Source organism: Scardinius erythrophthalmus (genome assembly GCF_964197995.2).
Source record: "Scardinius erythrophthalmus genome assembly, chromosome: 6".
In the NCBI taxonomy this organism is placed as follows: domain Eukaryota; kingdom Metazoa; phylum Chordata; class Actinopteri; order Cypriniformes; family Leuciscidae; genus Scardinius; species Scardinius erythrophthalmus.
The window spans coordinates 39,176,986-39,249,074 of NC_138226.1; the positions used below are offsets into that span (position 1 = coordinate 39,176,986).

At 39.6% G+C, this 72,089-nt stretch overlaps 1 protein-coding gene across 2 annotated transcripts; it reads right to left on the reverse strand.

Moving 5' to 3' along the window:
• Positions 1 to 16,701: 16,701 nt before the first annotated feature.
• sp3a (sp3a transcription factor) lies at positions 16,702 to 30,551 on the reverse strand. 2 transcript variants are annotated; one of them, XM_081368015.1, is made up of 8 exons: positions 30,359 to 30,551; positions 30,046 to 30,119; positions 29,814 to 29,909; positions 26,721 to 27,707; positions 23,375 to 23,588; positions 22,076 to 22,265; positions 21,693 to 21,889; positions 16,702 to 19,286 (listed from the first exon to the last, which is right to left on the reverse strand). In XM_081368015.1, exons 1-8 carry the CDS (start codon positions 30,363 to 30,365, stop codon positions 18,970 to 18,972), a joined length of 2,082 nt encoding a protein of 693 aa, XP_081224141.1. In that variant the 5' UTR covers positions 30,366 to 30,551; the 3' UTR covers positions 16,702 to 18,969. The 2 variants fall into 2 exon arrangements, with proteins under 2 accessions (XP_081224141.1, XP_081224142.1); XM_081368016.1 differs by having other exon boundaries at positions 22,076 to 22,166; positions 30,359 to 30,496.
• Positions 30,552 to 72,089: the final 41,538 nt, after the last annotated feature.

Consider the following 72,089-nt stretch of genomic DNA (forward strand, 5'->3'; position numbering starts at 1 on the left):
TCCATAGTAAATCACTGCTTACCGCTTGCTGGAATATAGTTGAAATTGTCCCCTTCGTCAGTATGAAACGCTGAGAGAAGCCTGCTTGATATTATCCCAGGTTAGAAAAACAGTCCGTGGTGAAATGGACAGAGCAAACTAACAACTTCGAATTAAACTTTTGCGGTATCCGATTATAGATAAACATCAACCACGTCTGTCGTTCGCCATCAATACGCCTGTATTCCTGTGGGCGGAGGTTAGTCAAAACACGGTTTTAATGACGTCATTAAAGAAGGAAGTAGAGGGATGTAGTCCAATCCAGCCGTTTTTTGTAGGCGACTTCTGTTAAATAAAATATCTCGCTTGGCATTGAACTTTGAGCTTTATAATTTTACAGATATTATTTATACTCTAACAACAACATTACACACTAACTAAAGTTTGAAACATGGGATCACGAAGAACGGGACCTTTAACATTACAATAATAATGAACATAAACCACTTAAAGCGCTCTGACCGGTACCCCCTGACTGCTGCAGATTCATTTCACCGTTGATAGTGCTGATATAGAAACGCAAAATCCTAGTCTGAGGACGTGAATGGGTTTCCATCTCGTAATTATGGTCATGAAATGGCATGAACGCAGCATTTAGCTCCTTTTTTTTTTGGTTCAGGAGGAACCGTAAAGGCAGATTCTGTTTGTTTGTGGCTCTCAGTGACTGACGTCTGTCTAACTCTGCATAGCATGATACGCGCTGATAACGCGTGATGTCAAATGTGAAGCACGGGGTGTGGAAATACATATGTTGACAGTCAGGTAGGACAATGTATCATTGCATTCAGACCAAATGCAATGCTTGGATGAAAATGTTTTTTGTCCAGAGACTTCCACAGAAGATATATGTACATGTTTTAATATTCAGACCATTGCCATTATTGATTGCTATTCGGATGTGAAGAGAGTTTCAAGCAGAATAACAAAAAGTGTTTATTAAACAAATTGCCTACCCTACCTTTAAAATCTTGATGTTGATCCATGAAAAAATCATGCGTCAACCACCAAAAAAACAAAACAACTCCTTGTTCACTCCTTTTCTGCTATGACATGATACAATGGTAATACCATGGTTTTTAATTTTAAAATTAATTTGTCACGCTGCAGGTCTATTTCAATGAACTAATGAAGAACAAAAAACATTCATACCAGTAACAGAACCTAAAATATACTGATACATGGACAAATTATGCATCAATATTGTAGTAGTATTATTATAAATAAGGATCCACTGAGTTATTACCTCTCTTTATTACATTACCCTGGTTGGACAGAGCCATGATGGTATCTTGCCATGGTAGAAGAAAAATCATACAGCATCATGGTTAAAAAAGCATTAGAGCATTATTTTATCATCGGACACCATCCCTGTACAAAAGAGCAGCACCGCTTTTTGTAAGGGCTACTCATTTTAAACCTGTTAGACAACAGTATCTGCTATTAATATCCTTTTCTCTTAAAAAACTGCAAAGAAAAACAAGCATTCGCAAAACTTTAAATCAAAACCGTTAACCTCCACTCTTGACTTGCAATCAAATCTGTGCTTGAAAGGTCCTAACAGAAGGCAAGGCCCGAGAATATCCTGACAGCTTCACCTCACACCAAAGCGACACCTGCTAATGCGGCTCTGCTCGGCTGCTAGTTGCTGTGGGAACCGGCGGAAAGCAGCGGTAATGATGGCAGGCCTAACGCGGTTTAAGAGCAGTAACGCGTGTAAGAGAGGGCAATCATCTTGATCCCACTTCTCCCACGGGAACACGCTAATGTGCTAAGGAACGCGTGCTAATGCGCTATAGTCTGTCTGCTGAGCGGCAAGCGACTGTCAACAGTGAAATCTCGCCCATTTTGCGCCTGGCCTAATGTGAGAGATAAGCCGACAACAGCAGGAGGGAGTAGACGCAACATCTCGGAGAAAATAGATTCAGTCGATCTCGGGGGTTGCGTGTGCTTGAGACTAGGGAATTGTGTGCGAGACGGGGCTTTCAGAAGAAAAGTGTTCCTTCATGTAAAACACCTATTCTACCATCCACTTACTCGCTGGCATTTTCAGCGGTGCGCGAGCGCTAGCGGACCTTCGTTTGGGGTCAGTCCCTTAAAGAGGCCTGTTCATGTAATCACAGGTACTCTCCAGACGCACGTCTCAAAAGAAAGATGTTTTTTGAAGTTTCCTTGTTCTTTGTGTGTCCTGACGGATGAAATGCAACGACCTTGGGAGCCGAATGAATCTGTGCGTGTCTGACGTAGCGCCACCCATGTGTTGAGTCTCCTGTACAAATGGTATGGAGATTGTTCTGGCCCGTTGTAGCGGCTGATGGTGTTTCGGGAGCGCCGAGGAGGCCGTGCACTTTTTTCACCGTGTTTTCCTTTCGGTGGATGGACGACTGTAATCAAAGAGAGAAAGACTTCTGTCCAGATTACAGTCTTCAATCAGTCAGCCTGGTGGGAAATGATATGTACATCATTCTCTGTATGGATAGCACTGCCTCTCACGCGTTACCTGTGTCAACCTTGCCAAAGACATGATGGGAGATATGAAGAGCCATCGGCCTCCTGCCAATCCAAAGGGAAGGGGTTAGTTTTCGCTTCTCTCAATGAGTTTTCCCGACAACTGTCAGGATGGGACCCCGTCCTGACCTCCTTCGATTCAGACGCTGACACCATTTGATGTACATTTCCACAAAACATTTCGGTGAAAGGCTACGCGTGGCAATTTCTCCGTGAGAGGGCACAGCACAACTTACGCTTTCAGAGGGACTAAATGGAAATATGGGAAATAACTACATACATGAGCCGCACATGTTAGGAAACATACTGATGTTGCGTCTTGAAGAAAACAGTAAGCTTTCTTGACTGTTTTAGACATTAAGAACCACAGCATATTCATGCACATGATCTGACTGTTAATAGTCATAAAAACTCAATTTCTCCCTAGAGAAATAGTTTTTTAACGATAACTTATAAACCTTTAAAGACAGGCCTACTGTGAGCGACGAGGATATTAATCGATGGTATCTGCTTCTTCTGAAGATGTCAGCCCGTATTATTTCAGCTTATTCTTAAAATAATTGAGTTTAACAGCAGAATTCCTGGTGAAAAACTACATTACCCATGATGCTGTACAGAAAATTACACCAATCAGAGAGTTGGAAAAATTGCTTTTTAGCTCCGCCCACTCCAATGAAGCACTGTTGATCTCTCCACGCTCTCAATATACTAAAATGTTTACATATATATATGCATATTTTGCAATTCTCTTAAAATATCTAGTTTTTATACATATAATCAAAGTAGTTATGTTTCGCCATCGTTTTTAATTCAATTATGCTGTTCGCAATGCTTCATGGGATTGTAGTTCTTACCCTCACTGAAATCATTAAGTTCACAGGCTTGTGCCTTTATGTTTGTGTCTGATTTTCAAATACCTTTTTTCCGCTTCAAATCAAAGTTTGTAGTGTTGTGATTCACCTCGTTGTTGATTGTCTTGGTTCATGGCGAATAACTCTTTAACGAAGACTTTTTTTAAATCCCTATGGGAAAAATGAATGGAAAAAAAAATACTTCCGGAACCAGCGCCGCTGAAATCATGAGTGGTTATGAGTGGTTTTGGTGGTTGTCAAGGTGTGGCTATGCAGTTGCTAAGGTGTTTTTTAGAAAGCTGTTGGGGCGTTGCTGTGTTGTTTTTGGCGGTTGTTGAGTGGTTTTAATGTTAGTCTGGACATTTTTACCTCCATTTTATGGTCTGCTAGACAAAAATAAAAGTTCTGATCACTTAGAAAAGTAATAGCACACCTCTAATCATCAAGCTGCACAATTTGAGATATTCACGTCATTAGCACAAACAGTTACACAACTTTGATACTTAAATACTTAGAGTTAGAGGTTTGTTGTACCCTACGATCAATAATAATAGTGATCAACTTAGTCAATACAACAAAAGAAAAGAGTGCAAAAGACACATTTCTGATTCTGATCCGGCATGTATATGCAACAACAAACAGAACACAATCTTACAAAACAAAGACTCAAGACTCAAGGCAAAGTATCGCTTAAACAACCCTTAAACAAACAATGATGACAAAGAATAAACTATTTAAATTTTCCTCCCTGGAAGAGTAGGGACATACAAAACCTGTAATTTACTCTGAAACAAGAAAGCACCTAATTAGACCCTGTGAACAGAAACACACCTCTCGGCCAGAGCAAAACACATCAAGCAATTGCAGCCCGGGGTGTTTGTGTTCCTTCCCCCCCTCCCCCCGTTTAAAATCCAGCATCTCTCAATCTCGCGCCGTCCCAAACACCTCAGTTTAATGCAGATTACAAATAATGGCAGGAAACTTTCAGGCAGAGACAATCCAGAGCAAAGCATTCTGGGACTGCAGGGGCATCGTTTGCATAATACCCACCTTGCCTCGGCTTATACAGTTTCACCACCACCTTGAGACTACACACACACACAAACACACACACACACCCTTGAGCCCTGTTGGCACCATAGAGGGAGGTCACACAATTGTCTCTGCTAGGAAAAAAAAGAAGGAAAAAAAAATCACTGACCTACTGCAAAATTGGCCATATTCAGCCGGGGAATATCAGGTTATTGAGTTGGTCCATGCTGAGTCTACTAGCCTGCGGGAAACGATCAGCTTGAGCGTACGGTTGCAGTTCTGCAGTTGATCAAGGACACACACGTGTGCGGTGAATGCAGAAAGATCTCGCTCCCTAAAGACACTTAGAGGAGAAACAACTCTCAAACTCTCAGACAAGTTTGACTCCACCATCCAAAGTAACACAATGTCACTATATTCAAATCAGACAAACGGTGTAGATAGATTTAGGGAAACCCTTGTGAAAAGGGTTTAGCATATAATTAAAGAGAACGTACTACAGAAATATATACTTTAAAAGAATACTTATTGTAAAAAAAAAAAAATAGTTATATGTTTTAACACTGCTTTAACTCATCAAAATAAGTTAAGCAATTTTCAACTGTTTTAAGTTATACAAGATTCAACTTAAGTCGGTTTAATGTAATTTAATATGAAATGAATTAAACATCCAAGTTAATTGTACTTAAAAATTTAAGGCAACTATTTAAGCGAATGTAACGTTTTTGGAAACTTAATTGCAATGAATCTAAAGCATTTATAAGTCTACTTAAGTGCTAACAGTCATGAAAGTGCACTGTCTTCACACTTAAATGGCCTTATATTTCATTTATATTACATTATCCACTAGATAAAAACTTTTGATTTGAAGTACACAACACAAGTGCACATTCAGGCAAAGACTTTAATAGAGGCGTCTATATTGGCATGAATGATCTGTCTGTCGTTAATGAGTGTCCGTTTCAGATTTTTATGAAGATGATGTTGAAATATGAAATTAAGGTGGGTCATAGTCAGAAATATGTGGTTAAAAATTTGTGATTTATATATTGCTATCTAATAACTATTTTAGTATAACTATTTTATTGTGTCACTTTTTTTTTGTCACAGCATTTATTAACTTTATTAACGGTAGATAAACTACATAGTTCATGTTACCTTAGGTCCATTATATAATATATTACCAGATGCAACTTTTGCTTTTAATAATGTATTAGTAAATGCTGAAATGAACATTAACTAAGTTTAATAAATTCTTTAGAAGTACTTTGCATTGTTAGTTAATGCTAATGTGGTTAATAATGCTAACAAATGGAACTTTGTTGTATTGTTAACAACATTTTATTCAGTCCAAATGAACATGACTGAGAAAAGAAGAGTAAGTGCAACAAAAGACACACCAACAAACCATAATTTGTTAGGCTACTTGCTTTTGTATTAAACATAAATATGTTGAGCAATTAAGATTTGTGGTCCATTTTCCCAGAAGAATTAGACCGTATCCACTAAAAAGTTAGATTGGGAAACTTTTAGAAGTAGTATAAAACACCAATTTCATTGTATTGTATTGTTCCGCACACATATGCGTTACCATAAGCAGAGATGCTAGTGCAGTTTAACTTTACTTCCCTGTATTTATTTATACACTGTTAAATGTCGCTGTAGATTTAGCAGCACAGTACTGTAATAACCTACAGTACAATACTGCATTTTTATATTACAGTAAAGTACCGTCATTTGCATTGTATTGTGGGTAATTTTGTTTGAGCGGGAACATTTTACAGTACATTTTAGTGTTGCTGTAACCTAGCTGTAACCTGGCTGTAAAATGCCTGGCAATAATACAGGGTTGCTGTAAACAGAGAGAGCGTGCGCCGCCCGACTGACGTCAGACTCAACTGCAGGCAGATCGCAGCAGATCACTCGCTGGATGAATGGATCTCACTCTGCGGATATCTGGAAATTTGGTAAGTTAATTTTGAATTTTATAATAAGGTTTTAGGATTTTACACTATAGTGTACAAATGACAGTGGAAGTTTAGCCAGCGACGGTTGCAAAAACACCGTTAGTTAGATCTGCTCTTTCACCCCGCTGCTTGTCTCGACCGTCTCGACATTTTCAAATCTAACTCGAGATTTGAACAGTGAATTAACATTACCTTACGGTTTATTTCGACCAAAACAGACTTGGTGATTGTTGGAACGGTGGAAGGACAAATCGAGGTGGTTAATTAACGTTAAATGTGTTATACAATCGTCTGCGAGATAAAAATTACTGCATTTGACGTTAACGTTACGTTTGAAGGATCTTATGATAACAAAAATGTCTAACGTTAACGTTAACTGTTATCTCAATCTGTAAGGATCCTTTCCATAACATCCGAGCCCATCAGTGGTAAAAACAAGCACTTATAATAGACATAACGTACGTTATTTTGCTCAAAATGCTATATTTGCAGTCCGTTTCTCGGATGGCGAACTTGATGGTTTTATGATTTTATCACTTTTATGATAAATACTGGACCAAATTTATTAAGTCGTTTAGACACAAAAACACGTGAAAACACGGGTTAAAAATACTGCACTTTCCTTTGCAACGCAAAATGGGTGATTTGGTCTAAGAGAGTTTGGCTATTGGTACCAGTTTAGCCTTTTATTTCATTTCTATTATTTAGGCTGGAGACCCATTTCTGTAGCATTGTGATTTGTAATGACAAATAATGATTACTATAATAATTAAAAATATAAATAAAGGTGTAAATTGATCAATAAAAAAACTATCAGAGTTAATAATGATCTATTAGGCAATAAAGACAAGTAAAATGCATGCCCAAAAAGCAAGTTAGAATATTTAGAGAGGTCAAGTGAAGTTTAAAGTGAAGCTTATTTTTGTTAACCTAGATGTATTGTAAGCAGATGTATGAAATATATGTCCTCAACAAGAAACATAACAGTTAACTGAATAATATGTATTTTGATTTCTTACAGCTGTACGTGTGGGACGTGGGAATTTTATTTGCAGCCTGGGAAGGAGTTTTCTGTAAGTATTAGCCATGTTAATACGTTTTAAACTTAAAGTTTTAAAATCTAAAGGTTACATTTTTTTTTTTAATTGGCTGTTTTTTTAATTTTTGTTATTTCTACAAAATTTTATTTTACAATTGATCTCTTACACTGTCTGCTCATCTTTATTGGTGCTGTGGATAACAGGATTTGTCATACGTGTTTTTGTGTGTCATGTCTTTTTCAGTTTTGGTCACCGCCAGGTTCCAGTACCACCTCAAAGTCCCAACCAAATTTTAAAGTGTGTCCAGCTACAGCTGCAAGTCATGCAGTTTCTCAACCTCTCACGCCGACTTTTTGGAACTTCAGCTTATTCACCGTATCCCCCAGAGTTAGATAAGTGAAGTCCATACATACCCTTTTCATCTCCGTGCGTGCTGTAACTCTGTCTGACGCACCCACCGCTAGCCTAGCTTAACACAAAGACTGGAGGTAAATGTCTCCAGCTAGCATACTGCTCCCAATAAGTGACAAAACAACGGCAACATTTTCCTATTTACATGTTGTGATTTGTATAGTCACAGCGTGTACAAATAACAAGGTCACATGAGACACAACCATCTTCTAACCGTACACATACTGAGAACTATATTCTCGTAGGCGAATGACTACTACTTGGGCGGAGTGATTAGCGCAACACTCTGAGCGAACTCTCTGCTCCTCACCACAGGTGCTGCGAGTAAATCACTCCGCAGAAGTAGCAGTGCTTCGCCTTCTGAGAATATAGTTCCCAGTATGTGTACAGTTGGAAGATGGTTGTGTCTCATGTGTCCTTGTTATTTGTACACGCTGTGACTTTACAAATCACAACATGTAAATAGGAAAATGTTGGCGTTATTTTGTCACTTATTGCGAGCAGTATGCTAGCTGGAGCCTAGCTTAGCACAAAGACTGGAGGTAAACTACGGTGGCCGAGAAGGGTCACAACACATACAAACGCCACAACAACTTCATATTCAGAAAACAACTTCGTCGATTTCACATCACGTACGCTGCAAATATTCACAGCACGAGCAAATAGGGAAACGAACTGCAAACTGCAAAGACACAACGGAAATGTTTCCAGGGGGGCCTTGATCAGTGACGGACCCGCATCCATCTGGTTGTCCTCGCGCTATCTGAATGTGCGCTTTTGTTGTCTACAAGTCTGTCATAATAAAAGAGAAACACTTACCTCTTGCTCTTGTAGACATAGACAACAAAAGCGCACATTCAGATAGCGCGAGGACAACCAGATGGATGCGGGTCCGTCACTGATCAAGGCCCCCCTGGAAACATTTCCGTTGTGTCTTTGCAGTTTGCAGTTCGTTTCCCTATTTGCTCGTGCTGTGAATATTTGCAGCGTACGTGATGTGAAATCGACGAAGTTGTTTTCTGAATATGAAGTTGTTGTGGCGTTTGTATGTGTTGTGACCCTTCTCGGCCACCGTAGTTTACCTCCAGTCTTTGTGCTAAGCTAGGCTAGCGGTGGGTGCGTCAGACAGAGTTACAGCACGCACGGAGATAAGAAGGGTGTGTGTGGACTCATCTAACTCTGGGGGATACAGTGAATAAGCTGAAGTCCCAAAAAGTCGGCGTGTTCCTTTAACTATCCCTTTAAAAGCTGTTTACCTGTAAAGTGTTGGTGTACTGGACATGTAGTGTTCCTAAATGAAATGTTTTTTCACAAATACACAATAGTGTAATTGACAAATAAAAAATGTTTTTGACAATAACATTGTTTGGATTGATTGATTTGCAGTTATTCTGAAGTTGCAGTATAATATTATTACCTGTAAATGTATATACTATAATAACTCATTATTATATAAATATAATATTATCATTATTAGTAATTTGAAAATTATAAAATTTAGCAATAATGTATCAATATAGATTTTACAGTACAATACTGTATAATTAATTACAGCAGAAACAGAAACATTACAAAAATACAGTAAAAATACAGTAAAGTACTGTTTTGTAGTTTACAGTACTGATATTGTGTACTGTAAAGTAAATTACAGTAAAGTTGCTGTAAATCAAAATACAGTAACTTGCTGGCCACCGTGCTGCCAGTACTGTACTGTAAAAATACAAGAAAATCGTTAACAGTGTATATATCACCAATATAAGCTATGAGTATCGTGTAATATGAAGTTAAACGGCAGGTTTTTAGATATATCACACCAGGATGTGTTCATATCCGTGCATATGGCAGGGATTCTCACGTGTGAATATACATTAGGCCTCCATATCAACACATTTACCAGAGCTGAGAGACACCATGGGTAAAAACGCTTGTGAATAGCACAAAGTGGCTGAATGAAACACAGAGCACATGGCACATGAATGCAGCTCTCAGATCGATTCTTAAGACCTTCCTCGCAAAGTTGTTGCTCTTTCAATCTCATTGAATAGTGGCCATTTTGGGAAATTACTGCCTCGTATTTAACCACCTCAAAAGCGACAGAAAGGAAGAGAGAGCGTGCGAGAGAGAGCAGCAGTTAGACTAAATGGGAGAGAACGAGATGAAACCTCAGGCTTTTTGAAATGTGCCATATATCCTGAGGTAAATATAATAAAATAAACCATTTCTACCAACTGTTCTCATTATGGTCCTGTTTCACATAAGCCCTTTCCCTCAGGAATATCAAATTGTGTCACAAATGCTGCTGAAAATGCCTTTATGTTATTTCTGTGCGGGCTTTCTGCCGGCCTGCCAAATCTTCAGTTATCTTATTTATATATTTTGCACATGAATTGAAATAAAAAAAAATAAAAAAGTGTTAGACTGGGTCCAATTACTCTAATTCGAAGTGAGAGGGCCGGTCCTGGACCAGCACTTCACAGACAAAACCACAAACAGTTTCACAGATGAAAGAGAATACCTGAAATTACACTCAGCCTCTCGCGCTAAATTGCCACGTGAAATCTTCCATTGCTTTTACTTTCAAACCTATGCACTGTATCTTGCTACAGACGATTCCCCTGAGCTCTTTTACCCCAACACAGTATCATAACAGCAGCATCTATACTTCAACAAGCCTTGAACACACCACAAGGTTCGGTATATTATATACATACGGCTTGCTTTCAGAAAATTGTCCACTTTAACTTCACATTTTTAAATAACCATTTGGCATCTTTGGGGTAAATCTGCAGTCTGCCCTTTCAACTTAGATATTTTATAGTTCCCCATTTCATGAATATTACAAATAATATCCTTAATTTATTTTCTTGTCTCTTGGTTCATTGCCTCTGGCTTTAAAAGACTATTTATATTTAGTAATATTATTGATTTAACTGCACTGAAACTATCAGATGAGAACCAAATTTAAACTGAATTCAACTAACGAAGAATTAATTTCCTGTTTATTAATGTGAAGCTGCTTTGAAACAATCTGTGTTATAAAAAACGCTATATCAATAAAAGTGACTTCACTTTCTCAGCACTTCTGTTCCTTTAAAAGTCCCCCTGTGGTGAAAATCCAGCTTTTAATGTTGTTTATATGTCTATGTGGTGTTTTTAAAATGCTTTAAGACAAACCATGTGTAAATTCATAAGTCGACACCATTGCTGAGTATTTTCTCCTTAAAGGGATACTCCACTTTTTTGGGAAATAGGCTCATTTTACAACTCCCCCAGAGTTAAACTGTTGAGTTTTACCGTTTTCGAATCCATTCAGCCGATCTCCGGGTCTGGCGGTACCACTTTTAGCATAGCTTAGCATAGATCATTGAATCGGACGGGACCATTAGCATCCCTCTCAAAAAAATTACCAAAGAGTTTCGATATTTTTCCTATTTAAAACTTGACTCTTCTGTAGTTACATCGTGTACTAAGACCAACGGAAAATGTAAAGTTGCGATTTTCTAGGCTGATATGGCTAGGAACTATACTCTCATTCCTGCGTAATAATCAAGAAACTTTGCTGCCGTACCATGAGTGCAGCAGGCGTAATGATATGACGCAGCGCCTGAAAATAGTCCCCAGCTGGACTCATTGGTTACCATTGGTTATTCTAGTTTTAAATAGGAAAAATATCTAAACTCTTTGGTCATTTTTTTGAGAGATGCTAATGGTCTCGTCCGATTCAATGATCTATGCTAAGCTATGCTAAAAGTGGTACCGCCAGACCCGGAGATCGGCTGAATGGATTCGAAAACGGTAAAACTCTACTGTTTAACTCTGGGGGAGTTGTAAAATGAGCCTATTTCCAAAAAAAGTGGAGTATCCCTTTAAAACTGCAGTGAACCAAAGACAGTCTCAAAAACACGCTTTGAAATCACTGGTGTTTCTGACATCACAAACTACCTTGTAACCAATCAGATCAACATGTGATCGTCAACGAGTGGATCTCTGAGATGGTGTGAGTGGAGGCGGGGCTCATTTGCATATTCAGAGAACTGCGTATACTAAATGAGGCAAGGAGTTACATTCAAGCTATTTTAAGGCATGTCTCCATAACTCCAAAACTCTTGAGTTTTTTTCAAGGAAAATACTTTTAAATATGTGATTTTGGTCAATTTTGTTCGAGTTTTAAGGAATAAAATGCATTGACTACAGGGGGACTTTAAGTCAACTTTACCTTTATGCGTATTATTAATGTGTAATAAATAAATAAAATGCAATAATCCCCACTCCGTTCCCAGAGGCAAGGAGTATTCTACAGATATCAATTAAAATTATCATGAAATCAAAATGGACAATTCTTTTTTTTTTTTATATAAGAAATATTATAGATGATTTATCTCTGCACATCTTAATTACTGTGTTAAATTCATGTGTCATGTAATCTTGAATCGGAATATCTTCCCCTCCCTCTGTCTATCAGCTCATCTCTTCTCTGAGGACGAGGGCGGGGCAACCTGTCAATCACATGAGATCAGCCAATAGCAAACCACAACCATCCAATCAATTCCCCACGGACAAAATCAAACCCCGCCCCACATTTGATCTCGTTCAAGAAGCCGTTTCACTCAAATATACGTCACAATAGGAAAGAAAAGACGAGCACAACTTCCATTTCATGCCAACTGTAAGATATTGTTTTAGAAGCAGTGTTTTGTCAGTGGACTGATACGGAAATGTATTTCTAAACGTGGTTAATGTTTTTATGTTTCGGAAACCCTGCTTTAGAGCAATTCAAATCTTGAAATTTGCATACGACAATAACAATAGGCCTTATACAACAACTAGGCCTCCAGAAAAAACAATGAGAGCTGGAGAGCTGCATCATCTCCACATGCTCTTTCGAGTCTCCCTCCCCGTCCACATCCCGCTGGGAAACACGGGAGCTTTTATCTGTGCGGTCCAGCAGAAAGTGGCCCATCCACACTAGAGCGATTTCACTTATCAGAGCTGAAGCGTGGCCGGGGGTCCCATCGATCTCCTCGCTCGAATATATCACTTTCCACTTTCCTCTCCTTCTATCAGAGGAACCGGACATCACACAAGGTCAAAAAGCAGAAAGAAGTCATCCAAACAAAACTCACCTATCAGCTGGACGGCTGGTGCTTTTATCTGTGGGTATAAAGAGGGTCCAGTCCGACTGGAAATGTGTGAGGATTCTGGGTAATCTGTGGAAATGGCTTGGAAAGGTGAGAAGGTTATGATTCATAGGCCCTGTTTCAATATGCCCCGCTCCCCACCTGACTTCAGACACGCACGCCGCTATTACAATATTCAGATTACCGTGCACTGGAAATTAATTGGACTAATTAACATACAAGTAAATGATGATACCGTTAACACATTTCATTAACTCAAACTGTCATTTCATGTTCACCGTGCTCTCTGTATTGCATTACAATGAATTGAATTCATTAAATTATGCAAATGAAAGGTGGCAAGCAACGGACGGCTCCATATGAACGTTAATAGACTGTTTTCTCTGAATCTCTGCCACAAATCATGGCAAATTCAGGAGCATGTGCTTTTTTCACTTTGATTTAACTCATAAAAGATTTCAGTGGACACACTTTTGATTATGTGTACCTGCAACTATATATATATATATATATATATATATATATATATATATATATATATATATATATATATATATATATATGAAATAACATTTTCCAACTTTAACAGAAAACACAACACAAAAAGTTCAACCACAATCAAAAAATAAAGAAAAAATAAAATACGGTCGGCGGAAGTATAGCCTAATAATGAGCACATTTATCCAAGGCCTCTAAAAAAAGGGACAAAATCTAATAATAAATTAAAATAAAACAAAAGGTAATCAAGATAAATACATAAAGGCAAATATAAGGTAAGGCAACACTTTATTTTAAGGTGACATATAGACATACACGTTACTACTAACGTAGGCTAACTACAGTAAATTATGCAACATTACAAGTAACTAACCCTAAACCCCAACCCTAACTGTATCTCCACAGTAAGTACATGTAGTTGATTTAAATTACTCAGTACTAATTTGAGTAAGTACAATGTAACCACCTTAAAATAAAGTGGAACCAAAGGTAATCAAGTAAAAGTAATAAAATAAATACGCTAAATATATAACTGCAGTACATTACCAGTTTAAAACCATTACTCACTTGAGGGACATGAATGGGAAAAACCTTCCTTAGAATAGTTGACAATTCAGGGCCATGGGTCTAAATCATCTTATGGTAACTATTATTGTTTTCTTTTATAATTATTGTAAGTGGAGTTTTCATAATTGTATATTACATATTGCAAGTTACTAGTATGTAACCAAGTTTAATTCATTATCAATTCTCCTACCAAAAGTTATTTTTTTTTCTTCTCTCATCCCGATTCACTATGGCAAGCCTATTATAATCGTTATATTTTAGCCCGGATGGGATGGTTTTCGTGAGGAAATTGCGTTAATACGTCACTCACCCGTGCGTTTCACGTCATATCCGTAAATAACGAAAAGTTTCTCCGGCTACTTTAACGCATACGGTAGGTTGTCACAAGTTGACATTGAGCAGTTAAATCTCTCAAACCTCCGGGGAATCATCCGTTTTAAACAAACACCGAAAAGAAGAGCGAAAAGAGGACGAGACAGAGATCATAATAAAACCAGAATCAACTTTGGTTTGGCTCTTGAGATGCAGAGAACCGGAAATATGATTCATGATGATGGCTTTTTATTTCCTAACAGGTGAGTAAAGTGTTTTATTGGAAAGATAAATGGCCATATATAGCTCTCTAACAGAGTTCATCGTAACTATGGTGAAGTCTCATATTCATCCGCACGGTCACGCAGAGCCGAAGCACAACCAAAACAATGTTCCTCCGCTAAATGCATGTTTTGTTTTTTTTTAACCGCTGGAGGGCCAAAAGTTACATATAGTGTACTTTTAAATGAAAGGATATGTGGAGTATTTGTGTTTTTAAAAAATGTATTTTCACACACCACAAGGCTATATAAAGGGATAGTTCACCAAAAATAAAAATGCTGTCATCATTTACTCACCCTTATGTTGTTCCAGACCCATATATTACTTTCTTTTGTGGAACATGACATGCTATTGTGAAATGTTATTTTGAAGAACGTTGGTAACCAGAATCAGAAAGAGCTTTATTGCCAAGTCTTTGCACACACAAGGAAATGGTTTTGGTGAAAGAAGAAGAACCTTCAAACATAAAGGTTTACACTGACTTACATTGTATTTTGGGATGTAAATTGGAACCAAAACTGTTTGGTTACCAAATTTCTTCAAAATATCTTTTATGTTCTTCAGGAGAAAAAAAAACTGCATACAGGTTTGGAAAGACATGAGGGTGAGTAAACGATGACAGAATTATTATTTTTGGTTGAAATATCCTTTCAAGTGAACTGCAAAAAATGTGAATATATTTATAGGCATATATTTCTTGGTCACAAGCATCTAAAATATATATTTTTTTCCTTATACATGACTGTAATTTTGAACCTAACACCTTGATGTAAAAAAAAACAAATCAATTTCCACACCGCTGGATTAGTATTCACATAAAAACAATATAAAACAGAGTTTGATCATGAAAAATGATGTGGTTTTAATATATAAGCCCCTCTAAGAGGAAATTGCTGTAAGTATTTCTGAAGTGAAAATGAAAAACGCATGAAGGGGAATTTTGTTTACACTTGAGCAAGTTCAGAAATAAAATAACATATTTCACATGCAATTTAAGGGGGTAAAGCTGTGGGTGGATGCTGTTCATGCCAGCGCTTTTATACATATTTTATCAGAGGCGCTTCTAAACGCATTTGAGATGAGGAATATATCAGTGGACTGAGAGGTCGAGATTCAGCTGCACTGTTGCTGCAGTGACATCTACTGGACTTCACACACACAAAGGTTACACACACACACACACACACACACACACACACACACACACACACACAGTCAAAGCGGTTTTTAACATAATGGGGGAGAACATTTCAATCACAAACAAGTAGCAAAAGGTGGATTGCTCAAATGCTTTTGCCGGTTCAATCTGATGTTTATAGTTTTACATATAGAGTTAATGCAGGTGCACGTGACATTATCGTTTTATGACCCATATCAATATACAGACTACAGGGAACATTTGCTTTTTTTTTTTTTTTAAAGGCAAAAGAGGGAAAATGTAAAGTAAATGGTGACTAAAGACACTACAGCTCAAGTGTTTTTGAAATTTTTTTATGCTCACCAAGGTTGCATTTATTTGATCAAAAATACAGTAAACAGTAATATTGCGAAATGTTACAAATTAACAATTGTCCACTTTACTTTAATTATTGCCAAAGCTGAATTTTCAGCATCATCACTCCAGTCTTCAGTGTCACATGATCCTTCAAGAAATCATTCTATGATGATTTGATGCTCAAAAAAACATTTATTATCATTTCTTATGTTGAAAACTACATTGTGCTGCTTAGTTTTTTGTGGAAACTATGATACGTTCTCAGGATTCTTTGATTAATAGAACTTTTTTGAACTATAAATGTATCATAGTAATGTCTGTACTGTCCCTTTTGATCAATGTAATGTGTCCCTGCTGGATAAAATTAATAAAAAATAAAATAAAACATCAATCTTACAGCCTCCAAACTTTTGAACGGTATGTAATTTTGAAAAAAAAAAAGAAAAGAAAATGTGTTAATGGATTTTATTTGTCAACTAACCCTTTAAAGTTTTGTACTGTATGTAAGTATGCGCATCAGTGTTCTGCGAGAATAAGACAACTGACAAGCACAGGATTATGTTTAGTCATTTTAGTGTGAAATAAACAGCTGCCCTCAAAAGTGGGCATTGTACAATAGTCCGAAGATTTCTTGAAAAAATGACCAAATAAAAAAGAATAATAAAAGTGACACGTTAAGATGCTATTTATAATGAACAAAATCAAATTTAGACTTCACAAACTAAACGACTAAAAAAAAAAAAAATGCAATTCTGGATCACTGTGACAGAAGAACAACCCTCATCAACTCAGAAAACCAAATAGTGTTTCATGATCTGCCATTAACCCCCACTGGACCCGTTCAATCAAACTCGCGTGGGACATTTCTGATCGTTACAAACTTGGCTACGGGAGGTTTAAAATCCCCCCCAACACAAAAATTGGCAATGGTACTCAGAGTCGGTAGATAAAGAGACAATCATGATTAGTTGAAGGAATAAAAACATAAGCCGAGAATAACTGTACAGTACCACGTGGAAACAAAGCCATACTTGTACAGAGCAAATGAGTGTGTCGTGACTGATGGCCTGCAGTGTGTTAAACTAAAATCCTTACAAAATGATCATTAGCAAACTCTTATGAGGACGATCTGAAAGACTTTCGGCTACAGAGGGAGTTCAAAACCTACGTGAACACATCGCCTTCTTCATCATCATCACAGTTAGGTAGTGATGTGACGGAGATTGTCCCACAAAGCTTTAGGTTGTTTCACATTGGTTAGCACGTCCCTATAGGCTGTCCTTTCGACACAGCATTGCTAGAGCGACCCGGAGTGGCTCTTTTGGTCCTGAAACACAGTTGTACACATTAACGCTGCAAAACCACCAGACACAAAAAAAAAAAAAAAAAAATGAACAGTTTTTCTCTCGATTTTATCAAAGAGTGCGAATTCAGTTTGGCAAACTACAAACCGATTCAGTTCATACAAACGATTCTTGATGCTGATTACAGTCCAGTCTTTTAAAAAAGTAAAGCCGAAGGGAGTTTTTCCTTTAGAAAAGCAGTTGTGGACACCACAAATCCAGATTACAATGTATATAAATATCTTTTTGCTCAAAAAGACTTCATTCGCAACAAATTCATATTGAAAGATCTGATCAACTCGAAGAGGTTTGAGAATTATGGTACATAAAATGCTTTTAATTACATGATTGTTTCATATTTGCCCCATTCGTTGGGCCTGGTTTACCTACAAAAAAAATAAAACCACATAAAATAAATCATAAGACGACATTTAAAGACACTATTGGACACCTTCATGACTCCCGACAGCAACTGGCAGGCAAGGTCTTTTGTTTTACATCGTTCTCCTTGTGTGGAGAACTTACACCACGAATATCACTTACAACCTAGAATTACAATGAAAGAAAGAGCGAAGCCACAAAGGGAAATTCTGCCATTACTTACTCCCCCACTTCCCGAAAAGCAGTTCAAGCCTACGACGCTGCATTCCCAATCTTCTGGAACATTTTTTGTTGTTGTGAGGAACGGATTTGTAACTGCCCATCCACCCAAAGCTCACGACTACGTAAAAAAAAAAAAAAAAAATCAAATGGAGTCTCAACATTACTGGCATCAGGTTCTCACATAGTCACTAAACGTTACAGGGCAAATGGTGAACAAGCTGCGGCCAGATGGGATGTTCACCCAATAACAACTTCACTTCTGGTCCGTTTCTCACACATTATGATTTCAGATTACTTTAAATAAAGTGCTGGAGTCATAAACTGGCTGTTTATGTCCCTGTTGTTGCGCGTAATTCTTCAAAAACCAAACATGGGGGAAGAAATAATGAGAGATGTTTCACTCTTTGGCTAAACCGGTCCTTCAACATCATCATCAGCCACCCGTTTGTCACCAGCGCTGCTTTCTTTATACAACACGATTAAACCCATTCCTACAAGTACACACTGAAACAGATGCTTGACACCCATGAGCGACTCGGCCTTTGTACACGACAGCTTATAATACAATATAAGGCATTTCAGTGTTGTATGTGAAAACAAGAAATAATGTTTCCCCCATAAAAAGATGAACAAATCCCCCAATAATTCTATATTTGTAAAATATATATATATTTATATATATGTGTGTGTGTGTGTATATATGCATTCACGTAAATGTACATATTTACGTAAAGGAGGGTAAATATGTAAAGGTATAAAAGCAAGGTATATGCGCGAGCGTGGAATCGATCGATGTAGTCAAAATGGAGTCTGAGGTTTGCGGGAGAAGAGGATGTGATGTCGTACAGGAAGAGGCGGGACCTCTCCTGTAGGACTCGTCACATGATCACTCGACCCCGTCCCCGGTGGACACAGACACTAACTGCAGAGGGATCTCGGCCGTGCTCAGCTGGTCCTGCGAGCTGGAGGTGTTGACGGTGGCGTTGACGGTGGCGAGGCCCTGCATGGAGCCGGGCTGGATGTTGGTGAGGATGAGTGTGGTGCCACCCGCCGTGATGATGCTGTCTGAGGACATGGCTCCGCCCACACTGGACACCACGGCTCCGCCTCCCTTCTTGTTCTGGTGCGTCTTTATGTGCTTGGCCAGGTGATCGCTGCGCATGAATCTCTTCGAACACTCTGAACACACGAACTTCTTCTCTCCTGATGACGGCGGAAGAATGAATGACATGAAAAAATGAGGGAAAAAAGAAAAGAGATAAAAGCGCTTACAAAGCATAGTGAGCTCCCTGCATGAAGCCTGCTTAAAATGCTCATTTATCTATAAAAAAACAAAAGTCCAATTCTAAGGCAGCATTGCATGCCTCCATTGCAAGGGAACCAATCCTAAAATGCACTGTAAAGACACAGAATACACTGTAAAAAAATGCTGGGTTGTTTTAACCCAATTTTGGGTCAAATACGGAGAAACCCAAAGGTTGGGTTAAAAATGTAATTTAAAAATTTAACCCAATGGCTGGGTTTGTCCATATTTGACCCATTTGAAACAACCCAGCTTTTTTAGTGTACCGTAAAACATGCTGTTTTATAGCTACACTACCGCTCAAACATTTGGGTCTGGTATGATTTTTTAAATGTTTTTGAACAAGTCTCTTATGCTCAGCAAGGCTGCATGTATTTGATCAAAAAAAAACAAAAAACATCAGAAATCATTCTAATATGATAAATTGAAGTAGAATTTTTGTGAGTCTATACTGTCACTTTTTACCAATTTAATGCAAATAAAAGTATTAAATTCTTTGGTCATATTTTATATTAGGTGTCTTAAACTACTATAAACTGTTAGGTACAGTGTACTTATTGTGTTCATATTGTATTGTAAAACATTTGTGCTGCTATTGAGGTGGATATGTGTAAGGGAAGGTCAACAGTGTAATAATTATAGATGTAGTTACCAGGGTTCCCACTCTTTCATGAACACCAGATTCAAGGACTTTCATGGACTTTTTAAAGCATCTTTTATTTTATATCAAGCACAATAGAGGTGGGTTTGTTACTATCTGGACAGTATCAAAGACCCACTGTACCTGTGTCTATCATTACGGCAATAATGTTAAGGCATATACGGACAACTAAAATCTAATTTTAGAATTTAAAATTCAATGAGGGCTGGTACAGTGTGTGTGTGTGTGTGTGTGTGTGTGTGAGAGAGAGAGTGAGATTTGCAGATTGCAGCTTTCTTATTCTTTCTTTAAACATTTATTATTTCACACTGGTTTTAGTTTTCTTTTTTATGAATTTTTTTTTATTAAAACCTTAAAATATAGAGAATACCAAATTTTGCAATTAAATGAAATATGAATAAGGTACGGAGCCCCTTCAAGATACCTTATCATTCTACATTTTCTGAAAGCACATGAGCTTATTATCAATCCACCATTTAACCATTATGCCACCGCTTGTAAGTGGTGTAAAAATATGGGTCGCATTGTTCAGAACAATAACGACAGAGGAGTTGAATGAAAAAGCAAACCATGCAACTCTAACAAAATTTAGTTCACCAGTGTTTAGGACCTGTGTTTGTTTTCACATACTGTCTAAATTTTAAGTACTTTCAAGAAGCGTGGGAACCTGGAGTCACAGAAATTAATTACAGCTATATTAACATGCAGGTATTTTTTTATGGAGTGTCTGTTTACAGTGTGCAAATATCCCGCCTTGTTGGCAGAGGTTATTTACACTAACTCCGCCCACTGAATCCGCCTTTTGCCGAACTCGCTCTACTTCTCCTTTTCCCATTACATCAGATCGGAAAAGCATTTATTTTCAATAAAAATGAAGAAAATATTTCGAAAACTGAAAATAAAGTGTCTAACGTGTGTTTAACAATAAAGTCTTTATTGAATTGTGTTGTGGCAGCATCCATTTAATATTTTTGTTTAAATATAATCATTTACACTATATTATTATTGCATACTGTTTTAATGTACAACAAAACTGAGGTGCAAATAGTATCTGCCACTATTTATAAGTACAAATAGCATCTAACTACTATTTACACTTATTGCAAAGAAAATACTGCTTTTTATACAGTGTAAACGGCCACTGCCATTTGTATCAAATGATTAATTTAAATGTTACTACATAGTAGTTAAAGAGGCTTGATATAAAGTGGGATCAATTCTTAAAAAAGAAAAGAAAGAACTGTCCCTAAACTTTTGAACAGTAGTGCATGTCTGTTGGTAATATATATGTACTGACATCACCCGAGGCTGGAAGATACATTATTTAAAAAAATTTTTCAGCAATAACTTTGAAATATTATTATTTATTTTTTTTTCAGGTGATGTTTGAAGAAAGTTGGGGAGAAATGAGAAAACTGAAAAGCATTATAACACATTATTGTGTTTTATATGTATGTTTGCCACAAATGTTTCAGCTGCACTGTTGTACTGTTATGCTAACATCAAACTCCAAATCAGTCACTAATGAGACTCTATACGGGTCAGGATGGTGCCTTAGACAATAGCAAGGAGGCTCAGAAGGTTTGGGAAACAAGGTGTGTGTGTGTGTGTGTGTGTGTGAGAGAGAGAGAGAGAGGAAGAGTACCAGTGTGCGTTCTCCTGTGTCGCTGCAATTCATCACTGCGTGTGAACCTCTTCCCACAAAACATCCAGGTGCAGACAAAGGGTCTCTCTCCCGAGTGCCAGCGCAGGTGAGCTCGCAAGTGAGACGTCTTCCCGTATACCTTCCCGCAGCCAGCTATATGGCACACATGCTGTTTCTTCTTGCCCATGTTAGATCCCCTACAACATATAATTACAAATGTACAGTCAGAATGGAAATATATCACACACATCCAGCAATGAAGACATGTAGTCAAACACACACCATAGGGTGTCTGTATTACACATGAATATAAATTTCACTGCGTCTCAAAACAAAATGAGCTGCTAAAGGAAACAGCAGTGCTTTCAGCAGTGTGATCTCACCTCCCACCTCCCTCTTTGCAGTTGGGGCAGGTGCATGCGACCCTGCGCAGACGTTTGCCCTCCTGGCTCAATCCCTCCATCTCCTCCTCCACTAAACGAACACGAAGGTGAGAGAGGTCATTGGCATTCAGCGTAGAGCTACTGTCCAGAGGCCACTCCTCCGAATCAGGCTCCTCCTTAATCTGAATATCTATAGAGTATAGTATGATCAGCGTTACACTAACAGCACTGCAGAATTACGGCTACACACATCTTCCCTCTGCAATGGCACTCTAAATGATTTGATCTTGCCTGCATTATCTTGTTTACTCTATGGGGCCTGAAGATTCCCACAAAAGCACAGATTCCAATGGAATTCACAGGATGACGTGGAATGTCACAGAATTTGGCAAACATTTGAAGAATAAATTAAAAGTGGGGTTATAAAACTGCATTATGGACAAGTGTGAATATAAAACCACAAAAAGACAGCTATTTAAATATGAAGTCTGCTTGTGTGAATGAGCACCGCAGTTTGGTCTAATACACAAATACTGAAGCGCGTCTGCCGTCTCTATACGAGGACACGCTATAGGAATTTTATGAGCATTTTACCATTTCATTTGATAAAACTATTGTCAGAAACACACAGAAACTCACTATGATTTAACTTAAAAAAATCATGACAGAAATGTATTACTATTGTACACTAAAATGTGCATACATAACAATAATAAGAGTTTAAAACGTTTAAGGAATACCACAAAATATCAAACCATTTTAAATTTAATCAGTACGCCTCTGTTGTGTAGCACTTTGTTTGCCAGAATATGAAAGGAAATTTTCACATTTGATTTAATTACATTTTAAAAGATGTTTTATGCAATGAATCGATCATTTAAAACAGATGACAGAATTGCTGAAGAAAACTGCTTCATAGGACACTATTATTGTTCAAATTTAATACATTAAATTAAGTTAAGTTTTCTTAATTAGACAAATCTTAATAATCAAATAGAATAATTAAACCATTAAAACAGAATCCAGACTGAACACATAACTTAGAAAAGATTTTCATAGGGCCCTGCATCTATCCACCATGTTTTCACCCCCATAAATCAGTGGTTCTCAACCCTGGTCCTGGTCATATCTCCCTAATCAAACACACCTGATTCAACGCATCAGCTCATTAGTAAAGACTCAAAGATCTCAAACGAGTGTGCCAAAAAAGAGAGACATCAAAACTGAGCAGTGTTGGGGTACTCCAGGACCAGGATTGGGAACCCATGTCCCGAGGGAAAGAAGCACCCGCTGCTGTACCTCCAGTGCTGTCGGTGTCCTCGGACTGCTGGAACTGAATGCCCTGGCCCATGGTGTTGACCGTCACCGACTGCAGGTTAGGCATCTGTCCCGAGCTCAGGCTGACCTGTGTGCCGGCCTGGCCCAGAGACAGCGTCTGCACCGGGGCGAGAGTAATCTGCTGAGCGGGAGCCGTCTGGAGCTGGAGGTTCTGGAGGTTCTGGACTCCTTGGACCTGCGGGGACAGATTGGGACAGCAGAATGGGTAAAGGTAACACACAAAAATTAAAAGTCTGTCATTATTTACTCACCCTCACGTTGTTCTAAACTAGGGATGCTAACGATTAATCAACAATGGATTAATTGTCGATAATAATTACTAATAATAAATGACCAATCCAAGCACGCTCCAGTTGTAAAACCGTGTGCGATTGGTCTCTAGACATCGTCCCTACACACTGAACCCAAGATCCATTTTCCAGTGGTTGAACTTTAAAATGACGCTGGAAAACAAGTCATGATCGCAGCGCTTTAGCCAAGCAGCATGTCAATGTCACTCTGTCATCTACAACGCTTTGTCTTATGTTGTGTTTGCGCTCGTTCAAGACAACTTGCTCTAAATAAAGATATGCGATCTACTATGGATTACTAAAGTTTCACGAGGTTACAAACCAAAACGTGGCGCAAAAGCATCATGTGTATACAGTTTACATGTCCGTCAGCTACTTTTTTTTTATACAAATATTTGGTATAGTTTGGTCTCTAAATGTGCTTTTATTCTGCTAGTTGAGACCTTTTCAACGATATATGATGATATATTGTCCATCTGTTATGTACGATGATTTTACTGATCACATTCATGTAAAACAGTTATTTTTTCATGCTATGAAAAGATCGCACATCTAATTTAAAAGCACTTGTTAGGTGATGGTCATATTCCCTAAATTCACTATAAAGTCAATCTTATACGCTTTAAAATAACACCTATGTGTATGTTAAGCAAGTGGTTAAGTAAAGTGGCGCCCCCATTTTGGATTTAAGAGGTTAATTGTAGGGATGGGCATTTCAAGCAAAAATAATATTCGGAGATCACTGGGTATTATTCGATTATTATTCAAAAAATAAATAAAAAAACACCCCTCCCCACATGCATGTAAAGGCTACACACCAGAGCATGCGAGCGAAGTGGAGCCGTGTAACGCTTAAATACAACTTAAAACACTTAAACTTACGTTTCATATTTATGTTTAAATAATATAATGTTCTTTTTAAATTTTATTTATGTTGATTATATGAAAAGGGAACCAAAATGAGATGAGTGAGATAGGATCATAAAGATGCCCAAAATATCGGGAGACATATGGAGTGGGTCAAACATGATTTTGACCACTTCATTAAGTTTTGTTTTGTAGAAAGCCTTTTAAGTGAATTTCATTTTGTATAAATTGTATCTTAATTTTAATCAATGTTTCATCAACCAATTGCCTGGATTTAATAAATAAGAAGCAAATATAACAGGACAGTATAATCAGGACACGGAGGCGCCGACGCGATCACTAGCATTGCATTGCAACTGGAACTCGTCTCATAAATGAACCGAAACTCAGCGTATAGGCTATACTTGCCTCAGAGAAAGCTTGAACTGTCTATTTTTAAACAAAACAATTCAAAACAAAAGGAAATGGGCTACTCTCTGCTTATGTAGGCTATGAAGTGTGCATTTTCTCTCTATAGGCGCGTTCACTAATGCGAAGATGGCAAATGAGCATCGTCAACCTCATCTTTGCAGCCGACACTGACACAGAAAACACTAGTTTATTAATAAACAATTAAAATGTCTCATGCATAAGCATTATTTTTGCCGGTTCTTTGTGGCAAGCTTTATGCGTGCGCTTGAGTGCGGAATCGTCTCATCAGAACCGAAAACATGGGGATTTTTTTAAAGACAATAAATCGCACAACCTATTCGATTCGATTCTATAATAAAATCAACTAATCTAATATTCGAAAATCGACTCATCCCTAGTTAATTGATCGTTAATGTAAACAATGATTGATTATGGGAACCATATTCTTAGTAAATTAAGATTTTTAATGAAAAGTAGCCTACCTGTCCCATCAAAAGTTATAAAGGCGTTGTAATACAAATCGAGCGGTTTATTCAAAGTCTTGTGAAGAGATACGATCGCTTAGTTTACATGAACAGATTTAATTTAGGCTTTTTGTTACATCTAAAAAAATGATCAACACACATACATAATATGGTAAACATGGAAGCTCGTGCTACATGCAAGAACAAACCTTGTTGGTTTTTGTGCAGGTTTGTTTTAGCACATGTTGCACACACAACCTTCCATGTTTACCATGTGATGTACTCTATGTATGTCTTTATATATGATTGAAAGCCTAAATTGAACCGATTCATCATATAAAGCGATCATATCTCTTCAGAAGATGGATTAAAACGCTCAATTCATATGGATTTCTTTTATGAACCATCATAACCTATTTGGATCTTTTAAGTTGATTACCTTTCAATGGAGGGACAGAAAACTTTAAGGTTTCATTAAAAAATATCTTAATTTGGGTTTCGAAGATAACCAGTCTTATGGGTTTGGAATGACAGGAGTGTGAGTAATGATGATACCTATCTTAATTCTTGGGTGAACTAACCCTCTAAGCACTTGGTGTCGTGATCTAATGTCTTTTTTTTATTCTAAACTTCAAAATCATTAACTCAAGCATGGTAAAGACTAATCAGTTTTTATGATAAATCACTGCCTATTTGTGACTGGGTGGTGGGTTGCTGGTCAAACAATATGTTTGTTGTCATATGCAAGGCCACTAATGAATAGTGGTGCAGGAATCACTGTTTTACTAGCGTACACTGTCTGAATCATTACAAAAGATAATTTATTTATTTTTATAAAAGGTTCTTAATCCCCAACCCTAAAACTGTAATTAAAAAAAAAAAAGATTTATAACTACATACCTGGAAGGTCTGCCAACTCATTAATTTGGTGAGGAACAATGTTTTGAGCAGCATTTTTACACCCTGTCATGCTGTTATGCCACTGCAGTAAACGCATATTGCAGTATTAAAGCTAACGATTAATCGATTAATTGATCGTTAATTTAAACGATAAACATTAAACTGACATCCCTAATAAACACACACCTGGAAGGTCTGCCACTGTATTTGTTTTCTTTGGTGTATTGATGATTTTTTTAAACATTTTTCTTAAATGTGTATATTATATTATATTTGTGTGTATAATCTTAAGTGGTTATATTTAGATGTCTTGTACAGCACTTTTGGTCAGTCTTGTGGCTGTTTTTTAATTAAACTTAAACTATAACCCCATACCTGGAAGGTCTGCCACTGTATCTGTCCTGACGGTGAGACGGTCTGGGCCTGGATGAGGAATGTTCCTGGGTTGATGAGCTGGATGTTCTGCATGTTCTGCTGGGCCTGGGCCTGGCCGTCAGCGGTCTGCAAGGGCAGCTGCTGTAACTGGATGACCTGCTGCCCCCCGGACACATGCACCGTGCCCTGACTGAGGTATCCCGACCCGTCTCCCTGCTCTCCCGCCACAGGCTGCGTCAACACGCCCGTGCCATCTATCGTGCTGGCCTGCTGCTGCTGCTGTGAGGACGAGGAGGAGGATGAAGATGTGGTAGGCACAAACATGTCTGCATTCGAGTTGAGTGTCTGGTGCTGTTCGCCTGCTTTCTCCGAGCCGTCTGAGTTCTCCACGCTCTGATTGGTCATGATCAGCTGTCCGTCAGCCGTGACGCTCGTGGCTATCGCCTGGGCCCCCGAGAGCCCGAGAGAGTCCAGATCCACGCTGTTTATGGGCACAAAGGTAATGTTACCAGGCAAACCCAGAGGCACGTTAGTGACCATCTGACCCTGACTGTTGAAGGCAGAGCTTCCCAGAGACACGTGGTGCACTTGGCCAGACTGGGTCATGAGGTTCTGAGTGTTGCGGATCACATCGGCTGCCGTCGTGCCCGTGACGCTGATGGTCTGGGTGCCATCTGGGAGGATCTGGATCTGCCCTGAGGCGTCCTGCGCCATTGAAGCCCCCTCGAAACCCAGCTGCCCGTCGGCCGTCTGCACCTGAGGGATGACCTGGTATTGGATGTTAGGCACTGCGCCGGCAGATGTGTCGGTCCCTGACGTGAGTAAGATGGGCTGGCTCTGGAGACCCTGGAGGCTCTGGAGAGGAAGAACATACTGTCCGTTGGACGTGACGATACCCGTGCCGGGGAGATGCAGGACACCCGAGTCGTCCTTTACCGCCTCCCATCTTTCAGACGACCCTGTTAACTGCACTGAGAGGTCTGCGTTCTGGGGAGGAAATCACAAGAGTTTCACACAAGAAAGAAAGTGATGCCACAACAGTGCATGTACACAGTAAAATCTCTTGCTGTTAATATGCTGACTGATGCAAAACATAAGACAAACCCACCCTATAATTTGGTCTGAAATGCTGATTTGGTCTGAAACGCTGAAAGGTAACAAGCATCATGTGTGACCCTCAAAATAATTTTCCAATTTTCCACTAATATAGCAATAATTAATTAAATAGCAAGAAAAAAAATTCAATGAAATGGGGAAAAGGCTCAGTAAGTTTCAAAATCAATCTAATGGAGTTGAATTTGTGAATATGGATTTATTATGGACATTTTTCATCACTGGATTAAGTCTCTTATCAATGGAAAACAACATTTGCTTGTGCTAATATCTGCATTTGCAATATTCTAGCTTCAATATGTCGCCAGACATCTATTAGTCCCAGTCCATTCATTGGCCACCTGAAAATGACATCAGCATATGTTTGCATTTTAGAGAAAGAAGTGAACTAATCAAATGTATGGAAGTCAAAGTTCTGCTTTGTCTGTAAAATAATCAGTACTTATAACTTCTGGAGGGACGAAGATAAACCCAGCAATTTCCACCGTTTTCTGGATTGCTGTGCAACTGCCATTAGACAAGGTACACAATAGATTTCATTTTTCACAAGTGAAAAGGCTGAGAAATTGTTTGTTTTTTTGTCACTAGAATTTTATTTACCATGGCTGCATTGGTTTGATCAAAAATACAGTAAAAACTTGTAGACATATTACAATTTAAAAGAAACTGTTTTCTATGTGAATATATAGTAAAATGTAATTTATTCCTGTGATCAAACCTGAATTTTCAGCATCATTACTCCAGTTTTCAGTGTCACATGATCCTTCAGAAATCATTCTAATATGCTGATTTATTAATGTTTAAAACAGTTGTGCTGCTTAATATTTTTATAATCTGTGATACTTTTCAGGATTCATTGATGAATAAATAGTTTAAAAGAACAGCATTTATTTAAAATAGAATGATAGAAATCTTTTCTAACAATATAAATCTTTACTATCACTTTTTATGAATTTAACACATCCTTGCTGAATAAAAGTATTAATTTCTTTCAAAACAAAGAAAAAAAAAATAATAAGAATGACCCCAAACTTTTGAATGATAGTGTATATAATTACAAAAGATTTCCATTTTAAATAAATGCTGTTCTTTTTAAACTTTTTATTCAAAGAATCCTGAAAAAATATCACAGGTTATAAATTATTAAGCAGCACAACTGTTTCCAACACTGATAATAAATCATCATATTAGAATGATATCTGAAGGATCATGTGACACTGAAGACTGGAGTAACTTTGATTACTTTGAACACAGGAATAAATTACATTTTGAAAACCTTTATTATAAACTAACAATATTACTGTTTTTTTCTGTATTTAAAAAAAAAAAAATGCAGCCTTGATGAGCATGAGAGACTTTCAAAAACATAAAGTAAAAAATTGTAACATTTCCAAATTTTTGATACTCTGATATATATATTTTTCCATGCAACTGACTGAAAAGACTGTCCCTCACAGTTTCGCTCTCAGGGAAGATTAAACGTGACATGGTCCATTATTTGACTTTATTTTTTTCCCCATGCCGGTCTGATACCAACTAATAAGCAAGTAAAACACAAACTAAGATTGCTCAGTTACAGGAAGTCTTCCTGTGGACATTTCCTGGTAAGAATGAGATGCACTGTCTGTGAACCATACAATAATTTATTTAGACTAAACTAAAAGGAAGCTCAACCAGATCAGTGCCTCCCTATATCACTCGCCAGCATGTTGATCCAAACCTGTATGGGTCAATGGGTGCTCCACAACTGTTTGGTTACTCTTCACAATATCTTCTTGTGTTCAGCAGAGGAGAGAAATTCATACAGGTTTGGAACAACTTACGGATGAGTAAATGATGACAGAATTTTCATTTTTTGGTGAACTACGCATTTAAGTCTGGGGAGTAAACACGCACTCATTCAAAGCAAACAAGCCCTAGCCGACACTCAAACCACTGTATGGTACAATAAAGGTGATTTATCAGTAGTTGCAGACTTACCACCCCAGCAACACCATTATTCGTGTTTGCCCCGTTCTCTGCTCCGAGGCCGGTGCAAGTGGCGGCGAGCAGGGCGAGCGGCGAGGGCTGTCCGTCCTGACGATGGGCGGGTTTAATACATGAAAGGGGGTGGCCACACAGGAAGTACCAGTGTTTTAACAGAACAAAGTGAAAACTTCACCAAAGCACATGCATTAGAGAATAAGAGAAGAGAGGATTTGATGTGATTTACCTGATCCGCGCCGCCGCCGTCCTGCGCGCTGCTGCTGTCCGCCATGACTCCCGCTTTCACTGGCCCTTCAGGCGCTTAACACACACAAACACACAATACAACACAGCCGTTAGAACCACACATCGCGCGATTGCTGGACAGACGCCATCATACGCGGTTGTTTTAATCGATCATTTGAGCTCTGTATTTATTCCCTCCGCGGATCTTAAACTCTCAGATTCACCCGCCTGCTAACATTAGCCTAGCTTAGCATAAACATAGCCTGCACAAAGATTCAAAGCGAGCATTCTCACGCTCTTCAAATCCTACGTACCGGTCATTACGTGAGTTCTTTAAAGAAGACTGGTGTCTGCGTTTAATTACACTCCGAGCATGGTTATATTAATCGGTGCCTGCGCTCGCTTTAGTCCAGTTTGTTTTTTTTCCTAATTTGATTGACGGCGGGGCTTCCACTTCGCCAACTGCGTCACCGACAGGAAGTCCCGCCCTTCGTCTCTCATCTCATTGGAGGCTGGGTTGGAGAACTCGCCTTTTGATTGGATGAGCGGGATGTCTGTCATTTTGAACGGGCTGCTTCCTATGTTTCGTTGTCCATCAAGTTTTGTCCGTGAAGATGAACAGTTTCCGTCAGTACGGTGTGAAGGGTTTGTTTTGTTATTGTTTTGACGCGTGTTTGTCTTTTTAGTTTATCATCACGAAAGGTTGAATCTTTAAGGATTTTTTTCCTTCACATATTTTGCAAGAATAATACTAAGTCTCTATTCAAACTAGCAGGGGAACTGATAATACATATTTTTTTTCATAGTCTTATAATCAGCAATTAAGAGGTTTGTGGTTTAATGTAAGAGGCCACTTGAGCTAAGTCAAGTGTTTCTCCAGTAACACGAGTAGTGATTAATGATAATCAGTGATTTCTGCAGCTCATCCTAATGCAGAAGGGAGCAGCATCTTTTCACAAAGATGTGTCATGATTGAATAAATAACCTCTAACATACTCCATATCCCAAGGAGAAGCTTGAAAAGAGCTTACTTAGTCTGGACTTCATAAAATGGAGAAAGAGTTGGGAAAAAAACACTGAAATTGAACACAGTTCTGTTAAACTAAACTTTGCCTTGAGCTGATGAAAGCTTTGTAAAGCTGTCAATCACCCACACTTTAAAAAAATAAAATAATATATCATTATATAGGCTAATAACAATTTACAACTGATTGATATTAAATGTGCCATTCAAACATCAGAAATGACCTCGGTCATGCATTTTTTCTTTTACTGAATACAAACAGCCTATGATAATTGTAAAATACAAACAGGTTTGTTTGTTTTTTTCAAATGAAATTTTTTAGATATGTGGTATAATTTTGTCAGTAACTAAGTAACTACATATTTATTACATAGCTATTAGACAAAACATTCAATAATTGTGGTTGTTAGTTATGCTAAAGCTACGAAGGAAGTTGTTACAATACACTTTTCATTGACTTCTATTCATGCAAATGCAGGAGACGGGAAACATAATCTTTTGCGAGTTTCTCTAGTTCCAAAGTTCAAGTTTGTTGAACTCTGCCCTGCGAAATCATGTGACCAATACAAGATTGATTTGTCACGGCGTGACCTCATACTTAAACTTGCAGGTTTGCTGTAAAGGTTGAATTATGTTTTTTAAAAAGATGCCACACAGTGTGACGTCATATTATCCGTTATAGTGTTCGTACAAATTTAGTTTGCTCAAAGTCTGATCGCAACATAATATTGCTAACACAATTTCATGGCAATTCGTAACTGTTTTATGTGTTGGCGATTTGGTGGCTAATTTGTATGAATTTGTACGATCCCATTTGTAAGTTCTTAATGATCTGCTTACGCACCAGTGACGGTTAGGTTAAAGGGTGAACCTTCACACTTACTTATTTTCTAATAAACACTTCTTTGTACAATTCACACTGTACAAATTTATACAAAAAGCACCTCCTCATAACATAGTTACATTTTTCTGTGAGATCAGGTTGAATATTGCACATAATTTTATCACAACCCAGTTAACCTCAAACCTGATTCTACAGATTTTACTGGCCACGTCGATCACAGCTCTGATTGCCTACACGAAACTGAAACAAACACTAACCACTAAACTTAAACTTAGTGTAGTGTTGGTAGCAGATCCAGATAGATAGCATTACTGTTTGTCGCAATTGGAACCATTCATTATTATTCTGGACTTTAAACTTGAACCAGAACTTTTCTGATTGTGCGACTGATCAACTGTGTTGGGGGCAGGGCTTAACATTAACTTTTTTGCTCTCCAGCCACTGTGTCTAGTGGTTTTACAAAGTTACTAGCCACTCAGCATTTTCACTGGCCACAATTTTGGCATCGATACCAAAAGGAAAAACTGCAATATAGATATTTTTAATATTATCTTTAATGTGGCCGCAGGATTATTAGGCTGCTGTCTCTTTAAGACCTACGCACGGATCTATTATACTGTAACACATGCGTTTTCTTTCTCAACTGTTTATGTTCACCTACATAACCGAGTAAGTGAGTAAGTAAGACTCACTGTTTATGTGAATACTTGCCAAGACTGGCATTTTGGTTTTATTTTGTGAGTATTTGACTGTTTAAAAAAAAAAACCTCAATTTAGCACTGAGAGGCGGCTTTATGTGTGCGCTCTTTGGGTGTGAGCACAAAATCTGCGCGAATGAGGAAAATTATGTGCAATACACACAATCCAACACCGAAATTCAAGTCCTGTAACACCAACAATATTAATCCGGATCAAATTAAACGAGTGAGTGAGGAGAGGCGGGTTTGTGTGTAACTCGCTGTCAGATATCGTGTATCTCAGTGGTTCTCAACTCCAGTCCTCGGGACCCACTGCTCTGCACATTTTGTATGTCTCCCTTATTTAAAGGTCCCATATTATGCCCCTTTTCACAAGATGTAAAATAAGTCTCTGATGTCCCCAGAGTGTGTATGTGAAGTTTCAGCTCAAAATACCCAACAGATCATTTTTTACAGCATGTTTAAATTGTCATTTTTTGGGGCTCAGAAAAACGTGCTGTTTTAGTGTGTGCCCTTTAAATGCAAATAAGCTGCTGCTGGACGACCCAGGGGGCGGAGCTTCATGAGCTCGCGCTCAGTCTGTCAGGAAAAATTCATCTCACGGAATGATGATAATATCAGAAACTCTCAGTAACGGTGTTCATTTCGAGTCGGACAATAATGCCTACAGAGTCAGAGTGCTGTATAGAGATGAAAGAGGTATAGTTTAGTAGTTTAATTACGGTTATTATAATGTATTTATCATCTGCTTATCCATTATTTATTAATAGCCTACAAGTCTGCTGTCTGAATGATGATCAAACATATAGCACACATGAGTTTAATAAAGTTTATTGTACATCACACAAAAGATGAAGCGTCAGTTTTACTTCAGAAAATCACCGTATAAGAGCTGAGTAAACACAGTAAGTTATTAGAAGTGCGCAAGTACATAAACGAATTTCGGTAGAGTTGAGGGAGCATTCCTGTGGGCGGAGGTTAGTCAAAGAACTGTTCTACAGACGTCATTAAAGAAGGAAGTAGAGGGATGTAGTCCAAACGGGCCGTTCGATGTAGTCGACTTCTGTTAAATAAAATATCTCGCTTGGCATTGAACTTTGAGCTTTATAATTTTACAGATATTATTTATACTCTAACAACAACATTACACACTAACTAAAGTTTGAAACATGGGATCACGAAGAACGGGACCTTTAACAAACCTGAACCAGAACATCAGCTCGTTAGGAGAGACTCCATGAACTGATCTGAGTGTGTCAGATAAGAGAGACATACAAAATGTGCAGAGCAGCGGGTCTCGAGGACTGGAGTGGAGAACCACTGGTGTATCTGGTATCGTGTATCTATTCTGTGGAAAATGAAAGCGTTTCAGATATTTGAGTATCGTATCGATATGTAGCAAAAAAATATTTTAATAAAACACTACATTGCACTTAGTTTATTATGCCTTTTTAAAAGACTACAATTTAAAAATGTATATAATATAGCTACAATTCAACCCTCCAAAGTGTAGTGACTGCGTTACACACCGCTGCTGAAGGTGGGCTGGAAGGTGTTAATGTCAAGTATGTACGAATTCTCTGTATAGACAATTTAAAACAACATGAATGTTTGTGTTCTACTATTCTAGTTAGCATCACCGTCTCACACACAAAAAAAGGGGATAATACCGTTTTTAATTTTTAGACAACTGATGTACCTATGCCTCCCTGAATCATAGTGCGTCAAGGGAGTTCAACAGCACAGAATGAGGAAATTAACTAGGAAATTAGACTGTCTTGGGGGCAAATTTGGCAGATTGTTTTGTTATTCACCAGAGAGCATGAGTGGGAGAAAAACTGGGTGGAATTGATCTCACCAGGATCATATAGAAGAAAAAAAATCACTTTGTATCGTCCTACTCGTCCAGAAGGAGAAAAGAGTCTGAGAAGTTTGTTCGCGGCAGTGGTGTTGCTTTTATAAACGGCAAAAGATTAGCACGATTGCATTGAGATAACAGCCCGGGGACATTCTCCACTCTCAGCTGCGTTCCTGATCTAAGACTCTGTTCGCTGCATCGTTTCCACTGTGTCAGCTCCTCCCCGAGAGTGACCAGAGAGCAGCGTTTTCCTTCAACCTTCAATTCAAACTTGGGCCATTACAGCCAGACTACAAAAGCACTTTCCCTGCACTCAGGGGCTCGCACCAGTGAGTGGGGGATATTTCCAATCACTCCGCTGTCAATCTGAGTGTCAGGTAAACACAGGCTGGCAGACAGAGCCTTTAGAAAGGCCCCGCATCTGTGGCTCTCGCTCTCCTACCTTACCTTGCGCTGGCTTATCCACAATCTAACGCACAAAGACACCCACACTCAAATGGAAAGGCAAAACGCAGCTGTTGTACAATGGTGGCGGTATCTTATCTCATATCTTTAGATTGAAGTACTACACAATAAGTTAATTGCTTTGATGTTTTGTCTGAAAGGATGTGATTTCAGGCAAGGTGACAAATTGGCTTGCAAACCAGGAACCAGGAACGCAGTCTTTGATCGTTGAACAAGCCAAGCTGAAATACAGAACACCAGTGTTATTGATTGATTTGGTCCCAGGAGGCTCGGGAATTATGGGATCTGTGGGAGATGGTTTGGGTTCGTTTCACAAATGAACACAACTTTTATGAATCCAGAAAGAAATCGGCTATAAACGAGCTACACCACGGTCACATGACTTTAATGTCACCACCATTAAAGGCAGGGTAGGTGATTTGTTCCAGAGACATTTTTTGTTATGCTGGTTGAAAGTCTCTTCACATCCTGATAGCAATCACTAAGTTAAGTGCTCTAAATGCAGTTATATGTATATATGGAAGGTGTAGAGCCATAAAATGTGCGTCCAATCATTGCATTCGGTCTGATATGATGTCATACCAGACATCACACGTCATCAGAGCGTCTCATGCTATGCAGAGTTAGACAGACGTCAGTCACCGAGAGCCACAAACGAAACCGCAGCCGTCTTTTACAGTTCCTCCTGAACCAAAACAACCAGCTTATGCTGAGTTCACACCATAACTACTGTAATCTGGAGGAGATGGAAACCCCTGATGTTAAACTCGGAGCGGTTTGTGACTTGAATTTATATGTTTTAATGGCAACACTATCAACACTGAAATGAATCTACTGCAGTCTGGTGGTACAAGAGCTCTTTAAGCTGTTTATGTTCATTATTATTGTAATGTTATGTGCTTTGAGACATGAGGTAGATTAACACCGTCTCTCGTGACGCTTTTGTTTGCTCCTGCTGTACGTGTTCATGTGTTTTAAAGGAGACGTGACTTTGGAGACGCTCTGAAGGGAGGGTGCGATCTTTTGCTTTCAAAGCTAACTCGCTAAATTGCTAGCTTCCCTACATTTAACTAGCTATAAGCGTCCAACAACCATTTACATTACATTTATTCATTTAACAGACGCTATTATCCAAAGAGACTTACTAATGAGGAGAGCAAAGCAATTAAACTAACAATAGGACAACAACATGCAAATGCTGAGACCCTTCCCAGTTTAGTCTAAGGCAGTATATGCATTTTTTTTTTTTTTACCAACTAGTTGAAAAGTGAAATCAATTAGATTTTTCATTCAAAAAAGTTTTTTTAAAACAGCTATTAACTACTATTTGTCTTTTGCTGTAGTGTGCCAGTCAGAAATCAGGTAACATTTCCATACATCAATTTTGCCATTATTTGTAAATACTGTAGATTGACGCTCTGAAGGGAGGGTGGGATCTCTTGCTTTCAAAGCTAGCTTGCTATTGCTAGCCGCACCGAAAATTGCCTCCCTACCTTTAAAGTTGTGGGAACTCTTTAGTCGAGCTGGAATAGGCTACAGAACATGGAGTATCTGTGTTATTGATTGATTTGGTCCCAAGCAGCTTGAGAATGACGGGATCTGTGGGAGTTAGTTTGGTTTCACTTCATGGCAAATCATGTGACGACCCAATGCTCAACTTGACCTAGCATAGTTTAGTTCACAGTTTTTCAGGATAAGAACACGCCAAGCAACACATCTCGCTATCCTCTACCAAGTGACAGATAAAAAATGCACCAAAATATGTTAACAAAACTTGTATATGAATGCTTCTTTTGTACATGCATTAATGCTTTTCAAAACTTCAAAGCCGAGAAGTATATAAAATATGTAATTTATGACCTTTCAGAAATCTGCATGTTTAGTTTGGAGTGAAAAAATCTGTCATTTTCTGGTATTTTGTAAAGCACAGAGGTGAGACGTGTTCTTCGTCTACTGGGGTGAAAATAGCTGGGGCCTGCTTACCGCATGAATATGAGTTGTTTCTGAAAGCGGCGTATTAGCATATTGGCGGAGACGCTTGCTGGGGCCGATCTGCAGTGGAAGGGACCGCGTGGAGAGAGTCTGCCCGGCTGGAGGCTCCCGGTGGCCAGGGTAAATGGATCCTCAATGGGGAAGCTTCAAAATGGCACCACAGGAAATACTGCGGCCAGAATATCAAATGTTTCTCAATGACACATGAGAGAAGGGACCTCCATTCGGACACCACTGAGGTGGAGACAGAGGCGCAGGGGAGAGGGCTTTACTGCACTGGAAGCTTAGGCTCATGTTTAAAGAAAAATATCTCCATTAGGGTAAAATGTTGCTCTTTTCAAGACACTCTCTAAACGTCTGCCCGTGCAGGAAAAAACAGCTCTCACAGATGTAGTTATGATAAAGGAGGAAGCATTCACGTCAATGTTCCCTGCATTCATTATCTTCTGTACAATTCATGGGTGAGCTGAGCTGCTGGTTTCTTATAGATAAACTGACGCATACATGCCAGTTTGATTCGGTCTGATTATATTCTCAAATCTTTATAGCTGATGAGTTGAACTGCTATATGCAGGATATCATGTAGAAATGTTAAGGGCCGTGGCCCGTGACACACCAAGCCGTCGGACAACTTTGGATCATCAGTGAAAAAATGGGTGTGATTATAATATGCTTTCCCCTCACAGATAAAATGTTTCAGATGAAAATTGTAAAATAAAACAACAACAAAACAAATGAAATATACCCTAAATTGTAGAATGATTCATCTTGGATGTGACATTGTTGAAATTAACAACTGCCGTTGCACAACTAAAGCATGAAATAAGCATTCACTGTCCATTTTACATCAGTTAGTACAATGTAAAGGGGGAATTTTATCCTCTAATAATTGGATTGTTGATCGTGGACTCTATATACGTATGGGTCTATGTGGTTGAATGCAAGAAGATGAAAAATAAGATGGCTCTGTGAATTCATTCAAAAAGGAAAATCGTATCAGTGGTGATTTTTGATGATTTAATATGTTTGATAAATCAATTAATGATTTAAAATGTGAAAGATTGCTATGGCAAATAGATGGAATAATGTGCAGCAATTATAAGACTAAACATCTATTAAAGTCAGCATGAAGTTGCAATAATCTTTTCTTCCTTATTGTAATGTATCTGAGTGAAACGGCTTCTGGTACAAGAATTAGGGCGGGGCTTCGTCTAAGTTCGGCTCGATTTTGGAATTGATTTGATGTTTGTGGTTTGCTTTTTTTTAAATAATGATAATGATGTGACCTATGAGTGACCGGTATCGCTTCACCTCCATTCACGGATCCTCTCCCGTGGCATCATGGGATAGAAAAGTGTCCATCTTATGCAAACTTCAGAATCTCAGTGGAAGTAGATCATCCAGGGACTTTCTGGCTATATGAGTACTGTGAATTCGGACATTCATTTTTTGTCACATACTGTTTTTCTCCTACTATATAGTAGGGAAGTATGCAGTTTTGGATGCAGCCTTTGTCCATGTTGTGTTGTGCCGTCCAATATGGCAGTCAGACTTATACTGACATCTACTGGTGTGGATGGAGCATCATGCAAAAGCAGTAGTTCTTGCATGACTATTAGAGCGCTGTGATGACGTATTCTTTAGACAAATGTTTAAACATTGCGGTGAATAAGCTCTGTGACCAACAAAAGTTTGTGATTCTTACATGTTTTGTCCATCATTATAATCTTGACAAATGAACACATCTTTTAAGTTTGCGACAACTCTTTCAGTCTCTTTTCAGTTTTTTTTTTTTTTATGTCGACAGCAACACAGTGTCGGCCCAGAATCCACGTGTGCCAGCTGTGGGCCGGATCTGGGCCGACACTGTGTTGCTCTCTGGGTGTTCAGCTGATGGCGTTTAATGTCCCAGGCAACCTCTCTTGTCCCATTTAGCCACTCCATATAAAATAAAACATGTTTTTTAGGCTACAAAACATGACTGGAGTCATCATTTCATGTAAGTGAACATAATTTTAACCATCTAGTGCTCTTCGGTCATTTCTGACTGAAAACTTTTACGTTTTGTTTGGAATGGTCCGAAACTTGGTAACGGTTTTGGCACTTGCCATGCGAACACACACACACACACACACACACACACACACACACACACACACACACACACACACACACACACACACACACACAAAAAAAAAATCATGGACATGATTCCAGACCAAAAGGTTAAATGGTCCTGTTAAAAATAGTCACACTTGTGCTCCTTGCGGTCATTTGGAAATTTGGAACAAAACTTGTTCAACTAGCAGTTTTAGAGTAAAACGTGATTTGGAAAATAAATAAATTCACATAAAAATGGAAAATAGTATTTTTGTGCATTTTTCATAACAATACACGAAAATTCTGTTACTTTAAGTTCACTTTTTTAAACTTTCAGCAATAGTCTGCCAAGTGTCGTCTATGAAAAGAGATATTTTTCAAAAGTGCTATTCATTTACGTCACAGCCATAGTCACCGCAACAGTGACCCAAATTTCCATAGTGTCCTGTCAAATAAAAGCAAAAATGCACCTTTAATTACATGTATTTTGCCAAGTGGCATCGTTCTTAGTTATTGCTTGTGCTTAGAATTGCCACGTTAATTTATGTGTTTATTCCTCTCCGTTTAATGTACCAACATAAAACAACATTTAATGTAGGAGATTGTTTGTATTTTCCCTGCGCTGGTATGATTTACAGCAGCGGGATTTGGTCTTTCATGGGTGCAGTCCTTTATTCTGTCTGTCTTTCTCGCTGTGGTGCCATTGTGGTTTCTGCCTCCGGGCGGAGTGGCACCAGCTGATGGATGACTATGACAACATTTGTAGCGCAGACACCAAAAAAACCAGCCACTAATCGCTCTATGATATCTTCTAATCCTTCCTCTTCATTTCACAAATCTGTTACAATTAAATCAAATGAAAGCAGCCCAGAGTGGAGAGCACAACTGGAGTCTCTCTGATGTGTATTTCATCCACCAAAGCCAATTGAGTTCTCCTCGTTGCCCGTTCATTCCCGACATCTTTGCGCAATGACGTGTTGACACGCGAGAGCAGTTTATTATGAATTACATATGCGCCGTTGGAAATAACTTTATTACCGTTCCAGAAATGTTAGTGTCACTGTATTTGCAAAACAAAACATCGCAGCCAAGCCACAGAAAACAACTTGTCGTTCCTCGCTCATTTAGGTCTGCCGAACAGGCCTCAATAATGGGTTTCAGCTTTGGCTATAGCACAGCCCTGGGAGTGAGAGAAGAAACCCAACCTCTACTTATCTCCCTGTGAACTTCTCAATGCGAGAAACCTCAGTGGCCGCTAGAAATGCTGCAGAGAGACCAGTCCAAAAAGAGTGAAAACGTTCCTCGCTCTCTCCGCTGACCCATTTTCTCCAGAGCTGGAAATATGACGTGTGATTGTACAAAACTTGGACTTAGATTAAAAAATAAAAAGCAGTCTGGCACCCATCAATCATATATCTAAAATCACCTCTCCCTCACCCTAAAAAAAAATAGGGATTATACAATAAATTGCTGAAATCACAAAGAGATGCATGCGTGTGTGTATGTTTTTACGGGATGGAAATCAGGCGCTGAAATCAGTATGCATGGTTTCCCTGTGTTCCCGTGGAGCGAGCCAAAATATCCCTCTCTATGACCTACAATCAAAACATGTAAAGTACTACAATTTAAAATGTTCTGTCATCTCTCTCTCTCTCTTTTTATCAGACACATCTTCTATTCAATCTCCTCCTGAAGTACAGAGACAGTAATACAGAAACGGTTTTGTTTTCCCATATCTGAGAGTGCAATTTCAGCCGGGAACACTATACTACACTGCATCAGCAGCGCAGACTTTCTCTCGTAAATATGAGGAAGATGACAATTTATGCAGTCTCTCTGTGGAGCGCGAGTGTGTGTGAGTACTCTGAGCTAAGGGCCGATTGTGTGTGTGTTTTTTTTCTTCCAGGTTCCTGCGGAGAATGTGATCACACCGTAGAGTCATTACCATTCCATTACACACACATACTGTATGGGAGAGTGCATGGGGTAAGGTGTGCCGGCTTATGCTTAAGTTGTTCTCTAGGTAATTCAAAATGATATAGAGGTAAAACTATGTTTTAGCATGCTTCTTATCAACTAAAATGAAAAGACAGCATCCATAGGGCATTCGACCTGTACATTATCCCAAAAAAAGAAAAGAAAAAAAGGGAATATAAGGAATATTGGAGGCCAGTCACATGATCTTCATCATTCTTGATTTCCATAAACAAACTTAAAGACAAAGTTTAATATTAATGTTTTACTGTTTTTAATCGATGAAACAATAAAAAGAACATATCAGTAAATAAATAAGAAAAATAGGTTATTTTGAGGTGACGCAGTGTTACAAACAAGAGGAATACTGATTAACTTCATGTTCTTACTATAGGGATAGTTTTGGGTTAGGATTTGTTTCCAGGGTTAGTTGCTTATACTTATGTATAATTATCTGTTATTCCCATGTGTAACTATGTCACCTTAAAATAAAGTGTTACGGAAAACTGTTTCAGTTATGTGGCTCACTGTCAGCTCACAACACAAAGGTCCCGGCTGAGTCCTGGAGGTCTTTCTGTGTGGAGTTTCTTCAGCTGCACAATCCAGAGGACAGGGGAACTGAAGACACTCAATCACCCACGAGAGCGAATGTGTGTGTGCGCTGTGATGGACTGGCCCTCTGTCCAGGGTATTTCCAGCCTCCGGTCTGTGAAGCTGGGAAAGGCTCCAGCAACCCTGTGGCCCTTGGAGAATGGATTCAGTTTAGTGAAAGTAATCATCCAAATTTCTGTACAGTGTTGTAAATAGGAGAATACAAATTGGAATTTAAAAGAATTCCGAATTATGTGGCTATACTTATTCAATCACATTGTACACACACACACACACACACACACACACACACACACACACACATATATATATATATATATATATATATATATACACACACACACACACACACACAAAGTACCATTTGGTAGATTCATTATTTTATAGTATAAGAACTCTTTTATACTCACCAAGACTACATGTGATCAAAAATCTGGAAATAACTGTGTTATGTGAATATATTATAAAATGTAATTTATTCCTGTGATCAAAGCTGAATTTTCAGCATCATTACTCCAGTCTTCAGTGTCACATGATCCTTCAGAAATCATTTTAATATGATGATTTGCTGCTCAAAAAACATTTCTGTTTATTATCAATGAAAACAGTTGTGCTTATTCATATTTTTGTGGAAACTGTGATACAATTTTCCTCAGGATTCCTTGATGAATAGAACGTTCAAAAGAACAGCATTTATTTGAAATATAAATATTTTGTATAAATTTAATGTAACCTTGCTGAATAAAAGTATTAATTTCTTTAACCAAAAAGACCCACTTTTAAACACACACACACACACACACACACACACACACACACACACACACACACACGCGCGTTTTTTTTTTTTATGGAGACTTTCCATAGACATAATGATTGTTATACTGTACAAACTGTATAGGCTATTCTCTCCCCTTACAGTAACCCTACCTCTAAACCTGCCCATCACACACACACACACACACACACACACACACACACACACACACACGCACACACACACACACACACACTAACCCTACCCCTATACCTATCACAGAAAACTGTCTACATTTTTATATTTTTAAAAAACATCACTTAGTCTGATTTATAAGCTGTTTTCCTCAAGGATTTGGGATTTTGCCATATTTGTTATTTGTGAGTACATTTTGTCCCCATAACTTAGGGTTACATGGACACAGATTGTCACAGGGGGTGGCTCATCTTACCCCACCAACACACTCCTACGCATCACAATGTAAAGTCATGCAGAAAATTAAGATTTTGGTAAGTTAGATCTCCCTCATTTTATTCACAATAACAGTGTCACAATGTTGGATATTCTTTTTTCCACACTCAAGCAAGGAAACAAAAAACAACACACACACACACACACACACACACACAAAAAGGAAATAAAGGTTAATCCAAGTCTCATTTCAGTGGCGCAGCTCTTCCCGCATGAGATAATCAGGATGGCACACTTTGGTCAAATCCACATCCCTCCACAGATACAATGATCCCGTCCCTCGGCCTGCCAGTCGCTCTGTCAGCGCACTCTTTTAATTCTGTAATCAGAGACGAGCAGCTCCCGTATCGCTGTCTCCACACAGCAGCCAGTCAATACAGACATCCCCAAACACACCTCGCCTGATTCCCTCAAATGTTTTATTGAGTACGGACATCTGGGCTACTGTAAAACACGCATTATCTGAGCTGGGAGGAGAGCAGAGCCCGTCTTTGTCCCCGCTGTCAGCCGTGGCAGTGTCGCTGCGTTTGATGGAGATTAATGAAGTATCAGGAGAGTAATACGCATCTTCCAGCACTCTTACAATCTGGAGGAATGGACCGTCTCCGTCTTAAATAGCAAAGCTGTCAGCGCTGAGTGGACCTTTCGCTCCGGCACAGAGGTGTACAGGACGGACACCGATAATGCAGGTGCGGGCGCGTAGGCCTAGTTACCAAAAGCTCATTCCCACAACGCGCCATTGTTTGAATTCCTAAAACAATGCGTGCATCTGAGACCAGTGCGTAAACATTTCATTCCAGATAATGATGAGGTATGAAAACTAGTATGGATTTGTCAATACATTAAAACAAGCACTCTCTCAGTCTCCGTATACGCGCGCGCGCTCATAAAAACGTCCATGTGTTATTCATACGGCATCTGAAGTCCCAGCGGACGACTGTACCTCTTCCTCTGTCAATTCCCATTCAGACGAACAACTAAAATGGAAATAACTCTCTTTCATTTGAGTAGTATTCACACTTCCCGAGGAAACAAAATGACTCCCATCAGCTCCTCGTATAGCCTATGTCGGGCCTGTTTGTTCTCTGTCCGGCCGAACTCAAAATAATTGACTTGAAGTGCAAATACGAACGAGTTTATGCATTCTGCTTCTGAACGGCGCACAATTAATTAGAAGAATCAATGTTCCTTTTAAAAACCCAGGAGACCATTTAATCCGAGCTCAATACCGGCAGACTGGCTGGATGGAGGGGGACACAGAAAAAATCAATGGCTATTTGTGAATCGTGAGTACGTATTAAAGGCGGCCTCGTCTCACTGCTTCATTTGCACTTGAAAGCAGCCATCTGGAGCAGCAGGCTTGGCTTAAGCAGATATGATTACTAATAATGTGATATAGCCGTACACTGGCCTATTCAGACGCCCTATTCCCACTGCTGAAATGAAAAAGCAGTGCTTTCTGCCTTGGGAGAAGTCAGGGACGCACACATGCAGACACAAACACGCATAAACAGGCTGAAGTGGGGGGGGATAAAGAGACGCACCGAGGGGCCTTCAGCATGTGTGCCATCCTGACAGACTCTGAACTTTCCTGCATGAATGCATGTTTACTTAGCTGCACTTTATTTAGCTAAATCTGACAAAACCTCCTTTTTGGTTTTTCAGCGGATTTACAAATCTGTTTTCGTATAGGGGTAGGTTTGGTTTGGTCTGTATAGACAGCATCTGTGACACACAATCACAAAAATTGTAGGCCTATTTAATTTATTTTCATATTCATTTTATTTAAACAAACAAAACTGAGTTGACAGTTACATGCGTATATAGGCTACTGAAAGTCAATATGGCACATTCCCAAATATCAGGGAACGTTATCTGAACTGGGGTGTGTTTCCCGAAAGCATCATCAGTTTCCCGAAAACATAGATCTAACGAACATTCGCAAACAGCATCGCAAATTGTTGACAGCTCTCGACCTGTGGTTAGAAGCAGTTTCTTGTTTGCATGTGGAGTCAATATCCTTATCGTAAGTAAAATATGCAAGCTGACATTCAGTACAATCTATATATTTTATTCAGAATCGGCTACAAATGTCATTGATGTCTTTTAGTTTGTCAAGAGATTTTAAGCGTCGATTTTTGAAGAGTGCGCATGTGCGAAAAACGTACGAAAGAACGATATGATTGAATCTGGAAATAAAGCAGAGAAAATAAGAGTTAATCTGTTAGCCTATTTATATCCAAAAATCTAGCATTAATTCGAGCTCAAACGGATTCATTAAAAGAAGTTACTCCACCACCTGCTTGGCATCATTAACCAATGTGGTTTAACTCAAATTTAGACAATAGCCAATGGTTTCGGGAAACAGTCGTCATTAAGCTAGTTGGTTTCTTCAATGATGAAGAAATCGTATGGTAGTTAAGCAGCGAGTTACGTCGTCACGGGAAACGTTTTTCTAAAACATTTTAGTTGGACATTAAACTAATCAGTGTGTTTAAACGTTAGGCTACTAAACACTAACCTACTTGTTTCATAATCTTCATAATGTTTGCAAAAATAATAAAATGAAACTCTGTGAAAACCCCTTAATGTTTTCTCTAACGATCACAATCGTTAAAACGTTTAAAAAAACCTGGATGTTTTGAACGTTTACAAATAACTTAATGGGAACGTTAGCAAAACGTTCTTAGAACATATTTTTGTTAGCTGGGTTGCTCCTTACACTTTCATTGTGAGTTTCTGCAAAGACATTAAAACAGTTAAAATCATTAAAAAAGAAATAAATTCTGTATAAAAGTTAAATTACATCTTATTTAACACCATTGACTTACAAGGAATATACAGGTTGAATGGAGACAAATAGAGTATATTTAGAGATTACAATGAGGACAACAAACGGTTTGTGTCAGATCCCTTGGGCTATTGCTAATAAGGGTTAAAGGGCTGTCTCAATTACACACACATACACACAGGGATTACTGCCTAAGACGCTTTAACTCAATCTCCTTCAGGCTACTGATTAACCTGATCTATCCGGATAAAATATCACTTAACATCTCTCAGTTCACACATTGATTGATTTTTTTTTTCACACTTTAAACTGGTTTATAAATTCAAGGTGGTTTGTGTTATGAGTCCAATTTTACTAACACGTACCATAAAGTGTATTATATTATGGGTCCATAGGCCTATATAATAAAACACGACAACATTTATTGGAGTAATGCTACCTTGAACAGATGGAGTTTATTTAATTAATGATATGATTAGTTTGTTTTATAAAATGACTCCTTGCATAATTAGTTAATTATAATTACGTGATTATAAATAACATAATACCTATTTCTGCCTGTACATGTTTCTGGTTATAACATACTCTCATCATAAGAACTATATTGCGGCCCTGTAAATGCAAGTCACACTTTAAATGTCTGATTGTCTGAACTTGAGAACTGACTCCATGCATCCACATAAAAATCACCAAAACACTTGTTTATTAAATAATTAAAAAAATGGCTAAACAAATCCCAGAAAAGCCCTTTGAGTATTTATGACAAGTGCTTTGATATCTAATGGAATGGCATGTCAAGTGTGACTCAAATACTTGTGATGCCCACAGTAAACAATGAGCTGTACTTATCTCAGGTTTCATCTGAGAACTTTATGTATGTTTTTTTTTCTCTCACACCTTGCTTCTGTTCTCTTCTTAAGACCTCATTAGTTTAAACAGGTGTTGTGCAGTTTACCTGCAGGGCTCAAGTTCCCTCAGGGACGGCGTTAAACAGCCACTCAGCCGTAACAATGCTGTGCGTTAGAATGCTAATCCACAGGTATTAAGGAGAATTTCCACAAGGAAGAAACCTTCTGTTTTCATCTGTGGTCTGTAGATGTCAGTGGATCCATGTATGTTTTTTGGAGATGAAATAGGCCTAAGCTATGTGTTCCTCAGAAATGTGTGCGTTGGTTTCCGAGTTGATTCGTAGCCATACTGTATAGGCTAGTGCACAGTATAACCTACATATTTCTATTTCTTAAAAATAGTATGTGAAACTATACGCATTTTGGACCGATAAATGTTTAAGTCATGCATGATTCTCTCACTTTTATCTTTTAAGAGCGCAAAGCAGGAATTGGGTTGCAAGTGGTTTGATCCAAAAGACTGTCTCTCGGCCACTACATCTCCACTTCCTCCATTCCCCTGATGCAATATCCCTGAAATCCCACCAGAATATCCTCCACACCCAGCAATCTTCCCGAACCCCCGCCAACCCCTGTGCTGTCCGTATCCTGTGATGTGATGTGATGGGTTCTGGAATGCTTTTCCCAGCCTTGGGCATTTCCTGCAAACACTGAGATGTGTCGCAATGGCATTACCTCAGCCAGTTAAAACGAATGCCTCACTCTTGCCAGTCAAATACACGCACACACACACACACGCACACACACACACACACACACACACACAAGCACGTACGCATGCACGCACACACACACACACACACACACACACACACACACACACACACACACACACACACACACACACACACACACACACACACATCTGACTTACTGCTCCACTTTATGGCTTAAAGTTGCAGTGTGCCATTTTTTCGATGTTAAAATACTTCCACAACTAAAGAAAGCCATTCTAAATCTTCTAAAGAGACATGTTTGCTTTATGATCAACAGATTTAATTTAAGCTTTTATTCACATGTAAACTGATCAATGCAGATACATACAGTAGAGCACATCAAATATGATAAAGTTACAGAACCATGTGATGCACAAGAACAAACTTCATTGGTTTAAAGCTTTTAATGTTGTTTATATGTCTATGTGGTGTTTTTAATATGCTTTAAGACAAACCATGTGTGTAAGTCGACACCATTGCTGAGTATTTTCTCCTCAAAACTGCAGTGAACCAAAGACAGTCTCAAAAACACGCTTTGAAACCGCTGGTGTTTCTGACGTCACAAACTACCTTGTAACCAATCAGATCAACGAGTGATCGTCAACGAGTGGATCTCTGAGCTGCTGTGAGTGAGTGGAGGCGGGGCTCATTTGCATATTCACAGAACCGCGTATACTAAATCAGGCAAGGGTGTCGAGTTACATTCAAGCTATTTTAAGACATGAAGACTTTTTTTTTTTCAAGGAAAAAACTTTAAATATGTCATTTTGGTGATCAAAGATGAGTTTTAAGGGATACAATTATTGACTACAGGGGGACTTTAAAGTTTAAAGCTTTTGTAACCAGCCCCACCAACCCGATTTCACGGCAATTCATACGAATTTTACGAGGTGGCTAATTCGTATGAATTGACCCCGCCCCTAAACCTATCCATCACTGGGGTTTAGACAAATGATAGTAGGGGTAGTACGAATTCATACGAATTAGCCCCACATAGTACATTCATACTCACTCGTACTAATTGGTCGTGAGATAGCGTTGGCCCCACATAGTTTGTGCTTTGGACACAAATAAGGCCTCAAATTGTGTGGCTTAGTGAGGAGAGATGTGCTGTTACTTTTCTAAATGAACAACCTTACCACTTTCAACTGATGTGCAATAGTGGGAATATGCTTGCTGATGAAAGCAATAACAGTGTGGTAAAAACCACTCAGAACAATCTAGTATTGTGGTTGTGAGTTTGCATAGGCAAGCATTATTCACATTTCCTCAGAAAAGCAAGTGTTATTGCAGTCATGTTTGGTGCCAGATCACACACTGCAGCTTTAAATCAGTATACTATATAATGAACATGAAGCACTTGTAACATGTTAATTATTGTATACACATTCTGTAAGGGGTGATGGTGTTAGATTTACAGCTGGAGTCAAGCTTTAACTCCCATAAGCAGCATGAGTCAGATTTTAAGACCTGGTCTGAACTCTTTTAACTCGGCGTCAACGTGCTTTAACTCGATGCTTTTGTCATTACAAATCCACCATAAAATTCACTTGCATATGGCCAATCTGTCTGTGTGCGAAAACACAGCAGTTCTGTTAAAAGGTCACAACACATCAGCAGTCACAAAAAAGATATGCAACCCTTTATCCACGCTCCCTTCATCCGTGTAACAGTCCTTATGTTAAGAATTTCACACTTTATTTAACTTGCCTGTTGGTATCAGTGTCAGTGCAGTGCACTAGATGAAGGGATGAAGCACATATTCTCCTGATAAAAAGAAAACGAGAGGAAATCAGTCACGCGGTCTGTTCCGTGAGAGACGGCTTTGAGGATCCAGTCAGAGATGTGGATATGTAGAGTGGATTTTGGACTGGATTTGGACATTTTGTCAGCTGAGGGCAGTAATTTCTCCCCCTGTGTAAAAGTGAAGATGTGTGTGTAGACGTCTGAGCTCTCTGATCACTGGAGGCTGAGCTCATCTGGGCCCTGACATCCTTCCCTTCCGCCGGCCTCTTTATAACGACCCAGTTTCAGCACATCAGATGTAATAAAGCCCGCCTCCGTGTCCTCACGGATTATACTCCAGGACACCTGTGGAGAAGTCGGCTCGCGGAAGAGAGAAAGGGGCTAGAGACAGAATAAGGGAGACTTACACGTGTGTGTTGGGGTTTCTGTGGGCGTAGTGAGGAAGGATTTATGGGTGTAAAGGACATGTGGCTACTAGTGATATCTTGAAAACTCTTCCCTCATAAACACAGAGCTTCAGTCCTGCTATCAACACACACCAGCCTTCAGTCTCAGACATGTTGATTGAGACAATATAGGTACGCATTTGTGATAAATCAAACTTTAAAAGATTGAGATGGAGATTAAGATTGAGATTTAAGGTATTGAAAGTGAGATGTTTTTAATTTTCTTCAGAAAACGAGTTTAGGGCTATCCCTAATTTAACACACCTGATACCCGTCACAAGCACACAAGTTATGTTTTGCATGTTGGGACCAGCATGAGATGCTGGTTGTTGGTTTGCTGGTCCCTAGCACTATACCAGCATAAACCAACCTGGACCAACATTGAATTCATGCTGGTTAATGCTGGATTTTTGAGCTAACCAGCCAGTTAAGGTCTTCAAAATCACTAGAATCTTCCAAGCAGGTTTTGAAGCCAGAGGTCATTGATGGAATTTTTGTAACAGTGACAGAAAAATCTGAAAGCCGTCCATCATTTTGTCAGATTATTACACTGAGAGTGATGTATTGTAACTGTAATTCTCACATCTGTCCACTTGGTGGCGAGTGCACTCTTGCTGACTATCAGTTAATGGTCAACGAATTTCTGAGTTAAGTGACATTGTTTACAAGCTGTTTGATTGACTTCTTTTTCCAGTTTAAACACTGATTGAGCGATTATATGAAACGGATTTCGGTAAGTTGGACTGTATCTGTACTATTTTTAATGTTTATCCATGTTCGCTAAAGTGGATGATCGCCTTCGCTTGCACTGAGGCGCTAGTGATCTCTCGCGCCACATTAAAGAGCGCGAAAACGGTGTTTGAGTTTTGTGATAAAATGGACAGAATTTGAAAGCCGATACTTTACTCAAAAGTAATAAAGCACAAGGCTTATTGCGATTTATTGGACAAACATTCATGATAAAACCTGAAAAGTAATGCACAGTCTCTGTTCAACTTTCTCTTAATAAATAAATAAATGCAGCTTGTCCAGTAGGCTACGTTCGTGAATAAAAATGAAAATGTGGAATGGTACAACACTATATAACAAATATATATAATGGAGAGACTCACTATGACCTTAAGATTAGAAAAGGAGAAATGTATTGGTCTATGGTCTAAGTGGATTGAGAGTATATAAGAGCAATAAGACTGGATCTTGTCTGAGGTCTGTGCAGCGAGGGCAGACGACACAGGGTTGGGAAGGGAGTGTAGTTTGTTTTGTAGTTTGTTTGTGGTTTTGTGTAAATGAAGCACTATACGAGATTTTATCCACTTGTACCATTTGTAGGCTATATAGTTTTTATTTATTTATTATTATTGTGTTTTTGTCGACATGCAATCACAAAAGGGTCACCATGTATGTGAGGCAAAACAAAATACTAATCTTCTTTTGTTTTCTGACCAAATGTTATGTTTGGAAAAGTGCATAATTAATAAGCATAAGTCACACTTTATTCCTGTTTTTGAGTTATTATGCAAGTGTGTCTTTCGCAGATAGCCTAAATGTCAGAAAAGTTTGCCTCCAATGTATATTGTCAAATGTGCAAGATCTTTATAATAAAAAAATGAAGTAAAAAATAAAATAAAATAAAATTATAATGAAAATGTGAACAAAAACAGAGCCTATTAAATGGCTTATCATCATTAAAATGTGAAAATTAAAATGATGGGTAATAGATTATGAGGAACATAATCATCTGTCCATCACAAAATGCGGAAGTTTAACGCGACCTGCTCACACATGCGCATTTTTTGTTGTTGCACTAATTAGTTTGTCCAATGGCTTGGGCCATTGTTTCACAATCGAAAAATACACAGATGAGACGAAACTACAACAAACTATGGGAGACAACAACAGCTGATGCCAACAGATGACCAATCGTGGCGATTTCTGTGGTCGTAGTTCCTACGTCGTACATTGAGAGAGGTTTTAAAGATGGCTGTCGTCACAGTCTTGCAACCAAAGATAGCCTGCGATAATTTATTTTCTGACAGTGTCAGAGATTTAGCATGATCGTCTCACAGTGTTTGATGCTACGACCTACATCTACTGACTAGCCAATAACAATACAACATTAAATGGCGTATTGATCGACACGAAATGGCGCTAAAACTTAAAACTCCTTACCTCGAGCTGCATTTGCAAGATTGTCATGTCAAGTTGGCCTCATTTTCCTAGCCATGACCACCATGGCCATATTCTCCTCTTTCGCTTCCACCTCTTTTTTTCAGCGCACATAAAAACCACTATTACCAAAGTGTGATTCATCTCGCTGCATTTGTTCACCACTAGTGCATGCTGATGATGTTTTATTCTTCTACACTAACTTGCGTCATAGCCTATGATTGAATAGGTGTCATCATCGTACAGTCTACATGCATGTCGTACCCAAGTTTATTAGATCCATGTCGTACAGTGTAATTTGTAATGATCTTATAGGATTGCCGAAATCACAATTTAAAGGAATAAAAAGACATTTTTATTAGTTTTATAACTTCTGGAGAGAAATAGCGCAGACACTGGACAAGGATGAAACTTTCTAGTGCGCATGTGTCAAGTACCAATGTTTGCAATGCTTTTAAACGGAGTCTACTTTGATACGTTAAGCGTTTGAGTCGAAACTGAAGCATACTTCACTCTCCTGGCCTCAAGCAGAGCTCTAGTGACTGACGCTGCAGTCTTTAGCATCCTGGTTCAGGCCACGACACACCAAGCCAACAGTTCATAAAAGAGGTTCTTAGCTTAAATGGTTATTTGTTGAACATTTATGTTATCAAGAACCATTTCTTTTATCTGTGTAGGGTTCTTGAGTTGCTGATGTTTGAGGTTTTAAAGGTTCTTACTCTTGTTTGATAGGTTCTTCAGTTATGAGTCTAGTTTTCAGCGTTCTTTAAGAACATAATGTTTACTAAAGAACAAGAGGATAAAAAGTTGGTTGTGCAAATTATAAAGTTCTCTTGTGGCATCAGTCTGTATTTTAAGAGCGTTCGACTGTTACGCAGATGTTTCTAACGGAAGTGAACCGCACAACGCGTTTCTGCACAAGCAAGTTTTGTTTACACAGTCGCCAAGTTTAACACACTGATGCAGTTTATGAAAAACCCACATTGAAACAACTGAAGAAATGGTTGCTTTTGTTACAAAAGCAGCAATTACAAGATACATCTGTCTCAATGAAATCAAGTTTTGTGAATCAGACTCTCTAATAAAAGACAATTTATATGCATAGCCGAGGGAATGAAGCTTTGACAGATGAATAAAACAAATGACGTTCTGGCGAAGCATCAATTTGACTCGAGTCTGTCGGTGAGCAACCCTGCTCTACCGCGCACGGCCGCAGAACTGTTGAGCGCTTTTAATTATGTGTGTAACTAATAAGATCGGGGTCAACATATTTCATGCCAGGAAAATGATGTGTATTTAATGGCTCCCATATATTACCTTCCCTGTGTAACATGTCTGACAGAGTGCCTGTAAGTTTAGCTACCATTAATCAGCATCAGGGTTTGTCTTGTTGGAGAGGAACAGATGAGCGTGCGATGTTCTCCGTGTGGGGCATTCTGGGAAGGGGTGGGGGGGTCTCGATGCAGAGCAGGCTGATAGATAACATTCACCTCAAGGGTGCCTAATAAAGCATGTTACAGGGCTTAGCAGGGCAGCGTTACAGAGTGCAGTTTTTACAGTGTAAGATGTATTGGGTTAATATAGCTACTCACTGGTGCTTACCTGACAAAGTGGCTTTGATTCAGGAGCAAGGCTGCCTGTAATCAGTTATGCGGCTTTGCCTAATGAGCTGACTTTCTTGTTGCTGTTGTTCGGCTTTAAAGTGAACATGAAATGCCATTCGCAGCCCATTTTACTTGTGGAGTGAAGTCTGAGGCCATTTTGAAAGTCTGGGATTCAAAATTGAATTTAAACCTTGAAAACTGTGTTTTAAGTAAAAAAATTAAAAAAAAATTAATTACACATTTAATAGCCATGTTAGAGTCTGATATATTAAATAATAGGCAGAAAAATCTAATTTTGAGTGGAACAGTTAGATTTAAAAATCTAAAAATAATTTGGTATTTATGTTTTTTAAGTCATATATAATGTGCACTCGTACTCGAGGAGGAAAAAAATCCAGAGGCTCATACTGAGATAAAAATATGCAATTTGGTGCTGATGCGGATATTTAAATGGATGAAATAATGAAATTCTGATAGCTTGTAATGTAAGTCCATTAGATCTTTTTCTTAACAGACTACTTACCTAAACTGCATATAAATATCAGTTGTCAGTCTATATCTGCCAATAATATGTCTTAGTAAAATGATATTTAAATACTGAGGGCTAGTTTTATGGACAAAGCTCTGTAGTTTTAAAACAACGCAATGCAATACAATGATGAGTGAGAGATGAACAAATAAATGTAAAATTATTTTTCTACAAGAAAAACTTTGGATAATCAAGCAAATCTACGTTGCTTCAGTCCAGTCACTGTTCATTTTGAAATATTACTAACAATATAAAAGTTATTCTTATGTTTACATTATAATAAAAAAAGTAAAAGTAAAATCAGTAACAAATTCACAGCAAAACATTCTTGATATTTTTTACAATTATACTAAAAGGCCTAGAACTTGCTAAGAAAAAGTATAAACTTCTAATCAGATAACAGAAGGCTTGTAGAAAATTGTGTACAACCCTTTTGATCATGTTGATAATTTAGAGGCTTCAGAATGTGTATTAAATATGATACAGTAAGCTTTTTAGTATCAATTAAAACATACAAATCTGTTTACTGAAATTATTATGCTCATAATAAATCATTTTTTTAAATGAAAACAACTGTTTTAAAAGGGGGGAGGGGGGCATTTTCACTAAAGTGGTCTCAGGCTTTCTCTGAATGAAACAGGAAATAAAAAAATCAGAGCAGAACATTTTATCCATTGAGTATTGAATGGATTGTTCAAAGTGGGAGTTATATAACATAAAAAGCCAGACCTAAATGTGAGTTTGCTAAAATAATGTCTAAATAGATATTTGTCTTGCTAAAGATTATCCAAAGCCCACATATCACTCTCAGAGAAAAAAGGTTCAATGTTTTGTAGAAGAATTTATTATTAAGGAATATAGCTATATGTTTGTACACTATTATTTTCTCTGTGTGTGACTTTGGTTTGACTTTCTGAAGCCTGCAGAAGGCCTGGAATGTTGCTTACAGCACACAATTCTATTCTTGTGGGACACTTGGCAAAAGACATTTATCTAAAAATATCTATAGGGTGTGTTACCATTTTTGGTATATATCTGTGAACGGGGCAAAAATCTGGAGCTATCTTCTGCAGAAGATGCTCGGCTTTGCTGTAAAATAAAGTCTAATAATTCTGCCATCAAAGATCTCTGAGAAGTGATTATTATTATTATTATTTTTTTTTTATAAAAGAGAGAAACCACAACAGGTTCTATATAGAACACTAGGGTTCCTGAGTCAATTCTGAAGAACGCTTTATGCCAAAAAAAAGTTCTATATAGTGTAAATGGCTTAAATGATTGCATAATAATTTCATGTTTAATAGGTAATTTAAATATCTTCTAGTGATAAAGTATGTTTATGAGCTGCTTAACTCATAAAATTTAATTAAAACTTAAAACTACCTCCATAAAATGATCCCATGATGGGAATCCCTAAAAGGTTCTATAAATGAAGCGCCTGACGGAACCCTCGAAGATTCCATAGAGAACATTTTCTACTAAGAGTGGACAGCAACAGAAAAGGAGAGATAAAATAGTTTGTGCGTGTGTGTGTGTGTGTGTGTGTGTGTGTGTGGCTTCATCTGAATGCATTATGGTTGTTAAAAAGCTGAATGGAAATTCTCTATGTAACTCTCCTGTTTACAGAATAACATGTCTAAATCCTTTGTATTAATACTAATGAGGCTCTTCTGACCCGCATCCCACTGTAACCACAATAGGAGGCCTAAGAATTCAACAAGTCGCAAGACATCATTACAAACTCCTTTATTCTCTTAAGAAACATTCTCTGGAACAAATACAAAGGCAAATATCTGTATCGATGCAAATCCCTCTCGTGTATTTCGACAGGATCCGAGACGGGGGTGTGGAGGAACAGACCCCCCCCCCTGCGCAGACCCACACGCGGCCGCATGAAAAGCCACATCAATTTCAGCAGAGACAAGCGCCGTCACACAGATTAGGCAGCCACAATGCAGTGGGCTCTTATCTCCACCCACAGGAGGAGGGCAGCCTGATCTGCGCAGGATGGAAACATTCTCACCACGTAATGGACAAAATCAATTGTTGCCCTCCTCAATCAATGCGACCCCCTCGCTCTCTGCTCCGAGAGTCCCGCTGTAATTGAAGTTCTCCGTGGTGTGGGATGGCGGCTTGACCGGGACGGAGGCCGGTGATATCTGGAACGGCGGAGCAGGTAGAGTAGAAAACCACTCACCTGGATGCTTCTCATACTGTATAGACACACCTGGTTAAGCCAAACACATCGGAGCATTACGGGTATAGAGAGTCTATATTGATCACTTCAAAAAAACTGACTGTATGGAACTGGCTCAACTTTCTTGCACACAAACTTTTCATCTTAACTCATAAAAATAGCAATTTTATATAATCATTTCAGTTTCAAATCTATGATAAAACAAAAGGTGAGATGATCAAACCATATTAATAATTATTGTGTGGAAATAATTTCAGGCATCATATCCACAAAAAAAGATTTGTGAAGCAGTAATTATTTACTGTAATTATTTCAGTTTTCATTTGTTAGGCCTACATTTTTTTTGTGTGTGTAATTTAGGTGCTTTCTGCTTTTGTCAGCATTTTTATTATTTTATTTATTCTTTTAAATATTACAATTTATGTTTAATGTATTTTTAGCTTTAATATATTATTTCCAGTGCTTTAACTAATTATAGTAAGTAACATTTCTAATTTACGTTTAGTTTAAATTTTTCATATAATATTTATATTTTATTTCAACTTTATTTTAAATGTTTTTGTATAAAAACTATTTTTTAGTGCTGTCAAATTGATTAACCACGATTAATAACATTAAGTTTGTGCTTACATAATATTTGTTTGTGTATATATTTTATATATATATATACAGACAAACAAACAAACTTTTATGTTAGATGCGATGTATAAGTTAGATGCGATGTATAAATTTGACAGCACTAATTTTTTGTAATAGTTTTATTATGATTTTGATAATAACCCTGATGTGCAGAACACATATATATATATATATATATATATATATATATAAAAGATGTAAAAGATACACACAATTGAACATCTTTATATATATATATATATATATATATATATATATATATATATATAAAAGATGTTCAATTGTGTGTATTTATTAATGCAAAAAATTCTAGCTCTAAAAAATCTCAGCAAGACAAAGATGTTGGCCATTTTTTTCCAACGATTAAATGTAATTTTCACCATAAAATAAAGGTGATTTGAGATGTCGTTGAAATTACAATTGGTCCATTAGTGAGAATGTGAAAACTGTGTATTTTTTATTTGTTGGGAGGAGAAAAAAAAAACCTACATACAATGAAGCCGTCCTGCAAAGACTGCCACATTACCTCATCCGGAGACTGATTAAATATATTAAAATAAGAGAGAAAAAAATGGTTATTGCCCTGTGAGAGAGTTTGATTAATTAGCATATTTGCTTCCTCATTTAGAGGCATTGAGAATTCCTCCTAAACTTCATTTTCCATGCGCCTAAAAATCCGCTGTCACAATGTCTTTTCTCCGTCGAGAATTTCACAGAGCGAGAACAATGAACCCGAAATGTCTAAGTTATAATTATACCTAAGATGACAGATGACAGTTAAAAACTTAATTTAGAATAAAAATCTCTTTTGACTGAGTTGTGCGGTGGAGAGAGAGAGAAAGGGATCTCTCCTTTAGAATGGTAATTACTCTGCCATTTATTATTCGATCAGCTCACGCAATTAAACGGGTGTGTGGAGGACACAGCTGATAATAAAGTGAAGGGAAAGAGAATGCTAATTAACCTCAGGGATGGCTGCTCCTCGCTCCTCACGTCTGCTGCCATCCTCACAAGCTCCTCTGTGGGCCTTCTGGTGGAGCCGTGACCCGGTCGGTCTGTGGGTCGTCTGGTGGTGCCGTGACCCGGTAGGTCTGTGGGTCGTCTGGTGGTGCCGTGACCTGGTCTGTCTGTGGGTCGTCTGGTGGTGCCGTGACCCGGTCAGTCTGTGGGTCGTCTGGTGGTGCTGTGACCTGGTCGGTCTATGGGTCGTCTGGTGGTGCCGTGACCCGGTATGTCTGTGGGTCGTCTGGTGGTGCCATGACCCGGTTGGTCTGTGGGTCGTCTGGTGGTGCCGTGACCCGGTCTGTCTGTGGGTCGTCTGGTGGAGCCGTGACCCGGTCGGTCTGTGGGTCGTCTGGTGGTGCCGTGACCCGGTAGGTCTGTGGGTCGTCTGGTGGTGCCGTGACCTGGTCTGTCTGTGGGTCGTCTGGTGGTGCCGTGACCCGGTCTGTCTGTGGGTCGTCTGGTGGTGCCGTGACCCGGTCGGTCACGCACGCAACTTCTGCATGCTCCTCTCTGCTAGAGTCTGCAGACATACCGCCAACTATTCAAATTACTGACACATATTATTATTCACAAGTGTTTGTATATTCATGATCACAGTCACGCCCGTGAACCACACCAAGGTTGTGCTGCACACTTGGAACACATTGAGTTATACTAGAATTGTATTACTTCCTCTGGTAAACCGTAGGAAAATAGTGTTACTATAGGCCTGTCTATACATTCATACCATTCAATACCATTGTACGAGCCATTGTTCATTTCACTAAAGTTTGATATCACAAATCACTGGAAGTAACCAACGCTTTCTCATGGCCAATTCATACGAGTACATACGAGTGAGTATCAGGTGGCTAATTTGTCTAAACCCCGGTGATGGGTGGGTTTAGGGGCGGTTTCAGGGGTAGGTCATTCGTACGAATTCACACGAATTGGGCAACTCGTAAAATATGTACGATTTAGCAAAAATCGTACGAATTCTTAAGAGTGAGGTCGTATGAATTTGTACGAATTAGCCACCTCGTAAAATACATACGAATTGCCGTGAGATCGGGTTGGAGTTACAGTTCAATTTTAAAAACTTTACTGTCAGATTACTGTCAGATAAAAATAAATAAAATAAGAACAAATATGACAAATAATCAGACTACAAGCAACAGCACAAATAAATACAATAGAGCAAACATACAAATAAAATAAACAGAGCTGAAATTGAGTAATCAAATGTAAAATAACATTGCATATAATCTTCACTGTATAAATTAAATAAAAGATTAATCATTATTAAAGTTACAAAAGCTATTCTGTCAAGAGCAGTGAGTGTTTTTCTTGTCTTTTGTTGTTTGATTAATATTAAAATCACTTACAGACAGCAGGAATATTAGGCTGCTGTCACTTTAAGACATAGGGCCCTATTTTAACTATCTGAAACACAAGTATCAAGCGCGAAACGCAAGTAACTTTGTGGGTGGGTCTTGGGCGCTGTTGCTATTATACCGGCGGGATAAATGACTTGCGCCCGTAACGTGAAATAAACCAATCAGAGCGACATCTCACATTCCCTTTAAAAGCAGGCGTGCTTGTTCCATGGCGGATGGCTATTATAACGGCAGATTTGCCAGGCGCACAGCAGGAGCGGTTCACAGCCGAGGAGACTGGCGTTCTCGTCAGGGCCGTAAAAGACAGAGAAGTGACATTGTATGGGGATGGAGAAACCCACCCAAATTAACTTCGGTTAAACAGGCGTATGATAATTTGGGTAAATGTGTAAGCTAGATTTATGCCTATTTTTTTCACATCTTCATGGACACAACAATGATTTCCCTCGTGTGATAATATTTTTCCTTGTAATAATGTATGGTTTTCTAAAAATGAGAACTGCTGCTCTCTGTGTAGATGAGATAAGCAAAGTGCATGTGCATTGTGCACACGCTACATTGATTATGGCCAAGCATGCGCCCTTAAAATAGCATCTGAATAACATGCACAACGCGCCACTGACTTTAAACTAGATTTTTCCTGGTTAGTGGCGGAATTGTTTTCTAAACCTGCAAAATAGCACCAGGGAACGTTTGCGCCGGAACACGCCTCCTCTTTGCGCTGAACCGCCCCTGAGAGCACAAGTTAATTTCCTAATTTACCGACGTGCGTCTGTGGAGGGAAAAGTCCGCTGTACGCGGGTGCAAAATAGGAATGATACATGCGTCGGTATACAAAGTCAATTGCACTGGGTGCAAGATAGGGCCAATAATGCATGGATCCAGTACACTGATACTGATACACATGAGTTATCTTTCTCGACTGTTTACGTTCATAACCTATTATGTTTGCTAGGATACTTGTCAAGACAGGTATGTTGACATAATTTTTGTGTGAATTTGTCCGTTCTCAATATTTGACTATCAATATTTCGCTCGAGTTCTCTTTTGCATCTTCTTGCGCATGAATGTTTAAATTGGCAAGGCTTAAATTAGTTTAGTTTCAACACTCGTATTGAACAAAGTTTAGGGGAAGTCAGAATGCATATCCATCGACAGAAACAGACAGTAGCCTAACTATGTCTGTCTGTCTGTCTGTCTGTTTTATTTATTTTCAACAAACCATAGTATAGATGCATATGCATTAAGAAAAGTACGGTTTGATTTTTTACTGAGAAGGAGAGAATTATTACACCCCTACAAATCACTAACCCCAAGTATAAGTGATAATAATAATAATAATAATAATTTTTATTTATATAGGGCTCAAGGCAATTTTACAATGAACAAGCAACAATAATGACAATGGACAGTGATAAACAAAACAACAGTAGGTAGATGAGAGTAAAAGTACAGTAAAGGAGAATTATGTAGGTAGGGCAGCATACAGCAGAATACAATCAGACACAACGAAATGTAATACAACCTAAGAATGGTAACATTCAGAAAATAAGTGAGTTTTGAGCATAGTTTTATATTCAGAAATAGTATTAACACAACAGAGTCATTGAGGGAGAGCGTCCCATAGTTTGGGTGCAACAACAGTGAATGATCTGCCCCCCATTGAAGCTAGGCGATGTCAAGTCAAGTCAAGTCAACTTTATTTATATAGCGCTTTTCACAATACAGATTGTATCAAAGCAGCTTCACAGTATTAAATAAAATAGTACATCAGTGTATGTTTCTGGTGTAAAACATCCACGTTTGGTAATGCAGATCAATAGCACTGTTGAATCGATTAATCAAATTAAGTATCCCCAACTGAGCAAGCCAAAGGCAACAGTGGCAAGGAACCGAAAAACTCCATTAGGTGACCTAATGGAGAAAAAAAAACCTTGGGAGAACCCAGGCTCAGTCGGGGGCCAGTTCTCCTCTGGCGTTTATGAAGTAGAGACCGGATTTAACTGTAAGATTAAAATATTATATGAATGCCTGGCTGAAGAGATGCGTCTTTAATCTAGTTTTAAACTGGGAGAGCGAATCTGAGCAACGAACAGTATCAGGAAGGCTATTCCAGAGTTTTGGTGCTAAATGTGAAAATGCTCTCCCTCCTTTGGTGGATCTGGATATCCTAGGTATGACCAGAAGCCTCGAATTTAGTGATCTTAAAGAGCGCGATGGATTATAGGGCGATAGAAGATCCGTTAAATAAACTGGAGCTAAGCCGTTTAGGGCTTTATAAGTCAGTAGCAATACCTTGTAATTAATACAGAACTTTATAGGTAACCAATGTAGTGATGATAAAATTGGTGTTATATGGTCAAACTTTCTTGATCTAGTAAGAACTCTAGCGGCGGCATTTTGGACTAACTGTAGCTTGTTTATTGAGGATGCAGGACAACCAGCTAATAAAGCATTACAGTAATCTAGTCTCGAGGTCATGAATGCATGAACTAGCTTTTCTGCATCAGAAACAGATAGCATGTTACGTAATTTAGCAATATTTCTAAGGTGAAAAAAGGCTGTTTTTGTAACATATGAAATATGATTTTCAAAAGACAAGTTACAATCTAATATAACACCCAGGTCTTTTACTGTAGAGGATAAAGTAACAGGACACCCTACTATGTTAAAGTTGTATTGAAGGAGGTTTTGTGGGCGGTTTTTTGAACCGATAAGTATTACCTCTGTCTTATCTGGATTTAATAAAAGAAAATTGTGCGTCATCCAATCTTTTATATCTTTAACACACTCTGTCAATTTGGATAATTTAGCGTTTTCATCCGGCCGTGATGAAATATATAGTTGAGTGTCATCAGCATAACAATGGAAACTAATTCCATGTTTCCTTATAATATTTCCAAGTGGCAGCATATATATTGAGAATAATAGAGGGCCTAACACAGATCCTTGCGGCACTCCATAGTTTACTGGAGTTATGATCGATTTTTCTCCGTTTAAATAGACAAAATGGTAGCGGTCAGATAGGTATGATCTGAACCAGCTTAATGCTTGTCCTTGAACACCGGTATAGTTTTGTAGCCGATCTAAGAGTATTGTGTGATCTATAGTATCGAACGCAGCACTAAGATCAAGTAAAACTAGTATTGAGATACAGCCTTGGTCAGAAGCTAAGAGTAAATCATTTGTGATTTTAACGAGCGCAGTTTCAGTGCTATGATGCGGCCTGAACCCAGACTGAAACTTTTCATAGGTGTCATTTTCTTGCAAGAAAGAGCCCAGTTGGGCAGACACAACTTTTTCTAATATTTTGGACATAAAAGGAAGATTTGAAATGGGTCTATAATTTGCTAGGTTATTTGGGTCTAATTGTGGTTTCTTAATTAGTGGTTTTATAACTGCCAATTTAAATGTTCTTGGAACATGACCTAAAGATAAAGACGAGTTAATAATATTGAGGAGAGGCTCTTCCACTATAGGTAACACTTCTTTCAATAGTTTAGTTGGAATGGGATCTAATAAACATGTTGTTGTTTTAGAGGAAATGATAAATTTATTTAACTCTTTTTGTTCTATAGTTGTAAAGCACTGTAATTGTTCTTGCGGGGTGATAATCGAGGCTGAATTATAAGGCGCGATTGAAGATTGAACGTTTACAATTGTGGATCTGATGTTTTCTATTTTCTCAGTGAAAAAATTCATGAAATCATTACTACTAAACTGTAACGGAATATTTTGTTCAGGTGACGCTTGTTTATTTGTTAGTCTAGCCACGGTGTTAAATAAGAACCTAGGATTGTTTTGGTTATTTTCTATTAGTTTGCGGAGATGCTCAGCCCTGGCCGCTTTTAGGGCCTTTTTATAGCGTGACGTACTGTCTTTCCAAGCGATTCTAAAAACCTCTAAATTAGTTTGATTCCATTTACGCTCTAAATTACGGGTTTCTCTCTTTAGAACACGAGTAGTATTGTTGTACCATGGTGCTTTAATTTTCTCTCTGACCTTTTTTAGTCTCATAGGTGCAACAATATCCCATTTTCCAGAGAGAACGGTGCTCATAGTGCTGGTTAGTTCGTCTAGTTCATCTGTTTGTTTAGGTTCAGGCAGCAGCTGAGACAGATCCGATAAGCAATTTGAAAAATTATCTATGGTGGATGGAAGGATTGTTCTGCCTAATCGATAACGCGGCGCAGCATGATATATTACCGGGGTACGTAATATGCAAGTTACCATGTAATGGTCAGTTACATCATCACTTTGCGGAATGATATCTATATCGGTTGGATCGGTTCCATGTGATATAATTAAATCGAGTGTATGATTAAAACGATGAGTCGGTCCGGTAACGTTTTGCTTAACCCCAAAGGAGTTTAATAAGTCTATAAACGCAGCCCCTAACGTATCATTTTGATTATCTACGTGTATGTTAAAATCTCCAACAATTAATATTTTATCGACATTGACCAATAGATCTGAGAGAAAATTTGCAAATTCTTTTAGGAAATCAGCGTAAGGCCCTGGTGGTCTATATACGGTAGCCAAGGCTAAAGATAATAGGGATGTTTTTCTATCATCTAAGAGCGTAACATTTAGTACAAGTACTTCAAATGAAATAAACTTATAACCCGTTTTCTGAGTAACATTGAGAATATCTCTATAGATAGTTGCAATACCGCCGCCACGACCAATCAGACGGGGCTCGTGCTTATAGGAGTATCCTGATGGAGTAGACTCATTTAGACCGAAATAATCATTTGGTTTAAGCCAGGTTTCAGTAAGGCAAAGTACATCTATGCTATTATCTGTGACTATTTCATTTACAATAACTGCCTTAGGTGTGAGTGATCTAATGTTTAAAAGACCTAGCTTTAGAAATTGTTTTTGTTTACTAATAGCAACATTTTCTGTTTTAATAACAATTAGATTTTTCCTAGATCCTGCAGTAGATTTATTATTTGATCGCACTAAACGAGGAATAGACACAGTTTCTATGCAATGTTCTACACTAGTATTTATATCAGTTAATTTGGTGCAGCAGAGACTATGATTTGGACTTTTGGTTACTAGTCAAAAGGTATTTAACGTTTTGGAGATGTTATCTGACAGAAGATCCGATCCGAATCTGGGTGTAAGCCATCAGCACGGTATAGCCTAGGACGCTCCCAAAACAGATTCCAATTATTTACAAAGAGCAGTTTCTGCTCATTGCACCATGACGTTAACCATTCATTTAGCGCGAATAATCTACTAAACTTGTCATGTCCTAGACGGTACGTGGGAAGCGGTCCTGACACAATGATCGTTATATCAGGCGATGTGCTGCGTACCGTATCGATCAGATTCCTGAAGTCTTTCTTCAGAACTTCCGTCTGGCGCAGCCTGATGTCGTTCACTCCCGCGTGCAATACCAAAGTTCCGACGCGCTCGTTATCGTTCAGAATCTCGGGAACGCGAGCAGCGATTTCAGAAACACGAGCACCAGGAAAGCAGTGACTGTGCACCTTATTTTTACCTGATGTAGCATGGACGTGCCGAACAATGGAATCACCGATGATCACAGCATCGCGTTCTGTTTCGCGAAGAGCGGAGAAGCGGTTTTGTGTGGATAACTCGAAAACCGGGAGGGTCGGAGAGGGTCTTGGTCTAGACCTGACTCGCGTCTTCCGCTGCGGAAATATCCAGGCTTCGTGGTGGCGTGTTGGAGCCGGAGTGAACGAGACCATGGCTGATCGCGACCTTGGCGCTCGGAACCGATGCCGAGTAACGCACGGAGTAGACGAGGTCGGAGTCAGCCGGTTAGTAACATTAATCTCTGATTTGTGAGCATCAGCGCGTGATGTTTCAAGAGCTAAACGCCGGTCTCTCAGCTCGGCCTGTCTCACTAAAAGGTTGTGGATCTGTTTCTCAACAGCTTCCAGCTCAGACTGTACCGCGTGCAGCTCAAATGTGTCCTCACCTGCACCAAAAGGTAGACTACTTGCATCTGATATATTCGCCATTTTAACAGATGGACAGTAAGTTAGCAACGACACTACCAGTGATGCTATCAATTAATACTAATTTCTGACAAGCGTCTTAGATATAATCCGTCTTTTAAGTGGTACGGGTGTAGAGTAGACGCACGATAGGTGAAAAATGTTTGTAAGTGAGTGTTGAGAAGACGCGTTCAGCCGTGATCCCCGGGAGTAACCTATAAGAGTATCCAGCGTAGAATCACTAACAGGCTTGAGACACGTCTGCTCAACAGTCCGCGTTGTAACTATGAGGTTTGAGCAGTAGTGCTTCTCAGTGAGGAAAAGTAGAAAATGTTTGTTGTAAGTAAGTTTAAAGAGTAAAATCAAGAATTATAAATCAAATCGATAGAGCTCCAAAGACAACAACGCGTTCAGACGCGACGCATGCGCATTCGACAACAGGAAGTATCAACCGAGGGACATCGAGAAGGCCAGAGTCAGAGGATCGCAGAGAGTGAGTCGGGGTGTAGGGGTGGAGCAGGTTACAGAGATAGGGGGAGCCAAGGTGTGTAGAGATTTAAAAGTGAGCAGGAGGATTTTGAATTTAATACGGTAAGCCACTGGAAGCCAGTGAAGATCGTACAAAATATGGGCTGATATGGGCAGAACGCTTGGTAAGTATTCTAGCAGCAGAGTTTTGAATGTATTGCTAAATGGAGCTAGCAGATAGACCAATGAAAAGGGCATTACAGTAATCAAGACGTGATGTGACAAATGCATGGATGACAGTTTCAGCATCTTCGATACTGATGAAGGGACGGAGCTGGGCGATGCGACGTAGATGAAAGAATGCTGATTTGGTGATAGAATTATTATGAGCCTGGAAAGAGAGAGAAGAGTCAAAGATTACACCAACATTTTTAACAGTACTAGATGGTTTGATGTGAGAGCCAGCAATCTCTCATGATAGTAATAATGATGCTTGATTTAGCGAACTCCACTAAATTAAGATGTTAGAGGATGGTTAGGATGAATCTGTGGCCGCCACATACGCATCAACTGAAAACAGTCATTCTCAGTGGAAGTGCATGAAGACCTTGTGTGTCAATCAAATACTCAGCAAACCTTTTAAATGGATTCCTCTGCTTTTAACACACAGTGGGACACCTGACACAACGGGATAAATCAGGAGCACCTTTCGAAAATGGTCAACAATGTGTGTGTGTAGGGGGTATATTATAAGATTACATCCATATGCTTTCAGAAGAACTTCTGGACATCTTTCAAAGAACCAGTACTGGTTTCCGACCAGTTTCCACACACTGTCCTGACATAATTTTGGCGTGATTCAACGCCACAAAAAACAGCTTCCTAGATTAATCTGTTAACCCTATAAAGCCCACTGTATCTGATAACCACATAGGCAAGATCATCAACATGATCCACTACAAGCCTTCTGTCATCTGATTGATAGTTTTTTAGCAAGTAAAAGTCTTTCAGTATAATTGTACAAACGTCCACCTTCAGTTCGTGGTTCACGTGTCTTTCTACTGTCAAGATGAACACTTACTGAACTGAAAAAACTTACATTTACTCGATTTTCCAAACATTATTTTTTTATGTTTTTTACTTAGTATCAAACATGACCATCAGAATTTTGTTGAAGATATATTTGTTCATCTCTCAATCGTCATTGTATTGCATTGCATTATATATTTTAAAACTACAGCACTTTGATCACAAAAGTGAACATTTAAAGATCCTAAGACATATATTTGGCAGATAGAGTGACGACTGATATTTACAGTATATGCATTTTACGCAAGTAGTCTGTCTTCATTTGCATTAAGCCATCTGATGTTTCAAATGTGGTACTCAAAAAAAAAAAAAGATTTTAGATTTTCTTCTATATTTTGTCTAAAGTTTCAATAAACCATTCCATTAAGAAAAATACATTTATTGTATTAACTGGGGGTGGGGCTGGGGGCGGGGCTTTAACATTTCAAAGCCGCGATGTACAGAAAATCACACAAAGATATAGAAGAAAATGTATAAAAACATTTTGGATCAAAAAAACTAGAAATAACATAAATAACTCCAGAAAGGCCACACTGCAGACAGGATTTATATCTCACATGCAAATCAAATTAAATCGGCTAAATTACCTGTGCGAGCAGGGTCTAAGTACAGCACAACATCGATGCACTGAAAAAATAAACAATTAATTTACTAAATTAAATTAGAACAGAATATACCTTTCTAATAAATAAAAATACAAAACGAAATAAATCAGAATCAAGTCACAAGATGAGGAGCAAATGTGTGCAAAATGCCTAAAGTGCAGGGGAACTTATATTCAAAACACAAGCCACAAATAGTTAGGCCTAGATTAGATAACCCTGACAGATCAATAAATAAAATAAAAATAAAGAAATTATTGAAATAACGATAGTAGCCAGAATTTTCAACTTTGTCTTTTAAACTGCAGAAACAACATTTTTTTTCACAGCATCCAAAAATCAAATTAGAAGCGGCTGAGAAGTTTTGAAATCACTTGTACCCTACCTGATCGAGAGAAATAATCCAGTCTTTCACTCTGTCTGTGTCCGTTGGAATCTTTTGTGCGCGCGGATAAAATACATTCTAAAACACTTAACGTGAAAAACGTTTAACTACTTAATCTCCAAAAATAGTTCAATTAAAATATCAAATTATGTAAAGAAATGCTTTACTATAGGAGGAACGCATTGCGTTCATATTCTGGGTTCATCTGCTTATCTGCACATAGTATGGTTTCTTAATAAAGTGTGTACTGTGTACATGCATTAAGCCACGTTAAAGTGCCTTTTAAGCGTTTTAAAAGCTTTTTTCACGTTAAGCATTTTAGAATGTCCCGTGGAAAACCAACTTGTTAACGTTGACCGGCAGAAGTGCGATCGTGGTTCCCCTTCGAGGGAACTCGCACTGCGTCGTCGTTGTGACGACACTATGGGAACGCCCCCAGCGTAACGCATCTGAAGCATGAATGAAATCTGTCCAATCCTGATTGGTGCTACGTCATGACGTAGTAGATGACGGCATACCCGGAAGATACAAAGGGACGCCGGCTCATACACACGTTAGCTTTTTGCTCTTCAGATGAAGCGCTCTGTGTTTGTAAGTCTTATTTATTGTTGTCTGTCCTTATCTGAGTACAAGCATCAAAATGAGCGAGCAGTTTAAGAAATGTGTGCATCCGTGCCCGCGCTATATTACGGGCTCGGACACACACCAGATGTGTGTGCATTGTCTCGGTGTGCAGCACGCGAGGGCGACTCTCGAGGGAGCCGCTTGTAGCGAGTGTGACAAGCTGCCGCTGAGAACGTTGCGCTCACGGCTTGCCGTGTTTGACCAGCACGGCCAGGCTCGCGAGCCTCGCGGTTCTGGGCCCGCTGTTGCCGAGGCAGAGCGGCGTCGCAGAACGTGGGGCTCACAAATGGATCTATCAGCGGGACATGGGACTGCTACGGCATCTTCCCAGTCCTCGTCTGAAGATTCAGACGTTCTCCCGCCCCGTGTGGAAGCCCGCGAGGCGGCTTCTTCCCGCGAGGCGGAGGAACAGATGTTGCAATTGTCTGGCTCTGAGGAGTCAGATGATTTAAACATTGAGGTGGCTGATGCGGCGTTAGAAGCTCAAACGCCAGCACACGCACCCGCTCAAGAGGAGCTTGTAGAGGTGTTGACGCGCGCTGTGGCCAAACTTAATATCGATTGGCCACAGGAAGAACCTCAAATCCAGCCGCCCAGTAAGCTGGATGAGAGGTTTTTCAAGCGTAGATCTCAACCTCCACGCCGGGGTCTGCCTTTTTTCCCTGACTTGCACAACGAGTTGTGTAAGTCGTGGGACAAACCATTTTCAGCCAGGGTCTCTAATCCCCCAGTTCTTGATTTTGCAAATGTTTTGGGGGCGGCTGAATCTGGTTATGGGAGATTGCCTCGGGTTGAGGAGGCTCTCGCCAGTTATCTCTCCCCTGAGGCCGCATCGTCCCTTAAGGCTCCGGTACTGCCCACTAAGCCGTGTCGTGACACTTCAGCGCTGGTGGGCAGGGCATATATGGCGGCTGGGCGGGCTGGTGGCTGTTTACACACGATGGCAGTGTTGCAAGCCTATCAGGCCGACCTCCTTAAGGAGCTGGATGAAGGCCAAGGGCCATCTCCAGAGGATATTTTGGAGCTCAGGAAGGCCACTGATTTGTCTCTCCGCATCACCAAGGAGACGGCCCGTGCCATCGGCCGCTCCATGGCTGGTTTGGTGTGCGTCGAGAGACACTTATGGTTAAATTTATCAGGGATGAAGGAGAGAGAAAAGCATTTCCTCTTGGATTCCCCGATCTCGCCTTCTGGCCTTTTCGGCGGTGCGGTTGATTCTGTTGTTGGAAGGTTTCAAGAAGTGAAAAAGCAGTCAGCTGCCTTCCAGCAATACCTCCCCCGTCGCTCCAGCTCCTCTAAGAAGGCTGCATCTAAGGAAAGGCAGCCTCAGCCGTCTGCCAGCTCCTCGTACCGTCAGGTGCAAAAAGAGAGTGTCGCCTCCCGCGCCCCTCCCGAGGGAGCCTGGCGAAGGAGGCGACGCTCTCGAGGTAAGCCCTCCCAGCCTAAGGTCGATCTGAGGACCGTCCTTCAGGCGAAGAAGGCTTCCTCTAAGCGGTCCTAGGCGTGCCCGGATCGCTGAGAGCTGTCCCCCCCGGGATGGAGCGATTGAGGTCGCCTCCGTCCCGGAGCTCTCGGGGAATCAGTGCTGTGCTCCCGCCGTCCAGTACGTTTCGGGCCACACTGATTTCCCGCGTACGCACGCCGCTCCAGCCACCTCTAAAAAGACCTGTGGCTGGGCAGCGAACGCGTTCGCCCACCGAAAATCATTGTCGACTGCTCCCTGCCGGTCAGCCGCTTCAGGGGGTCGGGAACGAGGCTCGGTTGATACCCGAGGCCAGCCTCGAGAGGCTGGTTCCCTTAGTAGATTATCTCGGCGCATGGTCATGCCTTCCGAATATATCTGCGTGGGCCCTGCGTACTGTAGAGCTGGGTTACAGACTGCAGTTCAGCTCCCCTCCCCCGAAGTTCAACGGGGTGGTCTGGACTGTGGTAGGCCCAGAGCAGGTTCGGGTTATGGAACAAGAAGTTCAATCCCTGTTGGTAAAAGAGGCCATAGAACGTGTTCCTCTGCCACACAGGGAGTCCGGGTTCTACAGCCGGTACTTCATAGTTCCCAAGAAGGATGGGGGGTTGCGTCCAGTAATAGATCTCAGGCACTTGAATCGTTCTCTGAGGAGATTCAGGTTCAAGATGCTCACAATTCCAGCCATCGTGAGTCAGATCCAGTTCGAGGACTGGTTCGTCACGATAGATCTAAAGGACGCATACTTCCATATTTCCATCCTTCCATGTCACAGGAAGTTTCTGAGGTTCGCTTTCGGGGGCGAAGCGTACCAATATCGGGTTCTTCCCTTTGGCCTAGCTCTTTCCCCTCGCACCTTCACCAAGTGCATGGATGCAGCACTGGCTCCGCTGAGACTCCAGGGCATTCGTGTACTCAATTACATCGACGACTGGCTAATATTAGCCAAGTCGTACGATATGGCAGTTCGGCATCGAGATGTCGTTCTGGCCCATATCAGGTGCTTGGGGCTGAGACTCAACACAAAGAAAAGCGTGTTGACGCCCTCCCAGAGGACTACGTTCCTGGGAGTGGTATGGGACTCCACGACGATGCGGGCACAAATGTCTCCTGCTCGGGTGGGTTCCATACAGGCGATGGTCTCCAGAGTGAAGCTAGGCCACAACCTCACTGTAAAGCAGTTTCAGATACTGCTGGGGCACATGGCAGCAGCGTCCAACGTCATACCTTTTGGCCTGCTACACATGAGACCCCTACAGTGGTGGTTGAGAGCCAAGGGGTTTTCCCCGAGGGGAAATCCGTTCCGTATGATCAGAGTAACGCGCAGATGCCTTCGTTCTCTCGTCATATGGAGGAAACCTTGGTTCCTGTCCCAGGGACCAGTGCTGGGAGCATCATGTTGCCGGAAAACCGTTTCAACAGATGCCTCCCTCACTGGTTGGGGCGCGGTCATGGACGGCCGCTTTGCGAGAGGTCTGTGGGAGACCCGGCACTCTTCCTGGCACATCAACTGCCTGGAAATGCTGGCGGTCTACAAAGCTCTGAGGAGCTTTTTCCCAGACCTCCGCGGCCACCATGTCCTGATACGCTCGGACAACACTTCTGTAGTCGCGTATCTGAATCATCAGGGGGGTCTGAGGTCGCGCCCTCTATGCAGACTGGCACACCAGATCCTCCTGTGGTCCCAGGGGAAACTGTCGTCTCTCAGAGCGATGTACGTCCCCGGGGACCAAAATCAGGGAGCAGACATCCTGTCGAGGCAGGGGCTGAGGCCCGGGGAGTGGCGTCTCCACCCAGAGGTGGTGGAAGCCATGTGCATGAGATTCGGCCCAGTGGAAGTGGATCTTTTCGCGTCTCAAGAGACGTCCCACTGTCCACTGTGGTTCTCTCTCAGGCATCCAGCTCCGCTGGGGCTGGATGCCATGATGCAGACGTGGCCGAGGCTGCGTCTGTATGCATTTCCCCCGATCGCTCTGCTCCCGGGAGTCCTGGAACGGGTCCGCCGGGAGGGGATCAGTCTACTTTTAGTAGCACCCCGCTGGCCGACCCGGGTATGGTTCTTGGACATTGTAACACTGCTGGACGGCCTCCCGTGGCAGGTCCCTCTGAGGAGGGATCTGCTGTCGCAGGCAGGGGGTACAATATTTCACCCCCGGCCAGAGCTTTGGAACCTCTGGGTCTGGCCCCTGAGGGGGCTCGGTACCTAGAGGCTGGCCTGTCAGCAGATGTTGTCGAGACCTTACTCAGCTCCAGGGCTCCTTCTACCAGGAGACTGTACAGCCTGAAGTGGAATGTGTTTTCCACTTGGTGTAGAGAGCGTGAGGTGGACCCAGTTAACTGCCCAGTGGCTTCAGTGCTGGAGTTCCTCCAAGATCGCTTCTCCGCCGGTCTAACCCCGTCCACACTTAAGGTGTATGTGGCTGCCATTGCGGCTTTCCACTCGCCTGTAGGTGATGGGCCTTTGGGGAAGCACCATCTGGTTGTACGTTTCCTCCGTGGGGTTCGGAGGATGAGGCCTGCGG

Bases quoted from the DNA above. Each gene is read 5' to 3' on its own strand.
- sp3a (XM_081368015.1), bottom strand. The intron at 27,708-29,813 runs GTAAGTCTGCAA...TTTCCTCCCCAG, and splicing joins ATAATGGTGTTGCTGGGGTG to AACGCAGACCTCTCAGTGCA. The intron at 19,287-21,692 runs GTACTCTTCCTC...CGCCGTCATCAG, and splicing joins ACACAGGAGAACGCACACTG to GAGAGAAGAAGTTCGTGTGT.